Source organism: Rattus rattus, chromosome 4 (assembly GCF_011064425.1).
Source record: "Rattus rattus isolate New Zealand chromosome 4, Rrattus_CSIRO_v1, whole genome shotgun sequence".
Lineage (NCBI taxonomy): Eukaryota > Metazoa > Chordata > Mammalia > Rodentia > Muridae > Rattus > Rattus rattus.
The window spans coordinates 163,525,739-163,596,752 of NC_046157.1; the positions used below are offsets into that span (position 1 = coordinate 163,525,739).

A 71,014-nucleotide genomic window follows, 5' to 3' on the forward strand; every position below is an offset into this window, starting at 1 on the left:
TTAGTGACCTCCTGTAGAATCATGCAGTCTTTATTCTTTATTGTGGGCTTAGTTCACTGAGCATAGGGTCCTCCAGGGTTGGCCATGCTGTAACCTGGGACAGTGGCCTTTTAAGGCTATGTGGATAACCACGACAACGCATTTTGAGGTGTATTTATCTGATCATGCACATCTGGGTGGTTTTACACTTGTGGCATCCCAGCTTGGGATGTGCAGCGGTGGAGCAGAGCCATAAGGTTGGGCCACCTCTGGCTCTTTGCCTTGCAGCGTCATTGGTGTCACCTGTCCCGCATGCCAGTAGTGTTTGGTATCAAGACCAAACACCACTGCAGGAATCTCCCCGCTTTCCAATAAACACCCTCAGAGCCCGTGGCTCTGTTCCAGATTGTCTCACACAACTCCCCAGACCTGTGCAACTGATCTAATCTGGGCACGAGGATTTGCTGGGCACCTATAGTCGCTAGCTCCCAGCTGGTGTGCCATGACCACACAAAGATGCAGACAAGTCACAGCCACGGTGCTGGGGACTGCGGCCTCGCCTCCGCCTCACCGGACGGCGAAGCAGCGCTTCTGTCTCCTTAAGGCGCAGCCTCCCCAGTCCACTGGGGTCCTCCCCCTGCAAGGTACCTTCCCTAAGCTGTGTAGGGGAGAATGAAAGGACCCGAAAGCGTCCATGCTTAAGAACTGTTCGAAAAAGCAATGCGCACAGTGTGACTGATGTAAAATCGGGAGTGCTCGGGGGGAAAGCCACCAGGACAACACGCCTTGGCCAAGTTACAAACACTGTTGGCTCCATGGAGACATTCTGGGCTGCCTTCACCTAACACAACTTTACAAGTTACTTGGAAGGCGCCGTTTGGATTCTCGAAGAAAGGACAGCAGCGCAGCCCAACGTCACTCCACAACCCTCAGCCGCTGCCGGACCGGCCCCGCCCACGTCCCGGCCTCCGTGGGCGGGGACAAAATCTACCAACCAGGAGTTCCTGAGGCATTCGAAGACGCCTCCACCTATAGAGGAGAGGCGTTTCCCCAAATTCCGGCGCTTCCTAGTAGACGCAGTTTTGTCAACCTTCCCTGATTAGCAATCAAGTCTATTAGCCAGACCGGAAGTGGAGACCCCTGCACCTTGCGCGCGGAGCAGGAAGTACAGAAGGGAGGCGCCTACTCGGCGGAAGCCGAGCTCCGGACACGCCCACCTGCCGGAAGCGCCGGAGGTGTTTCTCTGACAGGGTTGCTCTTTGACAGGCTCGCTGCGGAGGCAGACAGGCGACGGGGTCTGGGCGGAGGCTGAGGACCAAGTAGGCATGGCGGAGGGCGGGAGCCCCGATGGGCGGGCCGGCCCAGGGCCCGCAGGTAACGTACACGGCTTGGGATGGTGGGGAAGGTATTGCGTCTCCCGTCAGTCAGAGTGGCCCTCGGGCGTCCCGGGCTCGGGCTTCCGTCCTCGCGGGCCAGGGTCAATAAATGTGTACGTCAGGCTTCGCGCGACCCCAGGCGCGCACCCCCACCCTTGGTCTCTCGTGGACAGCCCTCCTACGGGGTTTCTTTCTGGTGGAGCTAGCCTTGTAACCGCCACCCTGTTCGCCGATCCCAGTCTGCGATGACCCTAGCTCTGCCATGGGGTACGGATTTTCTTCCAGGTATGAGCACAGTGGTCAGTAAAGGCCCTCAGAGGTCAGCCTTCGTGCGGACAGGTTCCCTTTCCCCATCCTGCCAGTGAGCACATACCCGCTCCGTAACCACTGGACAAACGTCCTCCGCCCCACCCCCACCCACCTTAAGGACAATGCTGTCCCCAGAGAGCTTGCCAGTGACACAGCTCTTACAGGGGCGCTTGATCCACCTGCAGAGAAAGGGTGACACTTGTCACCTGACTTAAAGAATCTCCACTTTGCCGTGTTGCTTCTATGGAACTAACAATTCCTGGGAGGATTTCCTGGTACAAGATCCACCTTGGGGTCTTTCTGAACCTGCCACATGTGCCCATCTCTGGTTTTGGAGAAGCACATGTTCTGTTCAAGGAGCTCTCCTAGGTATGCAAAAATCTCAGAAAGCCACAATGTTGACAGTCTTTTGTCATTCTTCCGTCCTTCAATTCAACGAACATTTGTTGATGATGTATTATTTATTGGCTTGGCTCACCTGGGGCTGTGAAAAAACAAGACAAGGCCTCTACCACCAAGAGCTATGTTTGGCATTGAATTTGATCTCAGGAACAGACAAGATCTTAGAGTGGATTGACCTTTCATTCAGGAATGAGAGGTGGAAGAGAAGTGGTTGATTAAACGACAGCTATTTCTTAACACATGGAAGGGTCCTGTGGAAGAAAAAGTGGTTTTACACACACCCACCCGCCCTGGTCCTTTTAGTGCCTTTTTGTTGGTTTGTGTTTCCAGCTTGGGTGGAGGCACAGGTCTTGAGTGCTATCTTGTAGGTATGGCCTTTGACTCTAGGACTTGGGGAGATTCTGAAGGTCCATTGGCGGCCTGGGCTGGGAGCATAGAGGAGAGGTGACCAAAGGGAGGTCCAGAGACTTGCTCAAGTCCTCTGATGCGGCCCACTTTCCTGACAGTTACCCCATGCATCTGAATCTTCCCCAACTTTGGCTTTGACTTTTATACCTGTTGGTAACTGCGCTGTGGTTACAGTAATTGAAGGAGGACCTCGAAGCGCTGGACAGAGCCCTGTCCAGGCTTGATGCATCTTGTTGGTCTGCTGTGCATCTGGTTATGGGATCAAGTGAACCACATAGGTGTTTGTGAACGGTGTGCTGCCTCTAGCCTTGGTCTTAGCCCAGGCAACGGACTTTCAGAACCTGGAGGGCAAGGATACTTAATCATCACCACCGTGTACCTCTAGGAGAGTCTGTGGGGGCGCAAAGGATATTGTATTCGAATATGAAACAACTTCAGCATTAAGAAAAGACCTGTGTGTGAAGGGATATGCTTTTGAGCTATGCTTGGTAGCATGCTAGGACATCACTACAGGGTGGGGGACTTGAATCTAAGCAGTTAGAATTTGTGCTGTCTTTATAGCACCTTTTGGTGCAATGTTTAACCTTTTCAGTTAGTTTGGGCTGTGATGTGAGCAAAGACGCAAGGTCTCCGAGTAGGTGGTTAGTTGTACAACTCTCCACAGACTACATGTCTTAGGCGGATTCTGTGCCTGTTTGCTACAGCTAAGCTATGTATGCTAAGATTAAGATTTTCCTGGAGAATTGATTCTTTTTTGTTGTTGTTGTTGTTGTTGTTGTTGTTTTGTTTTCTTTCTAGTCTGGTACGAGTTTTGTTATCTAGTATGGTAGAGTTCCTGCCACCTGTTATTCTTACTAAAACAACAAAAGCTATTTTCCCTTATGTATATCTACAAATACATTTTGAAATCATTTTGGTATATCTGATATCAAATTTCAGAAGAGACTGGCTACATTTGAGAATTTCTCTAATATTGAATCTCATCCTAGTACGTAGTATAGTCTTTCTGTTCTCTGTTCACATCTCTCTAATTTTTTGTTATATAGACTGGATTTGTATTTATGCACATATATTTTACTTTTCTGTTTTATTGAGATGTGATCTCTCTCTCTCTCTCTGTCTGTGTGTGTGTGTGTGTGTGTGTGTGTGTGTGTAGCTCAGAGGTCAGCATTTAGTGTTTTCCTTACTCCTCCTTATTTTTGAATCAAGGCCAATCAATATCCATGGAGCTTATGCATTGGATTTGGCTAAACGAGCTGCCAGCCGGCCCAGGGATCCTAACCCTAAGTACCCTCCAGTCTGCCTCTCCTAGCCCAGTGGACTTGTAGCAATGTGGTCTTGGCTTTTGTATGAGTGTTGGGGATCTGAGCTTCAGGGCTCATATTCGCATGGCATGCACCACCAGTTGAGCCACCTCTCCAGGCTCTTGAAGCGAGATTTCTATACAAAAAAGGTATACATTTGAGGCTTATTCCTTGTTATTTCACTTTCATTGCTATGATAAAATCCCTGAGATAGTCTAACTATAAAGAAAAGAGATGTATTTAGTTCACAGTGTTGGAGGTGGGATATCATGTTGGTGAAGGTTCGGTGGGAACTGTGACCTCCTGGCCAAACAGGAAGGCAGAGACTAGGCGGGGTTGGTCTCTGCTCTTATAATAACCCTCTCATAAGAACTAACGATTATCCCAGGAGAAATTCTTCAGTCCTGCAGGAAGACGTTTTCCCACTGACCCTGTGGCTGCCTGGGATGCCGCACTGATTAAAGGTCTTGGCTGTGTCCCAGCACAGCATGCTGGGACTGCACCTCTAACTCATGAACCCCTGTGGGAACAGTAGGGCTCTGCTGAACTGTCTCATATCAAGACACTCTTGTTACTGTTTCCAGAGCAGCATGGAGTTCACCCACTCTCCAGACAAGCAACCTTGTTTGCCCTTTGGCTTTTGGCTAACCAGCTACCTTTGTAGTAAAGAAAATGACTACCATTCTCCTTTCAAATGCCCCAATTTAAAGATCTTCTTACATCCATGGGATAAATTAGAGTAATTTCATGCTGTTTTTTTTTTTTTTAGCATAATATTTCAAACTTTGTTTTCACTACTGGCTTGTTCCTTTGTTCGACAGACCATCACATTTTTTTTCTTCCCTTTTCTTTAGGAAAATAAAAAGTCTTATTGGGTTTGGTGTCAGGAATGTGTTCGTTTAAAAAGGGAAACTTTCCAGCTTTCTCTTATGAATTATTTTCTGGGGATTTGAAGGTTCCTGTGTGGCTAGCAGGAGGGAGCCACTGCAGAAGGTGTCCTGTTTGGTCGGCCTTGCTACTGTTTCCGCATGCTTATAGGAGCCCCTCTCTTCAGTGCAGGTCCTAATCTGAAGGAGTGGCTGAGGGAGCAGTTCTGTGATCACCCACTGGAGCACTGTGAAGATACGAGACTCCATGATGCAGCCTATGTAGGGGACCTCCAGACCCTCAGGAACCTCTTGCAAGAGGAGAGCTACCGGAGGTGAGCAGTCCTGCTTGGGCTGGTGACAGGGGTGGGCCTGTGGGCCTGCCGGCCTGCTGGAGGCTGGGGTTTGTGCTATGGATAGCAGAGTAAGACTCTGATATTGCAGGACTGCAATTTGCTTTTAGAGGAGGGATAAAAGGAGGAATTATAGGTGGCCAGATACAGTGGGCAGGGATTCCTGGGGCCAAGTCGGCTTGGGATTGTCCTGGCAACTTGTCCTATCTGAGCATCAGTTTTCTCAGTGTTTGTTCTGAAGGCAGTGTCCAGAGAGGTTCCTCCAAGCCCCCCAAGACTCTTAAAAAGAGGTTTATTTACTTAGTTATTTTATTTTATTTGAAACAGGGTCTCACTATGCAGCCTTGGCTGGATCAGAACTCATTATGTATACCAGGCTGACATCAAAGTCACAGAGATCTTCCTGCCTCTATCTCCTGAGTGCTAGGTTTAAAGATGCGCTCTACCATGCCTGGCTATTTTATTTTAATTGTGTGTATATGGGGGCGGGTGGGCGAGTATGAGTATGGGAATATGGGCCACAGAGGCCAGGAGGGCATCCCTTGGAACTGGGGTTACAGATGGCTGTGAGCTACCTAATGTGCAGACTTGGAATTGAACTCAGGTCCTCTAGAAGGGTGGTACATACTCTTAACCACTGAGCCATCTCTTGAGCCCATCGCTATGGCTCTTTATCCTGGGTAGTTCTTCATTTACAGCCACTTTATTGACATTCATTTGATGTGTGTGTGATCAGCCATAGGCCCGTTGACTTCCCACTGGAGAGATGTGGTAGCTTCTATCTCCTTTGTTTTCCTACCCATAGCTTCTTTCCTCTTGATTGCCAAGTCCTTCTGATGCCTCCTTGATAGCAGAGCCTTGTGTGTGCCTCCCTGCTAGGAGAGCACCCACTATTCTTTCTTGAGGCTCCTTGAGTCTTTTGTGTGAATGACCCTGCAGCCCCACTAGATCATTGACTACAACCAAAACTGGCACTTCTTTATACTTTTGTGAGGTTCTACTTTGCCTTGAGAAGTTCAGTGAACTGATGGAAGTGCCTTTGGGTCTCTACAGAAAGAAGTTCTGCTACCCTAGTGTAGACAGTTCCCAAGCAGGAGTCCAGCCAGGAGTGTGCTCCTTTCTTATCTATCCAGTATCTTAGCAGTAGTCCATCAGAGCACATGTCAGTATTTAAAAAACAGCACAGGGCTGGAGAGATGACTCAACCCTTAAACACACTCTCACAGAGGACCCAGGTTCAACTCCCAGAACTCACATGAGATACACTCTCTGAAGCACCAGCCATGCATGTGGTTTGAAAACACACATGCAGGCAAAATATTCATACATGAAACAAAATGAATAAATCTGATAAAACCAAACAAAAATTTAAATTTATTTAATGTAACTCAAGCCCCTAAAAGCCTTAAGCATATGTATACAGCAGTAGAATGAGTTCAGTGTGGTTCATATTGTCCCCCCTCCTTCTCCCTGTCTCTCCTCTCTCTTCCTTCTCTCCTGGTTTCCTCCCTTCTCTTCCCCTCCCCTCTCCCTTCTTTCCTCTCGATTTGGACCTCATGTATCTTTGAAGCCCAGGCTGTCTCCATCGCCTGAGCTCGAGATTATTGATGCATGCTACCACACTAGCTTCTCCCTCCTTCCTTCCTTCCTCCTCCCTCCCTCCTTCCTTCCTATCCTTCCCCCTTCCCTTCCCTTCCTTCCTTCCCTTCCTTCCTTCCCTCCTCCCCTTCCTTCTTTCCCCCCTTCCTTCCCTCCCCCCCTCCCTCCCTCCCCTCCCCCCCTCCTCCCTCCCTTCCTTCCTTCCTTCCATCCTTTCTTTTGGGCTGGAGAGATGGCTCAGTGGTTAAGAGCCCTGACTGCTCTTCCAGAGGCCCTAGGTTCAATTCCCAGCAACCACATGGTGGCTCACAACCATCTGTAAGGAGATCTTATGCTCTCTTCTGGTGTGTCTGAAGACAGCTACAGTGTACTTATATATAATAAATAAATCTTTTAAAACAAAGAGTTTACCCAACTCCAGAACCACATTAAAATCAACATACTGATGTTGATATAAACCATAAACATGCCTTCCCTTTCTTCCTCTTCCTTTTTTTTTTTTTTTTTTTTTTTCCGAGACAGGGTTTCTTTGTGTAAACGTGGCTGTCCTGGGACTAACTCTGACGATCAGACTGACCTCTGCTTCCCTAGTGCTAGGATTAAAGACATAAACCACCACTGCCTGGTGGTTTTTCTTAAACTGGAGGTTTAGAACTCTTCCTTTATATTTTCTACTGCTGATCATCTCTCTGGTGGTGAGATCTGGACTTTATTGGCCCATGTCAGCCCACATGTGACTGGAGGAGGGACATCAGGGACTGGTTAATGAGACACTGCCCACTGCATGTTCTTAGGTTCTGCTCTAGTGCAGAAGCTGAGGTGAGGAACACCTTGGTTGCTACCTGAAGGGTCAGTGCACAGCACAGTTAGTTGGTTGTCTGGTGGCCATACTGCCTGAGAGCTGAATCTGGACAGTTCGCCACCACTTGCACCTAAGAACTCTGTAACCTTACAGATATCCTAGGCTCTCAGGTATTCTGGGTCAGGGTAAGAGGACATAGATTACTATTACTAATCGTCTTTATTGGGAGAGGATGCCAGCCTTGGATGTTTATAGGTAACCACTACTAAGAGAGCATCGTGACCGACCCTGCCTGTCCTAGCATGTGTCCCCGGTGGGTCTATGTGTGGTTTGTAGAGGCTGTGGAATGTGGGTGAAGAATCTAAGAACTAGAAATCTCAGTGTCAGTGCTGATTATTCTGTGGGAGCCTAAAGGGTTTTTTTTTTTTTTTTTTTTTTTTTTTTTTTTTTTGTTTTTTTTTTTGTCAATGGTCTTGAATGCCTGTCCTGTCTGGTCAGCAGGGACAATTATGAACATTTCAGTACACAGAGCACAAATAGCTGGAAATATAGAATATTTAGCATGTACAAGGTCCTGGGTTTGATCTTCAGCACCATGAGATGGAAGACAGAACACAGTGGAGGCATTTTAAACATCAGGGTTAGTTACCTAAATGACTCTCTTTTGGGAACTTCTGCTAGTAAGAGAGGAGGGAGAACAGCTGGTCTGCCTGGGGTGACTCTTACAAGCTCCCTGTGTTCCCATGTAGCCGCATCAATGAGAAGTCTGTCTGGTGCTGTGGCTGGCTCCCCTGCACACCACTGAGAATCGCAGCCACCGCAGGCCATGGGAACTGTGTGGACTTCCTCATACGCAAAGGGGCGGAGGTGGACCTGGTGGATGTCAAGGGACAGACGGCCCTGTATGTGGCTGTGGTGAACGGTCACCTGGAGAGCACTGAGATCCTGTTGGAAGCTGGTGCTGACCCCAATGGCAGCCGGCACCACCGAAGCACTCCTGTGTACCATGCCTCTCGTGTGGGTAGGGGTGACATCCTGAAGGCTCTTATCAGGTCAGTACTGCCAGGGCCGTGTGCATTTATTTCCCTTCTTGTGTGCTTAAGAGATGACTTCTCAGAGGCCTCTGTGCTTTCAGACCCGCGGATGCCTCCCTTATGCTGGCTGTTAGCTTTCTGTTTGAATTGGGGGCTTGTTTATTTGTTTCTTAGTGGTGTAAACTTACCATGTCATCTACTTTCATGTATAGCTTAGGCCATACCCTCTAAAGTTCCTTATTCCTTCAATGTTTAGAAACATTGTCAGCGTGCATGTCCGTATACACAAGCATATTCCAGAGCACGCCTGCAGGAATTGGTTTTCTCTTCCCACTGTGTGGGTCCAGGGATGGAACTCAAGTCATCAGGCTTGGCAGCAGGAGCCTTTGTCTCTGTGGAAATGTTTTTAGTAGGATCAGTTAATGCAATTCCTTATTAGTTGAGAAATCCCTGAGGCATTTTAGTTAGTGCATCCTGTCTCCTCTGTGGAGCGCAGGGCACTGTGGGAAAGCATGGCGGCAGGGATTATTTTATTTAACATTTTCTGTGTTCTAAACTCTATGATGACTGCCCTTTAGAAAATGGCAACTTGCTGGTTGTGGAGAGCACCTTTGTCAGCACTGTGGAGGCAGGGCAAGTAGAGCTCTGAGTTAGAAGCCAGACTGGTCAGGTTCTAGGCCAGTCAGGGAACATAGTAAGTCTTTGTCTAAAAAGAAAAAAATCCAAAAACAAAAGAAGGAAAATGGAAATGATGCTGTTAGATTACTTAACGGGTAAAATCTTCTAAATATGAACCAAATCTGCCCTCCCGCCCATCCTCTCGCCTGCCTGCCTGGCTCATTTTTCTTGTAGGTTTGCCTCTCATCTTTCATTATTGCAATTTCCAGCCATCAGTAAGGAACCTCTCCTCGTTGTTTGTAAGCCCCCTGCTCTCCCTTACTGATGTTTAGGATAGAAGGTAGAGGGGATGCTTCTGTGTGGTCAACTGTTACATTGATTTGTCGAGCTGTTTGGCTTCCTTGTAGAGATAATAAAAACAATAGAGAAATTTAGAGAATATTCACAATTAAAATTAATTGGATCTCGTCTCTGAGATCCAAAGGCTGAGTTTGATGAGGTTCAGAGGCTGTCTTCCCTACAGCTCACTTAGTATCAGATTGGCGTACTGGTTAAGATTATAAACAGTTTGGGAGACCTGTCTCCAGTGAGGATGGAATGAATAATTCCTGTGTGAAATGAACTTTTCCTGTTGTTAGTTAAAAGTGCAGGGAAGGGAAGTGGACCACCGGTTTTCTTCTTGTAGAGTGCTTTCTCACGCACAGTGCATCTTGAAGGGAAGGGAGGTGCCAATGAAGGACAGTGGCTGTCTTAGTTAGGCTTTTACTGTTGTGAATGAGAGGGCAACTCTCATAAGGACAACTTTTAATGGGGGCTGACTTACAGGGTCAGAGGTTCAGTCCATTATCATCAAAGCGTGAGCATGGCAGCATTGATGCAGGCCTGGTGCAGGAGGAGCTGAGAGTTCTACATCTTCATGTGAAGGCTGCTAGGAGAAGCCTGTCTATCAGGGAGCTAGGATGAGGGTCTTAATGCCCACGCTCACAGGGACACAACTACTCCAACAGGACCACACCTTCTAATAGTGCCACTCCCTGGGCTGAGCACATACAAACATCACAGCGGCCGTGTGTGTCCCCAGGCCTTTGCTGCCCCGAAGAAGCACTTTTGAGATGAAGTTCCTCTGGGTACTGAAGTGCTGGAGACGGTTATGAAGCAGGACTGCTGGCTGAGACTGTGGCCCTCTGCTGTCTAGGGACATGACGCTAGTCCATCTTCTCCGGTCCCTGAATATTAGGCCCCACTGTTGAATGCCCTCATCGTTGCTTCCTGTGTGCAGTCACCGCCTGTTTCAAGTCAAATACTCAGTGATGACGCAGCTTGTGAGACTTCACAGAACTACCTGGGGCCAGAGAAGGCTTAAGTACACGGGTGGCAGATCACTGAGTTACCTACTTGAGGATCCTAGGGGGCAGAGATCTTGGCAGAAGTGACTCCTCCTTACATTATCTGGTTCCTGCTGACTTTCACTCTGATCCTATGATGACAGTGCTGTCTGCTAGGTTTTGCACTGTAAAGCTACCCTTCGCTCTGTAATTAGAATTTTGTGGGGAGGTACTTTGCACATGTGTATGCCCTATGCTCAGTTTTTATTTGTTAGCGTAGACTTAGGGTTTCTTATTTGTCCAAGGGGAGTTACACCCACCCTCCCTTGTTTCTCAAACACTAATAGCAGTGTGTTTTTGTTAGCTATACTCAAACTAGGTCACGGGAACACGTTCCTGTTTAGCTTTTCCCATGGGTGGGGGGGTATTAAAAAGTTCGACACTCTTCTCCCTTAACATGGTTCCTTGCTGTGTACACTGATTTCCTGCTTGGAAGTTGGGTCTGTTGAAAGATGTTTTGTGAGTTTACATGGACCTGCTGGTCTGTCCACATGTGGGGTTGCGTTGTTTTACAGCTCTCTATAACGAGCCCTTCTCATGGTGGAGCTGTGTCCTCTGCCTTGTGGCTTTGCCTTTTGATCTTGTTTGATCTTCCAAATGAACGACATACATCGTTGAGGGGCGGGGTACTACTTAATTGTAGTTAGCTTCAGCAATTCAGGAACTGAGTTTTCATTCATAAAAATCAAACTTGGGGAAAGTTGGTGGCAGGCTGAGCCTTTTCTAGTATTTGGTGTGTCTTTCTGCTTTCTGGGGTCTTTCGACCTTAGTTGTTAGGTTTATGCTTTCGTGGATCATTTTAGACATAATTCTGCTTACATGATGACTTTCTGCTTCGTCTTTTTTTTTTTTTTCTTTTTTTCGGAGCTGGGGACCGAACCCAGGGCCTTGTGCTCGCTAGGCAAGTGCTCTACCACTGAGCTAAATCCCCAACCCCACTGCTTTGTCTTTAAACTGGGCTTTGGTTTGTATCCGTTTGTGTATATGGGCTGTCATTTCAGTCTGCTACCTTCATGCACTATCCTATTGCTTGTTGTTTATTCATTCCTTGCAGGCCGTTTTAGATTTTGTAAGCCTTTCCTCTGAGCACAGACAGTGGTTCATTTCTTCCTTTCCAGCCCTGCTTACTTGATTGCTGTCCTTTGCGGATCACACTCCTCAGCGTTTAGCATCAATGTTACAGAAGCCAGCGTGTGGTGGGGTCTGTGTGTGCTCTCCTTGCAGCAGGAGCACTCCTAGTACTTCCTTGTGAAGTAAGACGATGAGTCTACTGGAGAAATGTATTTTATCATTTTAAGGAAATAGCTGTCATTTTCTGTTTCATAGAAAATTTTAAAGTAGGCATAATTGTTTACAGTGGGACCCTCTGGGACCCACCTCTGGTATAAATCATGATACGGAGGCTGCTCTCATAGTTTAAAGCTTAGGCCTCTAGCTTGGACATTCTCCCAGCTAGATCATCCAACTTAACCCAACACTTTTGCCCACAATCCACCATGTGACAGGTTAGCTCTATGCCTTTCTCTGTTCCATGCTGGTCCATCTGTTTCCTCTGCGTCCCTCTCTGAATCCCCTCTTCTCAACATTCTCTCTGCCTGGAAGTTCTGCCCTTTCCTTCCTGCCCAGCTATCATCTGTCAGATGTTTATTATTACCAGTCAACAGCGATGCAGTCTCTGACACAGTTCTAGGTCTCTCCAGGCACAGAGCTTCCTGCCCTTCGGGTGTCTGAGCAGGTTGCCTGGGATGCCACAGACATCACAATACCGATATCCTGCTAGCATTTTGCTCCCTGGGAGGGTATGGAATTAACAATTGAAAATACAGAACACCTTCACACAACTGCCAGCTTTTGCCCTTTTTTCATTATTAGTGGTAATCAGAATTTTTCCTTTAGATCCATTAGTAAAATATGTTAACAGAATTTCTAATATTGGAATTAGTTTTAAATTCTTAAGGTGGTCCCTAGTTTTTTCTATACTGCTTTTCAAATATAAGTTCGAATTTTCTTTGTAGTAATTTTTTTGCTTGTTGAAGATTTTTGTTTGGTTGTTTTTTGAGACAGGGTTTCTCTGTGTAGCCCTGGCTGTCCTGGAATTCACTCTGTAGACCAGGTTGGCTTGAACTCAGGGATTCATCTGCCTTTACCTCCTAAATGTTGGGTTTAAAGGCATGTACTACCACCCAGCACTTATTGAAAATTTTAAATTGAATTGTGTTATTGTATTAGTTTTATAGTGAATGTGAAAGTGTTTTTCCACTTAACTCTGTATAGTCTTGGAATTATTTTATTTTCGAAGGTCTGAAAGGCTTCACTTTGGAATTTGTGTGCATGAATGGATTCCATGTTTTTACTTGTTACCTCCTTTTGCTGGAAGTACTGATACCTTAGCGTCATCCTTGGTATCTCTGGGAGATCCGTTCCCTATCCTACCGTTCCCTATCCTACCGTTCCCTATCCTACCATCCCCTATCCTACCATTCCTATCCTATCGTTCCCTATCCTACTTGATACCAAACTCTGAGGTCCTTCAATATCTTACACGCAGAAGTATGGCTTCCGCATGCAGTCTTGGCACATAGACTGAAAATACAAGTCTACCGTAGGTGCCGTGTCCTGCTGGAATCTTTATTAGGCTGTAAGGACAAGAAAGGGACTGCGTTCATTATAGGCTGTATCCTCCCAATATCCCCCAAATGCTGCGTCCTTGGATGCAGTAACTGCAGATAGAGAAGGTGGCTGTGTTTGTGACCTGTGGAGTCTCCAGGGACTCCCTGTGTGACTCTGTAATGCCTCCCAGGGTAGCTGGATAGTCCTTGTGGTCTGAGTTTGACTTACTCTAACTTATTCTTCTCTTCTTGTAGGTATGGGGCAGATGTTGATGTCAACCATCATCTGACTCCTGACACCCGGCCTCCTTTCTCAAGGCGGCTAACCTCCTTAGTGGTCTGTCCCCTATACATCAGTGCTGCCTACCACAACCTTCAGTGCTTCAGGCTGCTCTTGCAAGCTGGCGCAAATCCCGACTTCAACTGCAATGGCCCTGTCAACACTCAGGAATTCTACAGGGGCTCCCCTGGGTGTGTCATGGATGCTGTCCTGCGCCATGGTTGTGAGGCAGCCTTCGTGAGCCTGCTGGTAGAGTTCGGAGCCAACCTCAACCTGGTGAAGTGGGAATCCCTGGGTCCAGAGGCAAGAGGCAGAAGAAAGATAGACCCTGAGGCCTTGCAGGTCTTTAAAGAAGCCAGAAGTAAGTGGCATGAGCTCAGCTCTGTGTTGTGGTCTGGGGTTGATTGAGCCAGTGAGACGTCGTACTAATTAAAACAGAGAGATGGCTCAGCCGTTAGGAGCTTCTCTTTCAGAGGCCTCGGTTCCCAGAGGCTCACAACTGTCTGTAACTCCAAGTCTAGGAGGCCCTCCTCTGGCTTCTGCGGGTACTACATGCATGTGGTACCCAGACATACATGTGTGTAAAACACATGTACATATGAAAAGAAATAAGTAAATCTTAAATAACAAAACAACACCCCACAACTCCCAAAAATTCCAGCTAAGCACCTGATTAAAGCCCTCAGGACCAGCAGTTCTCCAGAGTGGTCATTGAGAGAGAGAGAGAGAGAGAGAGAGAGAGAGAGAGAGAGAGAGAGAGAGAGAGAAGAAAAGAGAAGAGAAGAGAAGAGAAGAGAGAGGAGAGAGGGAATATGTTTCTCAGTGTGGGTGGGTGTAGGTGTGTGTGCGTGTGTGCACTGTTCACCTTTATTTTGAGTCAGGGTTTCTCACTGACCTGGGAGTTGGCAAGTAGACTTAGCTGACTGTCAGAACCCTGGGATCTGCTGTCTTTCTTCCCAGTGCTGGGCCTGCAGTGTGTGCCACACTCCTGCTTTCTTTGGGAGGGTGAGGCCTCATGCTTGCATGGCAAACACTTGACTGACTAAATTCCCTCCCTGGCTCAAGATGATTATTTAACAATTCCTGAATACCAAAAGCTGATACCCACAGTCTACAAATGTAGACATATGCTTTCAAAATTCTTAGAATTATAATCTCTACCTTTTGCTTTTCTTAACTGATGATTTCTGTGCAACATTTTCCCTTTTTTGAGACAGCATTTCTTGTGCAGCCCTGGATATCATGGACCTCGCTCTGTAGACCAGGCTGGCACTGAACTCAGAGATCCACCTGCCTCTGCCTCCCAAGTGCTGGGATTAAAGGTGTGCACCACCACCACCTGGCTTCTTTTATTTATTTATTTTCCTTAATTTATTTTTTAGGTCATTTTATCAAGTGATGGGTTTTATCGTGATATTTAAAAATATTTTAGTATGCGTTACTTAAATATATGTGGGGGAAGCATGCACATGCCATAGAGGTCAGAAGATACCGTGGAGTAGTCGGTTCTTTCTTTCTGCCGCATGCGTCCATGGGTTATGCTCAGGTGGTGAGGTGTGGGAGCAGCACGCTTACCCTCTGAGCCTCCATGTTGTCCACCATGGTGTCTTCATTCATGGGCCATTAGGTTCTGTCTTCTTCATCTCTGCCTTCTCTACCCGTCTTAGCCCCAGACTTCCTCTTCACATGCATTTTAATGACCAGAGATACAAGCTCATTTTCTAGAGTTCCTCTCTTCAATTTAAAAAATTCCATTCAAATATCAAAGGGTAGAGATGTGTGATAAATCCAGTTTTTGTTAAAATGAAAGATGGAGTCCGCCTGTTTGAGTGGAAGGATTTTGTCAGGGAATTAACAAGTCAATGGCAGCAGAGTCTGGAGTTTACCTGTGCTTGTATTTGCTGTCAGCTCTGTCTCAAATGCAGAGATTAACCTGTGTGTCTGTCTTATTTCCTGCCCGAGGCCAGCCCCTCACTTTTCCCATCTTGTCAGAGGACATATGACCTGATGGTCTTGTCCTTAGTCCCTTGTTTCTCAAACATTAATAGTAGTGTCACCCAGGTGACAGAAAGAAGCTGCTTGTGGTCAGAAACTTTTTTGTGTTACCTTCTCTTCTAGAAGCAGGGGATTAGCTGTGTGGTTTTGATTGGGGGAAGGACTGTCAGCCTATTCTCAGAGTTTAAGTACCATGCACTTGGTGTGCCCAGGCCTCTGTGAGCTGTTGGGACAGAGCAAGAGTGAAGGTCACTTGCACTCATTTGTGGGGTCTTCCAGCTTTTTTCCAGGGCACTAAACATTGCAGAGGGCGGGGTGGCTGGCAAGAGAGCAGATGCCCTGGTTAAGATGCAGATAGCCAGCCTTCCAGTGGCTTCCAGGGCCTCCTCCACTCAGATTAAGGTGTGACGTTGGTGCAGTCGTGCCCACTGTAGTCTGCTTTGGGCCTTGAGAGCTAGGAGAGAAGTGACCTTTCCCCTTCTCGTTCTCTTCTCACTCTCCAGGTATTCCCAGGACCTTGCTGAGTTTGTGCCGTGTGGCTGTGCGAAGAGCTCTTGGCAAATACCGACTGCATCTGGTTCCCTCGCTGCCGCTGCCCGACCCCATAAAGAAGTTTCTGCTTTACGAGTAGCATTCAGATGCAGCGCTGACTGCAGTGAGGAAGCCGATCATCTGCAGTGAAAACTGACACAGACTCTGGCGTCCTGGGAACCGTGTCCTCTGCTGCCAAGTTGGTTCTTGGCTGTCAGTGAAGAAGAAACGGCCATGTTCTCTTGGACAGTGATTCCATCTCAGGTGCTGGGGCCGTCGAACACTCCTTGAGTCATTGTCAACTGAGAGGCGCATACAAACTTAATTTTGTTCCTCTTCAAGCTCTTTGTTTTGAATTCTTCCTGATACACATTAATGAAATGGGCTGTGAAATGTGTGCAGTGTGGGCTGAGCCTGGCGATAGCCCCAGTGGGGAAGGCTTTTCCCCAGAGCTATGCATCTGCTTATTTCCTATTTTGCAATTTATTGTCCTTTTAAGGCTTGATATCCAAACAAAAGAGGTTTGCTAAGAAAACATGGAGGGAGCAGGAATGCAATCCGTGCACTGGCTAGCCTGCTTTCTTGCCTGAGTTTGTCTGTATATGCTGCTGCTGCTCGTCTATATGTGCTGCGGCCACACATCCCTTCTCACAGCTGGCCGCAGTGTTCTCTCTTGGGAGTTGTCTTCATCCCAAGATGGCTTCTGGACTGCTATCTTAATGCATGGAGGTTCCAGAACTGTTCACAGGGCACCATCTGCCCACTCTGCCAAGGGTTTACTGATGTCTCACCCTGGGGAATCTTCAGACAGTGGTTACCTTTGGGAGACCCACTTGTAACTAACCAGTATGTGACTGCCCACATTCAGACCAGGGACCATCTTAATAGCACTCACTGCCACTCCTCACAAGATAAGTTGACACGGGGTGCTCTCTTCAGACCCTCCCTCCTATACTGGAAGTGGGAAATGTCTCAGTCACCCGGCTGGTTCTAGAGTATAGCTTCTTGGTGTCCACCAGATAGGCCATCTGGGTGTTGGGTGACTGTTTCTCCCACTTCTGGCCCAATGCCTTTGTGGGTGCTCTTAGAGGTCTTTCCTTATCCTGCCCAGGGTTGTTGATGGATGAGAGAAATGAACTTATTGTAGGTGTGTTTAGCTCTTGAGGTGTGAGAGTCATGAGCAGGTGCGTGAGTAACCACGGCCTTAAGCACCCTTAGGGTTCACTGCTCAGTGAAATCCCCTCTTGTCATCTTGAAGCCTGTTAGGATTATTGTGTGGATCTGTGCTGATTACAGACCTGAGACTGTTTGGGACAAGTGGGTACTGAGTCTGCTGAGGTTTTGACCATACAAGGGGTCTAACTTGTACTACTTTACTGTTGCACTGTTTTGTGTTTTAGCTGACCAGTGAGGCAGTGGTAACCTTTGTATTCTGTGGATGGAGTTCCAACCCCAGCCTAGTGTCTCAGGAAGGCCTTGGCAGCAGCACCAAGCTGGTCCAAACATACTGCATGCTCAGTCCTGGGCAGTGAGCACTGTGTGTGGGGCAGGACTGAGCTGTCCCTAGTCTCCCCACAGCGGTTCTGCATGGTCCGGGCCATTGTCCTTCACTTGGACATGAGTAGCATCCTCTGTTCTAGGCTTTCAGACCCTCAGCACTGCGAGGCTCTCCTGCTTTCAAAACTTCAAAATCTGGTGACTCTGAATGTGACACAGCACTGGCACTGACTGTCTGTTTCCCCTGGTCTCCAGCAGTTCTATGAAAGTACCACATGCCATTGCTGTCAAGGATGAGGTGCGTGCGGGGTGGGAAAGAGTAGCACTCTTCCTGGAGTGCCCTAGGTTCCTGAGAGGCACCCTGGGAAGTTGATGTGGACTCAGTGAGCACTGGCCCTACTCAGCAGACTTCTGAGCTCTGGTTACCCGTGTCCTCCCCAGCATGGAGATGTGGTAGGCCTGATGAACCTGCTGCCTTCTGCTGAGCTGGTCCTAGCAGAAGAGCTCAGTAGTCTCGAGGGAAGGAGCCTGCAGGCCGTCCCAGCTCATCGAAGGAGAGTCTGTGCTTTGTTGCTGTTACTGGGGCAGCCACTTGATTTAAGTGAAGGCTTGTGCATCAAGTCTTGGCCAGGCAGGTTGGAACCAGTGCTGATTCCTCAGAATTTATCTTTTCAGTTTTGGGCTTTTAGCCGTATGTCCGGAAACCTGCCAGTGCAATGCCTTACATTTTATAGCTATTTTATTTGTGATGTCTATCTGCCTGTCTGTATTTATATATTTATTTATTTATTTATTTATTTATTTATTTATACTCTTCTTCCAGAAGAGGACTTAAGGTGGAGAGTCTTATTTTGACAGTAGGTATATTTAGGCAAAAATACTGGTGAAGTAGGTAATTAGTAACTTTCAACTGTCAACCAGTACTGTTGTCATTTCAAAGTTTCCCCTTTTTTCTTTCATGAATTATTATTTTTTTTTAGATAAAAATTTCCTGAAAGAAAAAGTACTGACTGTGGGCCTGAGCAGAGGGAAATTATGCCTGAGAGCTGCCTGTGCTCAGCCAGTTCCTGGAGCAGGGAAGGCTCTGCTGCAGACAGGAAGAGCTTCCTGCTGCGCCTTCAGGGGGCGCTGGTGAGGGCCCTGGCCCCTGCAGGCACTTTGTTTGGGAGTGGTCTCTGTCCTGAGGGAACTGCTTCTCAGAGGAAGTGCACTTAAGGTGGTCACAGTGCTGAGAGCCCACAGTCTGGAGATAGGGGATTGACCTTGTGGGGCAGTTGGATCATCTCGGCCCACAGTGTAGCACCAGCAGAGAGCCGTGCAGGAGGAAGGGTAAGGACAGCTGGTAATCAAGTTTCGTCAGCTGACTGGACTGTCTTTTATTTTTCGGTCACGTCCTTCCTGACAAGTAACAGAAGGTTTGCTTGAAGGTGGGATGGGGCTGCGACTTTGCATGTAGAACACTCTTGACTGCAGTCCACTGCAGTGTTCTCGTCACATTCGCTTGCTGCTGAGATCCTGGCGCGATCCGGTGGTAGTGGATGTTACATATTAATAAGGAAGTTTTGGATCCTATAGCCTGCCTGGTGGTGAAAGGCATTGTGGCTTTCCCACCACCTGGGGTCTAAGCGTAACCTTGAGGATCGCTATGTATGACCCGAGAAGTCTAGACATGATTTTGATGGGCCTCTAGCACCCCAGATCCATGAGGTCACCCACAGAAAGTCAGTGTGGCCTTCTTGATAAGGCATGCTTGCCCCTCACTCAGGCTTTGGGAACCAGTGGCACCTAGGATGCTGGTGATGTCACCAGTGGTGGTCTTGCTACCTTTGTCTCTTTGGTGCCTATGCACCAGGCACTTGCAGACTAATCCTGACCTGCAGGGGTCTAATGACTTTCCTTCAGCACAGAGTGATTCCTGGAAGTGCCTCTTGACCTGGCAGCTCCCTTCTTCCCCTCGTTCATTTCCCCCTCATTACTCTCCTTCCCATAGTTCCTTGGTGTGAATAAAGGAACATGAACATAACTGGTTTAGGATTCTTAGTCATCCCAGGAAAGTCCACAGATGGGCACACGCAAGCTTTGAAGTGGGCAGTGATCTGTGGACTTCACTATACACTTCCCTGACAAAGGACGATGACGTGAGGAGAATGCAGTGGACCTGCTGTAGCCTTAGCAGGCACCGGGCACCCAGTGTCAGCCATGCACAGGACTCTTCTGTACTGGGCTCGCACCAGATCCTGTGCATGAGAGGCAAGTACTCTACCACTGAGCTGTATCTCTGGCTTCTTTCTTTCTTAGATTAACCAAGGAAGGATGTTTGTAATCTGACTCGAGATTGGCATTTATGAACGTAGCTGTCCTGGACATGCAATGTGACAGTTTGCTTCTGACCTCTTGCCAGCCGTGCCCTGTTTCCCCTGCAGTGTCTGCACAGCGTCTACTACTTCTGTTGTTCAATGTGTGTAGTGTTCCATGCGCTAGGGGCCTGTGTGCTAGCGCTGAAGACGTGCTCACTGCAACACTCTATTTCCTGTTTGAGGATGAATGTGTGCTCGCTTGCAGTGGCCAGGACTGACTGTTTTTGCCCTTGTGCCTAGTTAAGAGATTTCAAAAGTACAATGACACTTTTTATACATTGTTATAATAAGTGCTTTATTGCCCTCTGATTTTCTTCCCACATGCCTTAATTTTGTGGCCTGTGTCTCATTGGCTAGAAGCTTCTCTGTGCAGCCTTTTCTTTACATTAGTTCATTTATTCATCCATCCATTCATCCATTGTGTTTGATGTGTGTATCCTCTTGTGCCTGCGCTCCGATGTAAGCCGTGGTGTGGATGTGGAGATCAAAGGATGTTTGGGGGTTGGTTCTCTCCTTCTACCGTATGGGTTCCAGGGATTGAACTCAGGTCATCACATGGTAGAAAGTGCCTTTACCGTCCGAGCCATCTTATAGCCTCCATGTGCAGCTGTATGCACAGTTCAAGTGGGAGGGGTTGGCTCTTGGATAGTTTCCTGTGGCTGGAGAGAAGGTCCTGAAGCAGGAGTCTATAGCTGTTCAGTGGATCTTAGGGCTGCAGGGAGAAACCTACACCTTTGCCCAGGATTTGACTATTTAGTGTGGCCTGGTTCACCTGATGGTTCTGCTTCCAGGACTGAAGAGACAGCTTTCCATCCAGTAACATTGCACAGCATTCTGTGGTGTGGGGGTGTGAGGGACACTGCCATTTGTGCCCCATGTGATATATGACTTATTTTGCCAGTTGAGGGTAAAATCTGGCCGTTTGGGATAAGCCTGGAGTGACTGAACGGAATAAAGGAATTTCTTCACCCCTAGCTCTGCACTGTGTCTCTTCTGCTTCAGAGGCTGCTTCCATTCCTTACCCAGGGTGTGCTACTGAAGGAAGAAAGGTGTCCTCAGCCCCTCCCACCATTCATGTGACAGAGGCCAACTGTCCAGTCACTCTCCATCCATTGCTGTCTGCTATGCAGAACTCTGTATATTTGAGACAGGGTCTCATTCGTCCTTGAAGACCTTGAACTCTGTGATCACAGGTATGCATCACTGTGCCTGGTCTCATAATGGTACTTGGTTTAGTTTGGAGTCTGGACACTTTGGTTTCACTAGTGAAAGCTGCATAATTCAGTCACTTGTGTGGCTCAGTGTGACCATCTACCATCATTCCTCCCTAATCCTTTTGACATGACACAGCCTTTCAGAGACTGGATGAATGATAACTCAGAATATCCTGAGAATGCTGGCGAGGATGTGGAGAAGGAGGGGCACTCCTCCATTCTTGGTGGGATTGCAGGCTGGTACAACCACTCTGGAAATCAGTCTAGAGTTCCTCAGAAAATTGGATATAGTACTACCTGAGGACCCAGCTATACCACTCCTGGGCATATACCCAAAAGATGCTCCAACATATAACAAGGATACATGTTCCACTATGTTCATAGCAGCCTTATTTATAATAGCCAGAAGCTGGAAAGAACCCTTAACAGGAATGAGCACAGAAAATGTGGTACATTTACACAATGGAGTACTACTCAGCTATTAAAAACAATGACTTCATGACATTCATAGGCAAATGGATGGAACAAGAAAATATCCTGAGTGAGGTAACACAATCACAAAAACCACACATGGTACGTACTCACTGATAGGTGGATATTAGCCCAAAAGCTCAGATTACCCAAGATACAATCCACAGACCACATGAAGCTCAAGAAGGACAACCAAAGTGTGGATGCTTCAATCCTTCTTAGAAGGGGGAGTAAAAATATTCATATGGAGAAAAAGTTTGGAGCAGAGACTGAAGGGAAGGCCATCCAGAGACTGCCCCACCTGGGGATGCAGCCCATACACGTACAGCCACCAGACCCTGACAATATTGCTGATGCCAAGAAGTGCATGCTGACAGGAGCCTGATATAGCTGTCTCCTTAGAGACAGAGTCTGTTAGAGCCTGACAAATACAGAGGCTCACAGCCAGCCACTGAACTGAGAATAGGGTCCCCATTGGAGGAGTTGGAGAAAGGATTGGAGGGCTGAAGGGGTTTGCACCCTATAAGAACAACAATACCAACCAACGAGAGCTTCCAGGGACTACTAAAACACTATTCAAAAAGTACACATGGACTGACCCATGGCTCCAGCTGCATATGTAGCAGAGGATGGCCTTGTTGCGCATCAATGGGAAGAGAAGCCCTTGGTCCTGCCAAGGCTGGACCCCTCCACCCCCAGTGTCAGGGAATGGAGGGGTGGGTGGTTGGGTGGGGAAACACCCTCAGAAGAAGAGGGAATAGGGATGTAATAGGGAGGTTTATGGACAGAAAACCAGGAAAGGAGCTAACATTTGAAATGTAATAAATAACCCTCCCCCCCAAAAAATGACAAGGGAACAGAGAAGCTGAGCTCCTGGAGGTCTAGCACTGAAGATTCTGGTGCCTTTGGAAGTATTTGAGGGAAAAAGTGAGACCAGCAGGCCTGGCCACCAGCCTTCTAAGAAGCAGGTAGTTCCTGCCCACGACACACTAGGCAGTCAAACTCCCTTTGGCCCCATGGGTGACAACATTGAGCATTAAGTCTGCAAGACTTTCAGCTCCATAATGTTCTCAAGGCAGAAAGTGCAGCCAAAAGAGGCTTCTCCGAAAATCCACCTCAGCTCCAAAGGAAAGACAGGAAGAGATCAATGCAGTGTATGGCCAAAGAGATGACCAGAGGATTCCCAGTGAGAGTCTCCTGAGAGCACGGGCTTCAGTGTCCAGGTTACCAGGGAAAGCTTGTGCTGTCAGAGGTCACTCAGAGCACTGAAGAACTGCTGGAGGGGGAAGCAGTGGTCATACAAAGTGCCCTGAGCAAGCGCTGGTGGACTTCCCCAATGCCACTCTAGGATGAGGACCTAATTTCTGAAGGGAAATTATTTCCAGATTAAAAGTCACTCTGAAAGACATGATCTCTAAAAGTTTAGGAAATTACTTGAGGATATACTTCAAAATGAGGGAATTAGCCAAGAAGGAAGGGGGCTTACGGTGGAAACTGAGGTTCCAAAATAAAGAGGTAAGTCATCAGGCATGGGATGTTTGTTGAGTCTTCAGATCAGACACTGAACAACACTAATTACTTCTGAACACCTGGCAAAAGATTTAGAGACGAGGTGGGCTCAAAGTTCTGATAAATATGAGTGTAAACCAGTTAAGCAAAAAAAAAAGTTAACACAATAAAAGCCATCATATGTCAGGTGTGACGGAGTGTGTGTTCCTAATAAGAGGGAACTATTAAATAGAGCGGCACCACCAAGTTGAGCCATGTCAGAATGGAGGCAATGGAAACTACTCAGTCCCCATTATCCACAGGGAGGGGTGAGCAGGAAACACCCCGAAGGGAGAAATTAGTATGGTAGAAAATAACCAAGAGAATATAGAGGGTAGAAGGGAACAGTCACAAGGAGAAGAGATTTACTAGATAATACCCCAAATATATAACAAAGCCCAGAATTGCTGCCTTTGAAAGAAAAATGTGTGTGTGGGGATCCCAGGTAGAAGATAAGAAGATACAGAAACTGTGAGACATTTTTCAAATGAGTCTCCTGAATGGATCGGAGAGTTGGCTCAGCAGTTAAGAGTACTTTTTACTCTTGCAGAGGACCCCAGGTTCAGTTCCTAGCATCCGTATAGCATCTCACAACCATCCAGACCCACCGCTCATCAAAGAAACCCCTCTTTACATGAAACGGAGACCATCACAGCAAATCACAGCCAGATACATGGCAGAAATCAGTGGATCTCAGGGAGCCCAGCCACAACGGACACATCAACATGTGGCCCTAGCAGCGGGCATCACAGCATTACAGCAGTTACCTGAATGTGGTGGGAAACGAACAACCTTTTTAAAGTATCCACTCCCAAAGAAATTGGATTTCTAGTTAGAGGAAGTGCATGTTTAATGACACTAGAAGTCAGATGACTCATAGCAGTGGGCAAGCAAAATGACAGGAGGTTTAAGATTGTTTCACATGAGCCCAGTACAGACCTCTCTGTTCCAGGTTTTAAGGTCCTGCCCTTTTCCTGCCAATGCCCTGACTTTGCTTAGAAGACTGACAAAAATGCAAGTTCAGCACTGTTCAGAGCCAATGTAATTAGATACCAGATGTGTGTGTGTGTGTGTGTGTGTGTGTGTGTGTGTGTGTGTGTGTGTTGGAGCATGGGGGGTGCCTTTCAGCTCTCTTACTCTTACTGCCTTGCTATTCTGTGCTGGACTACCAAACCTATTTGCCATTCCTTTCTGCTGGTTCCCAGTGCTCCCAGAGGACTCAGTTGCTCACTATAGCCCCTGCAGTCACTTACCACTGTGACAAGTCCTTCCCAGCAGCTACTGAGGCTCTCAAGGCCCTTGCTTCATTTGGTTTGTCACAGTCCTAAAGGTGATATCTTGATACAATGCAAGTGATGGACAATCAGTTCTGAACAGAGGCATCCTATTTTTTATTGGCTTTGAGCTGAGCCCTACATAAGCCTACCAGTATGACCACAAATCAGTTTCAAAACCCATCCTTGGGAGACCATCTCCCATGTTACCTCTGGTACTGATTCTAGGTGACTATAGCTACATTACTAATATGAGCAAAATTCGGCTTGAGAGAATTTGTAACTTTCTCTGGAGATGGGATAGTTCTAAAGAATATTCTTGGGGAGAGTAGCCAAGCAAGTGGGTGAGCTGGAAGGAGAAGAAGCCCCTCTTAAGGCTCGATTGGGGACTAATGAAGAGGTCATATAGTTTTAGCTTAATAGATGCCAGAGAAATTTTCCTGGATGATCTGGGCCAGAGATAGTCTGTGAGGCTGGGATCAACAAGCCAGAAACTAAGCTGTCATAAGGGTACATGGCTCTCCCCCAGCATACCTTGCGGGTGCCTGTGGGGGGGGTGGAAAGGTGCCAGCAAATTCTTGGAGAAGTCTGCTGGGGTATGGTTGGATTTGCAAGGCTAGCTGCTAATGGAGGTGGCTTAGGGTGTGGGGTGTCAGCAGCAGTATCTGGGTGTTCCTGGGCCCTCCATGGGGAAACCAGCTGAGTGGCTCCCAACTCCCTGGGAGGTGAGCCCCCCACTGGGTTGCGGGACTGTAGCCACAGCCACTGGGATGGACTGGGGAAGCCTGGCAAGTGAGAGCCAGGAAGAGCCAGTACTTCCTCCTCCAGTGTTAATCTGGCGACCCCTGCTGGTGGACAGAGCTTAACCTTGCTGCAGCCGGCAATGGAAGCGTCCAGAACTGCAGCAGGACAAATGCAAGGTGAAGTTAAAGCCGAGATGCTGCGCGCTGGCAGTTGGTGCAAGAAACCTCGTGTTCAGCCGATGCATCCCTGATGCTTAACATACAACCAAGACAGGAGAAAAGAACCGCGCACTGGCCCATCTCACCGATAAGCCGGTGGTTAGCAGTGGCTTAGGGTGTGGCCAAACATAACGCATTCAGATCACGGTGGGCACATAGGTGCCAGCTGACTCTCCACCAAGAAGGCTTCTTCTCCCTACATGGCACACTCTCTGAGCTGTGGCCCTGGTCACCGGGAATCTTACTTGGAGACTGGTGCCGAGTCAGGCTTTCCAAGTTAGGCTCTGAGAACAGGGCTTCAACGCGGCCACACTTGAAGGCTATGGCCACGCCCTCTGTCCTTTCCTGCCTTGAGTTGCAGGAGATGAGCACTCCCTGGGATGACAGAGTTGGAGTTGAAAGCACTGGGTTAAGGACAGCTCCTGACGACCAAGGGTCTTGTCTTGGACGGTTACATGAACCATATCCATGCTCCCCATTGTTGATTTCGCATTTATGTTCCAGCTTAGCTTGAGGTCTCCTTGTTTGGTTCACTACTGTGTCCTTCCCTTTTCCACGGACTGGGTCCCAGTGGGCACTCTTAAAGATGCATTTACCTCGGGGTTGGGGATTTAGCTCAGTGGTAGAGCGCTTGCCTAGGAAGCGTAAGGCCCTGGGTTCGGTCCCAGCTCCAAAAAAAAGAACCAAAAAAAAAAAAAAAAAAAAAAAAGATGCATTTACCTCTAGGAACCATCACATGGTCCATTCCTCTGGGAAGCCACCTGCATTGGGTTTGAAGCCTGCACACTCGAGGTCCTGGGAGGGAGTGTATCTTTGATTCACTCTTCTTGTCCATTCCTCTAGCAGCTGCTGAGATCCTCCCAGTTTGCTTTCCTCAGCATTTTCTTTCTCAGACCCCAATAAAAGGGCCCTTGAGTTAAAGCAAACGTTCATAACCTCGATGCTTCTGCTGTGGCACAGTTGGATTTGCGAGCCAGCTGCCAAGAAGCCCTGGTGACTGACCTCAACTCCATCTCTGAGCCCGGAGCTTCAGTGTGGGGTGGTTTTGGAGCCGGCTCTGAGGCTGCACTGCTAGACCTCAGTTCTGACTTGACTGTTCACAAGGAGGAGCTGTAGGATGTTCATCTGCAAAGTGGAGGGCAGAACTGCCTATCCAAGGGGTTTGTTAAGAAGATTGGGTGGGGGAGGGCAGATGTGGGAGCCCAGGCACTTGTGGGATGGAAGCCATAGAAATCTGGAGTGCGCATGTGAGCCCTGAACACCAATTATAGAGACGTCCAGCCCCTCCATCGGCCTGTGCTTTGCTCTCTGAATTCCCGACTGTTGAGGGTCACCTGATCCCCAGGCTCTGATGTCGGGTCAGAGGTTCCTCTTCACCCCTCCTTTTTGGGGCTACAAACCGAACATCCCTGGTGTGAAAAATCCAACATCCAAATGCTCCCACACCTGGAGCTCTTTGCGCATTGACACAAGGCTCCGAGTCGAGGATTCCCGTGTCGTGAAAGCTTGTTTCTTTCCCTCTTGCATAGAGTTCCTAAAGATATCGCCCGACATTACTGCTAGATTGTGTATGCACATATATACGGTATTTGTGAGATACAAAGGAATTTTACACTTAGACTCGGATTCCATTTCCAAGATACCTTCTCATTATTTTTACGTATTTCCAAAACAGAAAATAAAAATCAACGTCTACATAATTCCTGGCTCCAAGCACTTTGGAGAAGGGATCCTGAACCCTGTCACTCTATCTTTAGAATAGGGACCGTGGCCTCCCGCTGGCAGTTTCTGCTCTGTCTGGCCCCTCACAGCCCAATTGGCAGGCACAAGCCTCACAGAGGCAGAAGGCAGAACACTGACTTTCCTTTAGATTGAGCATTGGGGTGGCACCTTGGTGACCGTGGTGAAGATGATGACTGGTCCTACTTTGACGTTTTGTTTGGTCCTAGGTGGCCCATGGAATCCAGCCTGGTTTTACCTTCATTGAGGACATAGAGGCTCAGGGTAGGGTATAAATGCCACTGGCTGTGGTCACACCCCACTGACCTGGTGGTACTGGACACTCCCAAACTGTGTCCACAATATGCCCTGCCCTCTGGTGCCCGGACTCAGCAATGGCCTTGAGCAGAAGAGGAGCCATTCTTTGGGACTTTTTGTAGCAGCTGGTGTTCCCCATAGAAAACAGTTCTTGTAGTAAGGGAAGAGGCAACTTATTCGCTTCCAGTGTTTCCTTGCCTGCCCCTACAGAGTTGGCTTACTGTAGGCGTGTCATAAATGCTGGCTGGCTAGCTGGCTGAATGAATGAATGGATGAAAGAATGAATGAATGAGCAAATGAGTGAATGACATGCTTTGACAATAGTGAATTCATTCTGTAGGTTGAATTGGGTTTTTTTTGGAGGACCATCTGCTGAGGCCCTGGGGTGCTGTGTCTTACCCTGGGCCTCGGAGGCTCCCTGAGGTGATCTTCTCTCTCCCAGATCCCGGATCTGAGGTCTGGCTTCACACCCAGCAGCCTGAGAAGGGCCTCTTGGAAAATGTGCATTCATGCTTTTGAAATCCCAAGTGGGCTGTGCATGGTGTTTCGGAACGAGTGACTGTGGTTCTGGAGCCAAGTTGTGGTGAGCAGTGGACTCTGAGCCCCCTTGAAGGGACCCTGGGGTCAGCTGGGAGGGGTCTTACTCCACTCAAGGGCTCGAATTTCAGGGCTTGTGAAATGCGATGGGAATTCCAGGTGTGTGAGAACAAGCTGTGTATGCTTTGAGAGGCTTTGCGGGCGGGCGAGTCCTGCCAGATCCAGCCTGCTCCCTTCACATTCACTGCTGCAGGGACTTGGGAAGGCGCCTAGCCCCGTCCTGGCAAATGCATCCCTGGCTACTTGCATCACTCTCCCCTAGCCAAGGTTTCTGGGGGCTACTCCCTTTCCTATGTCCCTTCTGCGCGTTGGTGACAGCTGCTCTCCAGTGCTCCGTGAGGTCCAGGATCCAAGATCAAGTCCACCTTAAGACTGGAGTATATATATATATATATATATATATATATATATATATATATATAGATATAGATTGGCCACTCACCTGTCTCAAGGGCTGGGCTGGATGCTGTGTGAACATGTCGGGGCCTGGCTGCAGAATGCTGGTCTCACTCAGTTGGTCTCAGTCTGACGATTAAACCTTTCATTTCCTCTCAAAGACCTCGAGGACCAGATTGGTGATATTCACTTATGAACTAAAATTTTGAACCTCCCCCCCCCCCAAGCATCCTAACACAAGCGTCTTCTGCCATCCTCATTCCATAACAGAACAATGGAAGTTTATTTCCCAGGGTTGGAAAGGCAGAGAAGTCTGAGATCAAGATGCTGTCTTCATGTAGTAGAATCAGTGGAGGGTGAGAGATCCAGGCTAGTTCATAATGATGGAGTCTTCTTGCCTCAATCACCTCTTACAGAATCCCACTGGAAAGAGAAGCATCCTCCCATCTACCACTGTACCGTGGCATGGAGACACTTCGGAGGGTAACTGCTCATTGCCTGGACTGATGGCTTGGGATGTGGGGGGTCCCTTGGCAGACTCGTGGAAGGGAGAGTTCTCAGGAGTCGTTTCCTCTGACTGGAGGGAACCCTGTGTCACAGACTCTGAGGGACCTGCATCTCACAGGGCTGCCAGCTTGTGGATACCCCGTGAGCATCAGGTAAACAGAGAACAGTTTGCAATATTTAAAACAGAGAACAGCTCTATGCAATATTTAAATGAAACCAATCCGGTCTCTGATATTTTTATTGGCTAAATCCAGCAGACCCATTTGGCATAAGCTTGAGATTGAGATTCAAAGTTTTATGAGTGTATGATGCTCTCTGTGGGAAATCTAGCTTACAAACAAGGATGGGGAATATTTTGGAAAGCAGAGCGATCAGACGCTGTTGGTTTTCTTAATGAAACTGACTGGGCCTTTTCTACATTAGCTTCAAACAACCTAATGAGGCCCAGCAGTTTCCCAGATGCTCACTATCTTGCCAATGGGAACCTCGAGATGCCTCTCAAGTGTGAAAAACATGAATGTTAGCAGAAGACTCCCCTAAAGCCTGGGTTATCGTACTGACTGGTTTTTAAAATATTTTATTTTATGTGTGTGTACACCGTACATATGCCGGAGTTCCATGAAGTCAGAAGAAGGCACTGGATCCCCTGAAACTAGCGTTACGAGTGGTTCTAAGCCACTTTGGGTTTTGGGAAGCAAACCCGAGTCTTCTGCAAGGGCAGCAAACGCTATTGACTGCTGAGCCATCTCTTCGATGTTGACTTTTTTTTTTTAAATTTGTTCCACCATTTTCTTCCTGTTATTTCAAAATGCCCTTCCATGGGAGGGTCTTGATTCCCCCTTTAAAAAACGTGTGTGTGTGTGTGTGTGTGTGTGTGTGTGTGTGTGTTGAATGAATGTACTTGTTAGTGTCACATGTGCACAAGTATGCATGTGTATGTGGAGGCCAGAGGTCAACATTGGGTGGATCCCCCCACCCTGCTCTCCCTTTATTTTAATTTTTTTGAATTATGCATTTACTTTATGTGTATGGGTAATTTTGTCTGCATGTTTGTCTGTGTACCACATGCATGTCTGGTGCCCAAGGAGGCTGGAAGAACATGTAGGATCCCCCGAGACTTGAATTACTAATGGTTGCCAGCTACCGTATTGGTTCTAGGAATTGAACCCAGGTCCTCTGGGAGCAGCCAGGGCTCCTAAGTTCTGAGCCATCTCTACCACTCTTCTACCTTTAATTTTTTTGGGACTGAACTTGAAGCTCATCAATTCAGCTTTATGACCACCCAAGATGTCGGCAATCTCTCTGTCTCCATCTCCCCAGGGCTAGGGTTACTGGGGCACATTATCACCTCTGGCCATTAGTGGGTATGTGGGATCTGAACTCAGGTCTTTATGCTTGTGTGGCTGTTACTTCACTTCCTCCAACAACAGGCTGTGACCTGGAATTGTTACCCAAATAACTGCTTTCATCCTGTGTCTGTTGCTTCTAGTCAGAGTAGTGTGTGTGTGTGTGTGTGTGTGTGTGTGTGTGTGTGTGTCTCACCCCCCAGCCCCCAGCAACAGAAATGAAACTAGGACAATAAACTTGTGCTTTGAAGAGACACCATGAACATGGAACTCCTCTAAAGAAAAAGAAACCCATTTTATTAGGGCTGGCTTACATTTCAGAAGTTTACTTCATTATCCTCACAATAGGAAGCATGGTGGTGTGCCCGCAACACGGTGCTGGAGGAGATTAGAGTTCTACATCTTGAACCCCAGGCAGCAGAAGACACTGTGTACCACACTGGGAGTAGCTTGAACATAGGAGACCTCAAAGCCCACACCCCATGGTGACACACTTCCTCAACAAGGCTACACCTTCTAATAGTGCCACTCTCTGTGGGCCACAGTAGGCCCATATGAGCCAAGCGTTCAAGCGCATGAGTCTATGGGGACCAGGCCTATTCAAACCACCACAGATCCCCTTTTTGGTCTATCTTGGACAATTTCCTTTGAGTGCCTGTTCCATCTCTACCCTACTCTTTTCTCTCCCCAGAGCTCAGATGAACTGACATGTGGCATCCTGGTTTGGACCTCCTAGGTCTGATCTCCGCTGCTTTTCCTGCCTTTCTGTGTCCCTCTGTTGTTCACAGTGGGTTATGTGTGTGTTCTCTCCCCCATTCACGTTCTTTCCTCTGTTCTTCTTGGCGGAGCCTTTCTGCTGAGTTTGCCCTTTTCATTTGGCGTGGCGTTTCTCAGTTACAATGTTTCCATTTGTTTCTTTTTCTTAGGTTCTAAGTCTTGGGAGACTTCGTCTTCTTAAGGGCCCGGAGTCTTTTCACTTCCTTGCTGAAGCGTCTTGCTGACGGCTGCCCTAGGATTCTCACAGTTCATTTCCTCTGTCAGTCTTTATTGACGCGGTTCTAACTCAAGTCAGGATGCTGCCGTTTCTTGGTGTGACCGGTGCTTTTCAGCTGGGTTTAGGTATCCTGATCCCGTTCTACTTTAGCAGGCTTCTTCTGATGCCTCACCTGAAAAGGGAGTGTGGGGTAGAGAAACATGCCTTACTACCCTGACTGTGGGGTTGGTAGGACTTCTCTGACATCACCCTGGCTCTACCCTTGTTAGGGCCACTTTTCCTTGTCTTGCTCAGAGGGAGCCTATGCCCAGCGACGCTCTCTCAGTGATACTCAGAGGACCATGGATTTCAAGCTTTGTCTGTTAATCTCCATTGAGCATGGGATGAAAAATCAAAGCTGTAATCAGAGAGCCAGGTGGCCAAGGAGGAGAGGCTTTGGACCTGCCTGGCCGCTGTGCTCAAGTCCTATAGGGTGTTATGGTGAAGGGGCTGGCCACATTGTTCTGTGTAGGGTGAGTCTTGGTGTGGACAGAGAGCCTGCCAGACAGAGGTTTTGAGTGTGGGGCAAGCCGAACCTCTGCTCTGTATGCTGTTTTCCTCCTTTGCAGACCAAGGAGGAGACCGAGGTCTCTGCAGGGTGACTTTGCTGCTCTACCATTTCATGTTTATCTGCAACAGGGAGGACAAGGCCATAGGGAAATTGGAGTTACTCTGAATATTGGACCAGAGTGGGGACTTTTAATCCAGTTGTCCTGAGTGGGGCAGGGGTGCAGGGCAGCAGAATGAGATCTTGTGGATGAGCACACCAGAGGGACACTGTCCATCGCATGCAACTCTACCGTGGACATTTTCCCCAAAGGCCCTTAAAACTGTGGTCAGCTTTGCCTGTCACTCAGTTCCCCAGGAAGCCCAGAGGACCTAACATTGCTCTGTCATGGGCATGTTGAAGACAGGCTGGCCCTGGGTGAGGCTGTACCTCCACCTTTGTCACTGACCTTGTTCCCAGACAGGCCCAGTGAGGAAGTGGCACTCCTGCTATTTTCCAGACTCAGAGTGGATTCTAACCATTCCAGGACTCTAAGGCATGGTTTCTTAGTCCATGGATCGAGACCCCTTTGGGGGTCACATATCAGAAGTCCTACAATCCAATATTTACATTACGATTCATAACAGTAGCAAGATTACAGTTATGAAGTAGCGAGGAAATACTTTTATGGTGGGGTCACCACAATGCAAGGAACTGTTTTAAAGGGTTGCAGAATTAGGAAAGTTGAGAACCACTGCTCTAGGGGAGTTGGGTACTATCTTTTGACGTCACAGGAGTCCAGAGAGAAGTGATGGTCTGCTGTGGAATGGCGCTGGGGTTAAATAGAAGGAAAGTCTCTGGAGTCTGAGGAAAAGAGATTTTGAATGTCTTCACTTACCTCAGAAAGTGTTATAGGCAGGTAGGGGTCATCAAAAAGAAGCCTATGCTAGTCATGGTAGCTTGTACCTGCAATACTAGCAATTACAAAACTAAGGCAGGAGGATGTCTGTGAGTTCTAGGCTAGCTTGGGCTATAAAACAAGATTCTATTTCACCACCCATTGGCAACCCCCGTGCCCCAAACCCAAACCCAACCCAAAACCAAACAAACATACAAAACTCCCAAAGAAAAACAAATAAGTCTGGATTGCCCTGAAGAAACGCATGCCAATATATATGGGGACCCTAAGTCAGATATCTGGATCCCCAGGTCCTGCCTGGATTGGCCCTGTCAGGTGGGGACTGGCCCAAGCTACCCAAGACATTCTGGGAGAGACGCCCTATCTGGGACATCCCTGAAGGCAACCTCCCTCGCCCAGCCCAGAGCAAGGAAGGAGTGGTTCCTACTGTCGGTCCTCTGATGGAGGACCTCTGAGCAGCCACAAGGCTAAGATGGTCCCTCTCAGTCAGCCATCTATATTTTTCCAGGGTTTGTAGGGACTAGCTGCAGGATGCAGGGGGGCCAAGCAGGGCAGGTTGGGAGGAGGCAGGGAGGAGGCTGGGAATGGGCCAAGGAGATTTGTGCCTCGTGTCCGAGACAGCCTTGGGAAATGAAAAATTTCACTTCAACCTCTGAGCGATTTAATCCCAACTTCGACCAGGTTGCCAGCAAGTTAAAGGTGAGCCTCATTCTGAGTTTTATTGTTCAGATGTTGGCTCTTATGTGTGATTTGGCCTGATGTAGGGCTGGGAAAATGCATTGTCTTATTTCACCCTTGACATTTTTATTATAAGGAATTTTCAAATCTGTGGGAAAGACCGCTCGGGCTGTTTCCTTGGGAAGTACTTAAGGAACGAGTTAGCTACCGAACGGGGCAAGAGCGGCAGCGTGGGGGTCGGAGAACACACATGCCTACACCGCCCAGCACTTTCTTCCTCCCTGTTTTTTTGCAACCTAGTTCCCAAGGTAATTGGTGGATTCCCAATGGCTCGTTTCCCCCCCATTAATCAGTTGTGATCAGAGCTGTGATCTACTTCTTCACAGGGAGAGGCGCTTGCCCTGCTTTGTGACTATTTGACTACTTCCCTTCAGTCCTCTGGGTTTGTAGAGAGAAACCAAGAATGCCTCAGGCTCAGGCTTGTCTCAAAGCAGAAAGGCATTCATTTGCCCCCTCAGCAGGGATTTCTTGAGCCAGCGTGGACTTACTGGTCCTTGCTGGGAACTGGCTTCTGCTCTCCCGAGGTTTACCAGGGGTTTCCTGAGCAAAGGCTGCTGGCTAGTGGACCATGCCTCCAGGCTTTCGAGAGGGCTTCTGTGGGGAAGTGCACTTGACTGACGTCTGACATCTGGGAGAGGATACTGAGGAAGAGACAGATGTGGAGAGACCTATGGGGACATGCACTGGCCCTTTAAGGGGGGTCCAGAGAGGCAGGCAGTGAGCGTACCAGAGGCAGAGGAACAAGGAGGTCAGAGTGGCCAGCAGGCAAAGGCCAAGGAGCATCCTTGGTCAGGTCAGTGGCTTGTGAGCCTGGAAAATCCACATGACAGTCTGGCAGGGATTGCCACAGTACTCAGAATGGGACATGAACTATGGAAGGAGCCTCTGTCTGCAGGAGTGGCCCTAGGCTTGGGAGAGGCCAGCAGTTTGGTTGTTGCTGGACCTGGTCATGGGGACGATGCTGGGGCTGGTGGAGAAGATGGACATAGGGCTGACATCAGGTTGTTTAGGAAAGGAAGTGCTCTGAGCCATGGTCAGTGATGATAGTGAGGAAGAGGAGGGTGTCAGGGTGAGGCCTAGGTTTTTACTTCGTGCTGCTGGATAGGAGATACGAGGAGGCTTGGCCTTAGAGATGTTGAGTTTGAGAATAAAACATGGGGTAAGTTAACAAGACGTAACATTTGGTACTCAGAGGTGGGGTCTTGCTCCTTCCCTTTCATCCGTTCTTAGGTCATATAACAGCCTCACAACCTTGCTAAAAAATAAACTGTACCCCTTGCTACAGTTTGAACGGGGCCCTTTACTCCCTTGTTGCAGAATATTTGCGTCACCCACAAATGCTGAAAACCCAGCCATAACCACGATGGCATCAGAAAGCGGAGCCTCTGTGTGCTGACAAAGCCATGAGGTGGACCCTGCTGGGTGCGGTTGGTGCTCTGGACTAGAGCCCTCCAAGTGCCTTGCACCTCCCATCGAGTGAGCACAACACCAGAAGACACGAACCCGAGGGCAAGCTCTCTCCAGATGCTGAATCTGCCAGCACCGCGGCCTTGGACCTTCCAGAACCATCAGAGATGGCTCATGTTGCTCATAAGCCCTGGACCCCGACACCCCAGTTGCTGGAATTTAGTAACAGCAGAAAGAGACTTCAGTGTTCCTTCAGCCACACCCGCTTTTCCCTCTCCTCCCAAGCCTGGGTCAAACATCTCCAAATCTGTTGCTCCGGAAGGCAGTTCCTCTCCATCTAGACCGAGCACGCTCACCCTGAAACCAGAACAAGTCACCGGCCTGAAGGTGTTCCGAAGTCAAGCCAAACAAAACGGAGACGTTTCTTGGTTGCTCTTGAGGGCTGAAGGACGGCCTTGCCTCTGAGCCCCTGCTTCCTCTGCCCCCTTGGGTCATGTTGCTCTTTGTGGTGAAAAGGGCTCTTCCCAGGTGTGGAGCGGCTTCATGGCCTCCTTGTCGGCAGAATGTGAAGACTCAAGCGGTCTCCTTTACTTAAGTGCTAAATCCGTTTATACAGGGGGCACTTTCGTCCGGACACATTTCTCAGCAGTTTTCTGGGTCGTAAGTGAATGTCAGTGGGGACACTGTTAGGACCATGCACATACATCTGTCTGAAAGTCCCTTCCCTCCTTTCTCTATCCCACGTGTTTGTCTGCCACTGCCTGTGCCTGTGTATGCAGTGAGGGCAGAGGACGTAGTGTATGAGCATGCAGGAGGTCAGAGGTCAATGATGTGTCTTCCTTCATCGCTCTCCACCTTGTGTTTTGGAGACAGAGTGGCCCATGAGCCTGAACTCACCCCTTGGCTAGAGAGTGAGCCCCTGGGACCCACCATCTCTTCCTTTCACTGATTGCAGACCGGGACTGCCTGCATGCCTGGAGTGTTAGGAATCAAGCTCAGGTTCTCATGCTTGTACAGACCCACGGAGAGATCTCTCACCCACGGAGAGATCTCTCTAGCCTGTTTTTGCTGCTTCCTCCCTCTCTCCTCTCGCTCCTCCCCCCCTCTGTGAGCATGTGCGCCTTCATGCACATATGCATGTGCACAGTGTGTGCATGTACTGCATGTGTGTGCGACAACACGCATGTGACGATCAGAGGGCAATCCTGTTTGAGACAGGGACTCTTTGCTGCTGCCCTACTGCATGTGTTTGACCGGCTGACCTGTGAGCTTTAGGGAAATCATCTCTGCGGCCAGGTCTGACCAAAGCAGCCCTGGGATTGAGGACACTTATCACAGCCAGCTTTACGTGGGTTCTGGGGGCTTTAAGCCAGGCTCGCACAAGTGTGCACCGTGTGCTTTAGCCAGAGTCATCTCTCCAGCTCTGAGTTCTTCTCCATGAAATTTCAGACTTTTCTTCAGGTACATCTGTCCTCCTAAGTCCAATCTGCCTGGCCAGTCAAGCGCTGGGTTCCATTCAGTTATTTTGAATGAGTTCTTTTCACAGGTCCCCCATGTTTTTAGCTTGATGAGATACTCGACACCCACCTTTCCATCCCCACAAAGTCCACCCAGCTGGAGAGGTTTTAAGTTCCCAGTGCTCCAAAGTCTTCCTCACCTCACCTGCATTGGGCATCTCCCCGAAAGATAATCAATTTTTAAAAATCCCCACTGCCACAGATTAGTTCTGTCTGTGTCTGAATCTTCTAGTAATAGACTCCTCTGAACGCACTATTTGTGCCGTTCTGTTCATTCTGTGTCTCCACACTGATCTCCGCAGCTGTCCCATATCTTATTTATCGTTTCCTTGTTGTTGGACATTTGTTTTCTAGACGGCATTGTGAGCAGTATATATGATAATTAAAAGAAAAAGATTTAGTTTTATTTTATGTGTATGGTGTTTTGCCTGCGTGTTTATCTATGTACTATGTGTATGCAGTACCCACAGCGGCCAGAAGAGGGCACAGGATCCCTTGGAACTAGCTGCTTGTAAGCTGTTAAGTGTGTACCAGAAAGCGGACCTCTGTAAGAGCAGCCAGTGCTCTTTACTGCCAAGCCATCTCTCCGGCCCACATGGTAATTTTGTCCACATTGGGCACTGGGGCTGTATTTTTTTTTTCTTTCTTTTTTCTTTTTTTTTTTTTTTTTTTTTTTTTTTATGAGCTCTGAATGATGTTACCTTCCCAAAATATTCTCTTTTGCTCACTACAGTTAGGTTAGCGAGGATCAATTTAACCCAAGAAGGTAGTGAGCTAACAAGATGATGCCCAGCCCCCATCAGGCACCTCTGTTCCTTGATCATCCTAATTTGCTCTCCATGCTCCCTGGTGTCCTAACCGAAATCCTCTGTAGCAGAGAGGCACGTGTAGGATTCTGGGTAGCCTTTTCAGATGCTTGACTTTCGCTCGCTCTAGAGCAAACTGGCCATCACCTCAAGGAGGGAAACAAAACAGCCTTGTGCTCAGTTTCATGAACTTTATTTGGTTCTGGTATGCTCAGCTCTTAGCTGACTTAATAGCCCCGGACTCCATTTTGTTCCCTCAGCACAGAGACAGAAGAAACTGCTTGTGTCCTCCCTGGAAATTGTGTCCTCCCTGAACTTTCCCAAGGGACAGGGGAAGAGCAGGGTCTTGAGTTGGTACTGACATCGCCCTTGCCCTAAAGCACGTCTGAGAGAATGAATGGGGAGGGTGTCTGGCACCCAGGTGACTGTCCCTCTCATTACCTTTGGCTTGTTAGTATGTTTTTGGAGGATGAGGTACATCTAGAATGGTGGTATTTGGTCCCTACCATCACTCCTCAAGCCTAGGGCTCCTTCAGTTCAACTTTGCTGGTGTGTATGTGTGATCTAGGAAACCTTAGACCCTCAGCATATGATAACATGGCTCCCAGGAGTCCTGGTCTCTCCTACCCTATGTGAGCATACTGACCGAGAATCTAGAGGCTTTTTAGTGCACCCTGTTCTGAGGACCTAGCTCCCATGTCTGTGTCCTCACATCCGGTTCCTAGAACTTCTACCAAATGCACAGCACTCCTGACTCCCACCTCAGCCTCCTGGAGAGGGGATAGATTTGTCCTCCCTCCCTTTTTCCAACAACGTGGGGCTTCCTTGCTTCTCAGAGCTTTGTATCTCTGTCTTGTAAAAAGAAATGTTGGCGTGGTTAGCTCTCTCCCCAAATTCCCTGTTGCTATGGACTGAACCCTGTTCACTGAAAACTCGCACACGGAAGTCCTGGCCCTGAGTGTGACTGAAGTTGGAGATGGGCCCTGAGGGAGGGAACTAATGAGGCTAAGTGAGATCATGAGGGTGGACTCTGATCTACTGGATTGGTGACATAAGAAAAGGAAGGGATACCAGCGAAGAAGCTGTATGAGGAACGCAGAGTGGGAGTCAACCTCTGAACCAGAGGATTGCTCTCACCAGCGGCTGGCCGCATAGCATGACGGTCTTGCACTTCCAGCTCCCAGAGCTGTGAGAGAATTCACTTTGCACCATCTGCCTAGTATGAGGGTATGTTTAGGGAAGCCTGGGCTAACGTCTCTCATTGAGCACTGACCTCACTCACCCTGAAAGAGTTCCTTCGGCTACCTACCTTACCCTCTACCGGGGAGGCCACACATGCTTTCCTGTTTTTTTTTTTTTTATTTTTTTTTACTTTTTATTAAGAACATGGCTATGGTTCACGCATGCCAGGTAAGCTCTCTCCCAGCAAGCTACACCATCAACCCTTTTTATTAGACTCAGGGTCTCACTTAGTTGTCGTGCTGATGAGAAAATGTCTCCATCAGACTGGCCTGTAGGCAAATCTGTGGTAGCATTTGCTTGGTTGACTGATGTGGGCTGATGTGGGCACCGCCACCCCTGGGCTGGTGGTCCTGGGTTGTATTAGAAAGCAAGCTGAGCAAGCCGTGGACTGCAGGTCAGTAAAGGGCCTTCCTCTATGGCTTCTGCTTCAGTTCCTGCCTTGGTTTCCCCTAAGGAAGGACCATGATCCAGACACGTAAGCCACACGAACCCTCCGCTCCCCAGGTTGCTTTTTGTCATGCTCTTTATCTCAGCAAGTGCAAGCAAACTAGGAAGCTGCCCTGGCCTCACCCGTGAGTTCTCTCTCCTCAGCTGCCTGAGCGGCTGAGCACACAGGTGTGCCCCACCATGCCTGGCTTGCCTCGTGGCTTCTTTTTCATTTTTTGAGATATTGTCTATGTGGTGTTAGGGCCTGAACCCAGAGCCTCTTGTATGCCAAGAGTGGTTATATTTCCAGTCTTCCCGGCTTAAACTTTTTTTTTTAAAAATCTTACAAAGCATATCTAGTCCTAGTCTTCTACATACAAAGACTTCCAGTTAAGATCTTTCTCTCTCTCTCTCTCTACATATATATGTATATATATGTATATATATACACAATACATACACACTTATATACATATATATGTACAAATATATACACACATACATATATGTACATATGTGTCTATCCATACGTATAGCTCATATATACCATGTATACATCACAGCCCTCTCACCCATACACCCCATACCCTCTACGCTCTACCCCCACAACCATGCACACTACAAACATTCAAGTCCCATACCCTCCCCACTCCATATCATATGTGCCACATACACAATGCCTTCCACACTCTTGACACTTTCCCCTACATACACTATCCATGCCCTGTGTACACACGCGCGCGCGCACACCCACCCCACACTATACATACACACATGGGATCTATCATGATCACTATACCACACTAATACCCATCAAGTTACTCACTCCTACATCACACATAATATTTACTCTAACACTATATACTATATGTACTGCATACAAGACATAACCCGAAAACCACATACCATATGTATTACACACCCTACAGCTATATATGACCACTTCTCACTCCTATACCGTAAATAGCATAAACCACTCCACAACCCCAACTCCCCAACATATATTACATATGCTTCTCAAATTACCACACATCTCATACCATATATATCACATACACCACATACACCAATGCACACAATGAATACAAGCATTGTGCAGCATATATATGTATATATATTGATATTACACATACCTTATGACACATTGACCTACACATAGTGCACACATCAATTTCATATACCATATATACCGCATGCATACCATACATCACACACTATATGTGCACCTTATCACACCACATACATCACACGTCTCATATACACCCACATACACGCACCCTCCACCACACTCCCGCTTGTCCAGCTCCTTACACAAGCACACCCAACCCCCCATGTACATCCTATGGCTGCGGCTTGGCTTGTGTGTTTGGGAGGTAAGCGAACTTTGCTTTTGTTGCTGGAATCTCGGGTGTGGGGACTGGCGATGGGGGTGTCCCACGCAGGAACGCTCACTGCTGAAGGACTTGATAGATTCTTATGCTGTGTTGACAGTGTCTTCCAATGGCTGTGCTGGTGCCAACCTGCGTTACCCCTGAGCGTGGTAGATGATGCCATCCCAGGGCTGGGTGGGACTTAATCAGTTTGCTGTCCCTGAAGAGAGCAAGGAGAGGGGGAGCTGGACCCGAGACACAGATGAATTTTTTTGGTACCTCCAGTGACTGGTTCTTCCAGTAGCAGCTGAAGCTGATTGGATTGCACTGGAGCTGGTCCGGGAGACAGTGGCCCCGCCCTTCCGGACAGACGCCGGAAGTGTCTTGCTGGGTTATCGTGTTGCCCCTGCAGGGTAGAGGTGCTCAGTCACACACCGATGGATTCTGACTCTTGCTTTGATTCTAATGTTCTGGGACCCGTGGACCTCAGGGACAACCCGAGCCTCATAATGGAGGTGACCTTTGATACTAGGATTTTTCCAGGACCACGTAGAAAGTTGGACTTGAGGGAGGGTGTTCAGATGGTGGCCTGAATAAAAGGCCTGTGGTTTATGGTTCACGTTTAATGATATCACCCTGGATGAGGTTTGAGTCAGCTTTTCGCTGGCACGGGTTCCTAAACACTGCTCAGTGGGCCGGGGCCTCCTTCCCATGATGCCCCACATCCCACAGAAGACTTTCCAAAAGTTGCTTCTAATTAGCCTCACCTTTGGCCTACATGGCTGAGGCTGGGGGTGGGGTTCACATTCTTACAAAGTGTTTGAATTGTTCAAAAGTGGGAGAGGCCGCCCTTTGATCACAGTCTGAGTGGATATTGTACTCTGGCCATCATCATCTTGACAAACTTCTTCCCCTCCCAAGTCTCCCTCGCTGCCCCACTCAGAGAGGCCTGGAGCTAGGCTGGAGTGACCTGGACTGTGGGTCCTCCTGCACCCAGCCAGGTCGGCTCACCATGGCAGTCACAGCTATTTTCAAGTCCCGCCCTTCCTGTAGGGCCTGTTCCCCAGAGGGAGTCTCTGGCTCCTCTCAATAGAAACTCACCAAGGCCTTGGAAACGAGGAAACTCTGCTGCAGGGCTGACACCCCACCCCCACCCCCACTCCCATCCCCATAACCCCTCCCCCCACCTAGACGCTGATCCAGCCCTGAGAACTGTAGAAGCTCCCCACCTCCCACCCTTACCCCACCCTGGTCCCTGATGTCCTGTCCTTGGTTCCTGTGTCCTGTCCTTGGTTCCTGTGTCCTGTCTTTGGTCCCTGTGTCCTGTCCTTGGTCCCTGTGTCCTGTCCTTGGTCTCTGTGTCCTGTGGGTCCCTGTGTTCTGTTCTTTTTGGTGCCTGTGTCCTGTCCTTGGTCCCTGTGTCCTGTCTTTGGTCCCTGTGCCCTGTCCTTGGTCCCTGTGCACTGTCCTTGGTCTCTATGTCTTGTGGGTCCCTGTGTCCAGTCCTTGGTCCCTGTGTTCTGTCCTTGGTCCCTGTGTCCTGTCCTTGGTCCCTGTGTTCTGTTATTGGTCCCTGTGTCTGGTCCTTGGTCCCTGTGTCCAGTCCTTGGTCCCTGTGTTCTGTCTTTGGTTCCTGTGTCCTGTTCTTGGTCCCTGTGTCCTGTCCTTGGTCCCTGAGCTCTGTCCTTGGTTTCTGTGTCCTGTGGGTCCCTGTGTTCTGTTCTTTTTGGTGCCTGTGTTCTGTCCTTGGTCCCTGTGTCCTGTCCTTTGTCCCTGTGTTCTGTCATTGGCCCCTGTGTCCTGTCCTTGGTCCCTGTGTTCTGTTCTTGGTCCCTGTGTTCTGTCCTTTGTCCCTGTGTTCTGTAATTAGTCCCTGTATCCTATGCTCGGTCCCTGTGTTCTGTCCTTGGCATTTGTGTTCTGGTCTTGGTCCCTGTGTTCTATCCGTGGTCTCTGTGTTCTGTTTTTCTTGGTCCCCATGTTCAGTTCTTCGGTACCTGAACTGTTGGTATTGGGTTCCTGAATCCTCCTAAGTGGGCGTCTGCGTCCTTACTATGGCTCCCTCTTCTGTAAATCCATGTTGTCCTGTAATGTCAGTGAATCTCCAATTCCAACTTGTGGGATCGCAATGGCCCAGGGTCGCAGGAAGGGTCCCTGGAGCTTCAACCCCAGATTCCTCCAACATGAGGTCAGCAGAAGTTTGCTACCCATCCTCTCCCAACCTGAGGCCATAAAGCCAGCTCCCCCACGATCGATCGATCGTCCCTGGCAGGAATTTATTACCCTGACAGTTCCGAGGCTTCAACTCCTTGTTTGATCCCCAGACCCTACAGCCCATGAGTATGTAGATGAATTATCTTCCAACATGTCTGCCCTGGCCAGTGCTACACAGCCACACAAACCTTGCCCCAGAGACCCTGTCTGTCTCCCCAGGGACATAAATACCCCTTTCTCCCCCCATAAAGGAACCAGTTCTCCGACGCCTGTTCCCTGTGTTCTTTGCCCATCGTCTTCACTCACCCGTGCCCCGCTAGGTTTCCCTCCCTCCGTCCAGCCCGGTGTATAAGGAGCCTAGCCACCCAGAAGGAGAAGTGGACACAGGCTGGCACCAACCTACCCAGGCTTCTTCTATTTAACAGGAGGGGGGACGGGTGGGTCCTAGTGTGTGAAAGGAAAGATTCTTGTCTCTTCACTTGTCACAGGATGCCTAGTGGCATTTGTCTCCAAGAAGTGGTGCTGTACTTTGGCCCCGTGGATACCCTCAATACTTACCACACATGGACTGGGTGCTGATCCTGACAGATCTTGCCGTGTTTTATCTGAATCTCACCGCCAGTACTCATCCCTCTCTGCCCCGGTGACTGCGGATGCAACCTGACTGGCTGTCTGCCTCCCTTTCCTGTTACCAGGCCTTTCCTGTTGTGATGGATTATACATTCAAATGGCGAGCCAAAACAAACCACCCCCCCTTCAGTGTCTCTCGTTGATTCTTTGTCTCTGCAATGAGGAAAAGAACTACAATGCCGTCTGTGTTCTTTGTGCACACTCTTTCTCTGGCAAAGCCTGACTTGCTTATTAACCTCGACAGGTGGTCAGTTTTGCTTGTTGTTTCACTATAGGGTTCTTCTCGGAAGGTCTGAGCAGGAGCTGAGAGCCTCTTGCCTCTGAAGAGTCAGCATGGGTGTAGAAGGGTGTGGCAGATGGGGGACCTGATCACTGGTTCACGCCATTGTCTTCATCTCGTGGGTCTTGTTAAGTCCTAGTACTGGGAATGGGAGTGGCCATGTCTCCCTTCCCAATCCCTGTAGAAGATAATAATCATGACCTGGATGAAGAGGGTGCCTCAGCCCAAGCTCCCCACAGGCTCCTGGACAGCTCACCTGGGGCAAGAGCTGAGGCAGCCTGAGTAGGTGAGAGCTATGCATCCTCCAGAGGCCAGACCTGTTGAATGGGCTGTTTGTGTTTTATGAACAGCCCAGGATTGCAGGAATGTAGCCCAGCCCACAATGGGTAAGAAGGAGCTGGAGTCGAGAAGTCATAATAAAACAACCTTCCCAGGAGGGGAGCCTTCCCATGAATCACAGTGAAGGTGATAACAACCCTTTTGGCAAATGCGTTTTCTCTCCCCTGAGCCCAACTACAAGCAGAACACAAAGGGCTCTGTGACAGCAAGGCTGCCTGTCAAGTGGACGCTGTCAGGGTCCTCTAAGTGGCGATTTTTATTCTGGGCTGGTTCTGGCCAGGAGTTTAGAGGATGCTGACAGTGGGTGAACTACCTTGAGGAGTCTGATTGTGGGTAACAGACATGAGTATTCACTGGTGTCCCAGTCAGAGCAGAGGAAGCTAGAACACCTTGCTACTGATCTCACTTTTTGTTTCTTTGTGCTTCCACACGTGTGCAGGTGCGTGGACTTGTGCATTCATGCATGCGTGTGCATGTGTATGTAGGTCAGTTCATTCATTCATTCATTCTTCTTCCCTTCCCTTTCCCTTCCTTTTCCCTTCCTTTGCCCTTTCCCTTTCCTTCCCTTCCCTTTCCCTTTCCTTCCCTTTCCCTTCCTTTTCCCTTTCCCTTTCCCTTCCCTTCCTTTTCCCCTTCCCCCTTCCCCCTTTTCCCCTTCCCCCTCCCTTCTCCTTTCCTTTCTCTTTCCCTTTCCCCTTCCCCCTTCCCTTTCCCCTTCCCCCTTCCCTTTCCCCTTTCCTCTTTCCTTCCCTCCCCTTCCCTTTCCTTCCCTTTCCCTCCCCTCCCCTTCCCTTTCCCTCCCCTCCCCTCCCCTCCCCTTTCCCTCTCCTCCCCTTCCCTCCCCTCCCCTTCCCCCCTTCCCTCCCCTCCCCTCCCCTTCCCTTCCCTTCCCTTCCCTTTCCTTCCCTTCTCTCCCCTTCCCTTCCCTCCCCTCCTCTCCTCTTTCCTCCCCTCCCCTCCCCTTTCCTTTCCTCCCCTCCCTCCCCTTTCCTTTCTCCCCCCCTTTCTTTCCTTTCCTTTCCTTTCCTTTCCTTTCCTTTCCTTTCCTTTCCTTTCCTTTCCTTTCCTTTCCTTTCCTTTCCTGACAGGGTCTTTATTAGCCTGGAATTGGCCAGGCAAGCTAGGCTGTCTGGTCAACAAGTCCTAGAGATCCTCCTGTCTCTGCCTCCCAGCACTAAGATTACAGGTATCACCACACCCATCAGGCCCACACCCATCAGGCGTTTCTAGAGCTTTTCCTGGGATCCTGGGTAATCAGATTCAGGTCCTTGTGCTGGGAGGCAAACATGTTGCCCATGTCTCCTCAACGTCAAGCGAACTCTTTCTGCTGTTGCTTTGCTTTGCTTTGCTTGTTAATCGGGAAGATGGGAAACACTGTGCACAACACCATACACACGGAATGCTGAGGGACGCTGTGGGAGTGCACTTCTGCCCTGTTTCTGCCGCCCTTCCCAAGCTTGAGCTGTGATGTGGGACCATCCTTGAGGCTTCTAGCCACAGGCTGCCTGTGAGTAGAACATTGGAAATTAACAAGAGCAGCGTCCTCTATGTATCTCAGTTGGTAGACTGCTTACCCCACACTCACAAAGCCCTGGCTTCCATCCCTAGCACTATGAACGGATATGGTTGTGCAGGTCAATAGTTCGGGTACCCAGGAAGAGGAGGTAAGAGGGCCTGAAGTTCAAAGTCATTCTCGATTACGCGGTGATCTGAGGTCAGCCTGGGTTACAATGAAAAAGGAAAAAAAGAAAAAAAGAAAAAAAGAAAAGAGAGAGGGGAACACGCCTGTCAGAGCAGCCAGGGTAACCTTGCCAAGAGCGAGACAACAACCACCTTGGTGAGCAAAGCAAATGTGTGCAAAGAGAACCGTGCATTTATCGAATGAGTATCCACGGTCACAGCATGCAGGGACCCGGTCTGGGCTTTGTAAGGAAAATGGATGTGGAGTAAGTATAGACTGTGCCTTCTGGGAGGTGGTGTGAGTGCCTGTGCGTGTGGGTGTGCCTGTGCACACACCTGCTGCCTTAGGGTCTCTACTGCTGTGGTGAAACACGATGACCAAAGCGACTTGGGGAGGAAAGGGTTTATTTCATTTTAGGTATCTTAGGTTTCCAGGTAACGATCCATCGCTGAAGGAAGTCAGGGCAGGAGCCTGGAGGCAGGACCTGATACAGAGTCCCCAGAGGGGCGCCGCTTATTGGCTGGCTTCTCATGGCTTGCTCAGTCTGCTTTCTTATAGAACCCAAGACCAACCTATCCAGGGATGGCCCCACCCACAATGGGCTGGGCTCTTACACATCGATCACTAATACCCTACAGGTTTACCCTCCCACAATGTGATTATGAAAATATTTTCTTCAAGTGAGTCTCCCTCCTCCCCGATGACTCTAGCTTGTGTCCAGTTGACATAAAACTAGCCGGGATGCCTGTGTGTCTTTGCATATATGTGTGTGCACACAGGTAATACAGGAAGTAACTGGCTGTGTCTGGAGCTCTCCTGTGTGAAGGTTGGTCTCTGGCACGTGTTCATGTCTATGCCTCCGGGGGAATCTAACGCTTATTTTCTAGGTGAGAGGATGGAGACATGGAAAGGTAATGACACTCTTCCGTGGATTTGTAGTAATTTGATTGGCAGAGCCAGGATTCAAGACTTGCCATATGTCACCTGTCATGCCACATGCAGCTCCTATACCTGTCCTCTTTCAGTCCAGAGAATGCCTAGAAGATGAGAGACAGTATGCTCTGTGTCTCAGACAAGGGCCAAGGTAGGGGGCACATGGGGCAGAGCCACAAGATTGTACCTTCTTGGAGAGGGCCCTGTGTCCTGGGGATGCGCCCTCCACACAGCCGTCTTTTTGTACGTCATACCAGTGGCTGGAATCTGTTGGGGCTTCGAGATACACGGGCAGCTCATGTACGGGAATACGGCATGAGCACTCCGGTCTGCTGTCCACTGAGATGCCCACCTAGGGTGCCGAAACAGCTAGTCTCACTCAGCCTTGGGAACGCGAGTGAATCTATGCAGCCTGCGTGCCTTCCGCCCTTCTTACGCATGGAGGGATTGATTTCCTTGGTAGCTGTTGCCATGGTAGCTGTTGCCATGTCTTTTCAGTATTGAAAAATTGATACATACAAGAAACACACACACACACACACACACACACACACACACACACACACACACACGAATACAAACGCAGTTACATATTCTGAGAGCCCCTTAAAAGTTCTATTTTCCTGAAGCTTCCTAGCATGTAAATCATACAAATATGTTCTATGGGGGTCACCCATCCCCCCCTGCAGTCACAGTGGTCCACTCAGGATGTCTGGATGCTCCTCAGGAACCGATGTAGACCTCATCTGCAAAGAGACCCCTGTGTACGTGGCCCTTACGGCCACGCTTTGGCTGTCTAGGCACGCTGGCCTGATTCTCCAGCTGCCCTTCCCTTGCGAATGCTCATGCTGGTGTAGCATCTCCAGATCTGGCTCTCGATGCTCTGTCTGTCTCTGTCCCCAACAGAGGTTTATTAAAGAATATTCTGGGATTGAGTCTAGGACCTGGTTGCTCACTGCTCAGCAGATGCTTTGAGCTGAGCTCTCTTTTGTACTTTTTGAGATAATATTCCCCTAACTTGCTCAGGTCAGCCTCGAACTTCCTGTGTAACCCAGGCAGGTATTAACCTCTCAGACTCACTGCTTTACCTTCTAGGTGAGACTACAGGCCTGCAACCCCAAGGCTCTGCTGTGGGTGGGGTGGATGGGTGGGGGATGGGAGGTCGGGGTGGAGGAATTGGGGGATTGAGGGGAGGTTCAGGTTGGGGCTTGGCACCCAGGTGAATCCAGGTTGTTAGTTTAGTGAAAAGTTAAAACACACATGGGTCCTCCTTCGAAAAGTAGGACAAGTTTTTCATGTGTGTTTTTCCCCCCTCTGGACTTAAGTTACTGCCATGGTATTTGAAATTCCTACTAAATGGTCTACAGCTACAGACTCTCGCGGGTGCCCAGGCCGACTCCATGACTTGGTACAGATGACAGGTGAGGAGGCATGCCCCTGACTCCTACCTTCTCCCACCTAGTCCTGGCTCTTCCGTGAAGGAGCTGGGGTGGGGTGGGGTGGGGTCGGGCCTGTTGTTGGGTGAGAGACTACGTCGTCTTACAGTCTTTATGATCTCGGGGTACAGACTATAGAGCTGTGATCCCCCAGATACAGTCTCGAGCTTCAGACATGGAGGAACCCTGAGGCCCTCCAAGACAAATCTCTGCCCTTGACCTGAGTCACCTGTCAATCAAGGTACATCCATCCCTTCCCCAGGATGGGTGGGTTTAGGTGTAGATCTCCTCTCTGGGTAGCCAGCCAATTCCTGGTGTTTTGCCTGTCATCTGCCGTGGGAGTGGAGAGAAAGCAGTTATCACAAAGTTGTTTAAAGGAACCCGCCTCCCGTCCACCTCGCCCGGGGGACAAGACCGAGCAGAGTGTGATGCAGAGTAAATGCAGGAGAGAATGCAGATGAGAAACACCTGTGCCCGGGGCGCCTGGCCAGGCATTGTTGTAGATCTGAGTGTTTCCCTTTCAGTCCGTGCAGACTCAATATAGCGGCAAAATTAAGTACATCATCAGCTAGAGCTACCAAACCCAATTCATAAATGGTGGGATTTGAAAAACACGGGATAGCCAGGGCAAGGCTGGCCCCTGGCCAGCCAGGATAGTTGTACAATGGAGCAGTGTGTGCCCTGGGCCCTGTGTGCACCCAGACCGCAGGCAGGAGGAGTGTTACCACCCTTGGGTGGCCTATACATCCAGTCCAGCCTAAGGAAAGGTTCCACGGGGCCCCAGAGAGCAGGAGGGTTGCAGGGGCTCCAACCTGCAGACGTGAGCCCCCAAAGCCAGCTGTCATCAAGCAGACTGCTAAGGGATGTGTGGTGTGGGAAGTGGGGGCAGCCGGGATCCAGAGGGGGAAGGCGCAGAAATCCGACACAAACGCCAATGTTTTACCTTCTAAATCACCTTGGTCTTTGCAGTTGAAATCTGCACTGAACTTCCCACCCCGGTGTCTCCTGGGGGGTGGGGGGTTGGGGAGCCCGGCTGCTTCTCACTTTCCAAGGTCACAAGTCGTAATTCTTCCTTGTTCTGCAGCCTCTTGCTGCCTGGATTTTGAAATGTACTGTGGAGACTGCGAGAGTCCTGTTCACGGCCACAAGGATCCCATGTCTCTCTCCTCCAGAGCCAAAGCCCCTAGATATGAGAACCTGGAGAAGCTGCTTCTAGATGCCAAGATGCCTCATTTCTCCCTGGGGAATCCACATACTGAGACAAGTGCACAGCTTAAGAGTTCTTAGGTAGCTTTGGTCTCCTAGGTCCTGTAGGTCCTACCTTGTCTCTCTCTGGCCTCTCTTCTCTAGTTCCTGCCTTACAGAGCGGTGGCCACTACAGGAAGGATGTATTTCCAGAGTTGTGTTGCAAATGAGCCCAAGTCTAGTGACTTTGAAACAATGCATGCTTATCCTCTTATAGGTCTGGGGCAGCCATCCCCAGTGAATTCTTCTGGGGCTCTGAGGGGAACATGCTTTCCTCATGTATTACAGCTTCCAGAACTATCTGCAATCCTTAGCTCAGAGCCCCTTGATCCAGGACTGCTTCTTTGCATGGCTCTGTCTTCCACATTGAGGCTTCTGGTGCCAGACTCTGAATGGTTTAGTGCTGGCTTCAAAGAGGTCCCACACTTCTCTGCAGAACCATGAATGATCCCTTATGTGGCAGAGAGTAGCCTGGTCCACCTCTGCTGTAACAGAGCACCGGAAGTTGGCTAGCTCACAAGCACCAGGGATGTAGCGTCCCCAGTGCTGAAGCCCATGTCTGCAGAGGCCTCAACTACTTCATCAACCCTGTCACTGTCTCCCCAAATACGGGATGGGCAAGCATGTCTCTGAATTCTTATAGAAAGGCGCTAATCCTACTGATGAGGACAGTCTCACTTTGTATCCCATCACATTGGGTTAGGAGTTGTGATGGTTAGCTTTAATTATGAGTTTGACACAACCTAAAATCACCTAGGAAAAGAATCTCAATGAAGGATTGTCTACAGTGCATTGGCCTGTCGGGTACGCCTGTGGGTTGTCCCCACAGTCCCCTACGGGTGGCACCATTCCTTAGGCAGGAGGTGTTGATTGTAAAGTGGCAAGTTTTGGCACCAGATATATGAAGTGAGGACATGAAAGCTCAAAGGTGTGGTCGAGGGGAACATCTTTATTGTCAGTGTGAGGGAGACTTCAGCCAGAAGTGTATGGAACAGTCCAGAGCAGGGAGAGACAGTAGAATACTGAATATGGCTGTAAGTTAGAGAGGAAGCCGGGGGCGTGGGGGGGCACAGTGAGAAAGAGAGAGATGAGAGAGAGAGAGAGAGAGGGAGAGAAGGATTAGAGAAAGGGAGAGAGAACGAGAGAGAGAGATTAGAGAGAAGGAGAGAGACTAGAGAGAGAGGGAAAGAGATTAGAGAAAGGGAGAGAGAACAAGAGAGAGAGAGAGAAGAGAAGAGAAGAGAAGAGAAGAGAAGAGAAGAGAAAGAGAAAGAGAGAGAAAGAGAACCAGGAGAGCAAATGGGTGAGTGGCTGAAATAGCAGGGTTATATAGGAATGAGAAGCTGGGGGAAGGGAAGGAAGCCAACTGGCTGAGAAGTTTAGGCTTGGGTGGGGTGGGGGCTGTGAGAAGAGCTGAGAGGAGCCAGGGCTCTGTGACAGGTACTTGTGAAGCTGAGGGGACCTGGAGGCCAGCATGGCTTTGGTAGCTAATAGGCACATCATGGTTAGCTATTTGTCACGAGTTTCTTTTGAACTTAACAATGAAGTGCTTAAAACTAGAGAAACAGAGTTGAGCACAGGCATGCTCGCTTGCTCGCTCGTGGCAGGCACACATTCTCTGCTCTTGACTGGATGTGACTGGCTGCTCCAAGCTCCTGCTGGTCACTTCCCTGCTATGTTAGACTGTAACCTGGCATCATAAGCCAAATTAACCCCTCTTTCCCTAAGGGGCTTTTCTGTCAAGATATTTTATCACAGCAACGGAATGAGACTGGAATAGAAGTGAACACATGAACCAGGACGGGACAGGCACACATGAATGCCGTGGTGGTGCCCTTACGGATGCCATTGAGATCCTGGGATAGGAGGTGCCTTGAATGGAGGGTTCTCTAGAAGGTGGGAAAGGGAGGAAGGGATCTGGCTCTGCTGACCCCCCAGTCTTAGCTCAGGGAGACCAACTTTGGATTTCTAAGCTGCAGATGGGAACATGATAAATCCATGATCCTTTTAGATTTGCGGTGAATTGTGAGAGCAGCGATAAGCCGGCATGGACCGCCCTTGGATTTCCCCACCAAAGACGATTTTATGAGAAATAACCTGGCTGAGGGGTAAGGGACAAGATGGCTTATCGCTGTCTGGACTGACATGTGAACTGATCTTTCTGCCGTGTGGGGGCTGGGGTAGTGTGTGAAAATGGTCTGGAGTTTGACTGAAGGAAAATCCTCCCCCAGGACCTGAACCTCTTCTTCCCTGGGCATCTAATGGCGGTTGCTGAAACATCTTAATCTTTGTGTTGATTCTATCATGATTCAAAATTTTAATATACTCCTCTAAAAATTTGTTCTTTTTAAGGTTTATTTATTTATTTATTTATTTATTTATTTATTTATTTATTGCATATAAGTGCACTGTAGTTGTCCTCAGACACACCAGAAGAGGGCATCAGATCTCATCACAGATGGTTGTAAGCCACCATGTGGTTGCTGGGATTCGACTCAGGACCCCTGGAAGAGCAGTCAGTGCTGTTAACCACTGAGCCATCTCTCCAGCCCCCAGGTTTAAAAATTTTTATTTATTAGTGGTATATGCAGAGTATTTAAAGATCCAAGCAGGCAAACAGCAGGATTCCACACTTCTGTCTTTAACAGTAATCTTTTGGTATTTATCCTGGTGTCTCTAAGCAGTTTTGTTTCCCAGTTCCTGGTTCTTGGCTTTGGGCATTCATGTGATTAGGATGTGCCTTGTGTTCCAAAGGGTTATGTGATGGGATCTTGGTCCCCATGTGGTGACATTAGGAGGTGGTTGAAACCTTAAGAAGTGGGGCTGGGCTTGGGGAGATGGCTCAGGGGAAATGTGAGGACCAGAGTGTCTTAGTTAGGGTTTCTCTTGCTGTGAAGAGAACACACAGGGACTCTTACAAAGGAAAACATTTGATTGGGGGCTGCCTTACAGTTCAGAGGTTTAGTCCACTATCATCGTGGTGGGAAACATGGCAGCGTGCAGGCAGACGTGGTGCTGGAGAAGGAGCTGAGGGTTCTACATCTGGATCTGTAGGAGGAGACTGTGAATCACTGCCTGGCTTGAGCATTTCTTCAACTAATCTGTAAACATCTTGGACGCTCAGCCTCTCCACTCGATTGTGGAATCCTGGAAGTCACTCAGGTTCCTGCTAAGCACCTTTCTCATCCTGGACCAGCAGGGAGCACACTGTGCACCCCATGTGATAACCATGAAGGCTCGAGGGGGAGTCATCTCTGAGGTTAGAGACTCTGGGTTCTGAATATAGTGTGTGGAGAAGTGGGGCTAATGTACTCTGCTTGTGTGGTATCACTTGGTGTGGGGATCCCCAATTCGCTGTCTGAGGGGGACCCTAGTGTCTCTGAGTTGGGATGGAGGAGCATGGTCCAGTGTAAGGCAGTTCAAGTCACCAAACAGTGCCGGACAGGCCAAGGGACATCCCAAGGGGAGACAAGTCTATGACTCAGGTTTCTATCTCATTGTTGGTCCCTGTTTCAACAGCCCAACAAAAATCAAAGACAGCTGGTGTGATGGAGGTGGGCAGCCCAGGGGAGGGCACAAAGGTGACATATCCACCATTTCCTTGGTGACAGGTGTCGCCGGCCACATCTTCATACGCTTATCGGTCACTCTCATTCTTGGAGAACATCTATTCATCACCTTAGTGTGTTTTCCCCAGTGGTCCCACGTGTGAGACATGACACCCTGAGCTATGTCGCTAACCTTTATGACTCTCTTTATGTTGGGTTAGGTGCCATTTTATAATTATGTTGTAAGGAACAGGGATGGAGGATATCAGAACATGACTAAGCAGGGCTCACACGGGCTCACGGAGACTGAAGCCACAAGCACACACGGGGCCCGCAAGGGTCTGCACCAGGATTTCTGTGTATACATTGTGGCTGTTAGCTTGGTGTTTTTGTGGGACTCCTAACAGTGGGAGCAGGTGTCTCTGACCCTTTAGTCTGCCCTCGGGACTCCTTTCCTCCTATAAGGTCGCCTTGTCCAGCCTGGAGATGAGGGCTTTTGTTTTGCCTCACTGTATCCTGCTTTGTCGTGTTTAGTTGCTGTCTCTTGGGCGTCAGCTCTTTACTGAACAGAAACTGACGAGGAATAAATCTGGGGGAGAGGGGAGGTGGGGGCAGCTAGGAGGAGCGAATGTAGGGGATGCTGTGGTTGAGACGAATTATATGAAATAAAAATCTATTTTCAGTAGAGCGGTGGTGCCCAACTTTAATCCCAACATTTAGAGTCAGAGGAAGGTGGATCTCTGGGTTTGAAACCAGCCTGGTCTACAGATTGAGTTTCAGGACAGCCAACACTACACGGGGAAACCCTGTCTCAACAAACCAAAACCAAACCAAACCAAACCAAACCAAAAAACTCCCAAACAACAACAACAAAACAACAACAAAACAAAAACAAAACAAAAACCAAAGCAAAACAGAATAAAAACAATCCAAAAAACCGAAAACCAAAACCAAAACCAAAAAGCAGACAATTTTCAATAAAAAAGAAGTGTTTTTGTTTGGTTGTTTTATATTTTCTGGATGTAAATCTGCTCTAGTTTGAATCTTAAATATCTCCAAGGGAATTAATATGAACAAGATACATAGAACCATGCATGCAAGCATTATAGTCAAGCCCATTCCTTTCTATCTACACCAAGCAGATGTACTCAGGCTGGAATTTGCTCAGTGGCAGAGAACTTGCCTAGCAAGCTCAAGGCCCTAGGTTTAGTCTTCAAGCCAGGTGAGGAAGCTAGCAAGTGTGTTTGCCTTTCTTTTTATTAACTTCCTTCTGAACACTGTCTTCACATGATTGGACATGAAACGGAAACTTTTTTTGTAGTCTTTTTCTTCTAGAAGATGCTTTAGGGTTTTCTACTAAAAGACCACGTGGCCTGTGAAGGAAGATACTTTTTTTCTTTTTGTCTTTTTTTAACTTCTTCCTTACAGTCTTGACATTTCTTCTTCTTGCCCAGTTGCCCTGACTGGAAGCTCCAGTGTGATCTGGATAGACATGTCAAGAGCAAACAGCCTTGCTTTCCAAGTCAGAGAGAGAGGAGACATTCGTTCTTTTATCATCAAGTAGGAGTGGCCTGGACGTTTTGGTAAATGCCCCTTTTTGTTGAGTTTTTTTTTTTTAATCACAAAAAGGTGTTGAATTTTATCAAACCCCTTTTCTATGCCTAGTAATTATCATAGTTTTTATTTTCTGTATTATTGGTATGGCATAGTGTATCAATCAATTTTCAGGTGTTGAACCAACCTTGGATTCCTGGAACAAACCCCTCTGGGTTACGGCATGTGCACAATTATTTCTAAAGGTGTCCGGGCACAGATGGCAGGCACTTTACTGATGATCTTAGCTCTGCGTTCATAAGACCCCTTGGTTGAGATTTTCTTTTCTTGGGATTCACTTTTAAGGTTTTGATCTGCAGGAGCACTGGCTCCTAGTTGAGAAGGGTTCACTCTTTTTGTTTTTAATGATAACTTAGTTCTTCAGGTGCTTGGTAGAATCCAGCAGTGGAGTCCTGTAGCCTTTCTCCCTGGACACGTGGCCTGTGAAGGAAGATACTCTTTTTTATCTATTGGTGAGTGGTTCAATGTCTTGTTTTCTTGGGTGTTTTAGTGGTTTGTGTCTCTTTAGGGATCTAGACACTCCACCAAAGATACAGACTTTGCTGCTGTGGGCTTGCCCGTGGCTTGCCTTTCTAACTCGTCCTGTTTCTTCAGCCTCAGCTGTATGCCTCCTTCTTTCATCCTGACACTGGAAACAGGCAGTTCTCTTTTTTTGACTCAATCCAGCTAAAGGGTTTTGGATTTTGTTGCTTTTCTCAAGGAACCAGCTTTCTGCCTCACCCATTTGTTCTGGTTTTTGTTTTTTTTTTTTGTTTTTTGTTTTGTTTTGTTTTTTTTCCTATTCTCTATTTAACTAATCTCATCTCTCTATTAGTTCCCCTTTTCCACCTGGGTGAAAGTTTAGTTTGCTTCTATTTTTCCAGTGTCTTAGGTTATTAATTTGAGAGTTTTCTTCTTTTGTGACCTGGGCATTTTATGGCTATAGCTATACCTTTAAATCCAGCATTAGCTGCATCCCATACGCTTTGGTACTGGGTGTTTTCGTTTCATTCACCCCACAGTGAGTGCTAATCCCCACCCCTCTAACCCACGGATCATTTAGGAATGCATAGCTCATTGTTGAAGATTAGTTTTCTTCAGAGACTCATCGAGACATTACTTTTATTACCTGGTTTCTGAGTGTTTTGTTTTTGTTTCTTGTTTTTTAGAATAAGTGGCTGGGAAAAGAGGGCCACAACTTTGATGTCTCTCTTGTCAAGAGCTGGGGTGCACAATTCTTTCTCTTGACTCTGGAAGGCCTTGTTTGGTGGATGGAATGTGGGCATTTAGTGCCACACAACTTTTAAAGTCAGATTGGAAAAGGCTTCACAGCTTTGCTTTGCTTTCACCCATGAAGCCTCAGGATGGAGAACCACCACCGACTAAGTCCACCTGCACGGACATCACAGCATCATGAGGAACCCATGCTGGCCACACAGAGAAGCCCACTTGTCTTAGTTTTCTACTTTTGTGATAAGACACCACGACTATGGCATATGAAAGAAAGCATTTAATCTGGTTTATGGTTTCAGAGGGTTAAAGTTCATGATGGTGGAGCGAAGAAGCAGCCAAGAGCTCACACCTTGATCCACAACCATGAATCAGAAAGAGAGAGACAGAGACAGAGAGACAGAGACAAAAGAGACAGAGACACACACACATACACAAAGAGACAGAGACAGAGAGACAGACAGAGACAGACACAAGACAAAAGAGACAGACACACATACAGAGAGAGACAGAGACAGAGACAGACAGAGACAGAGGCACAGAGACAAAAAGACACACACACACACACACACACACACACACACACACACACACACACACACACGGGACACATATAAATCTTTTGAAAGGTGTGTCCCCAGTGACACACCTCCTCCTTTAGACAACACCTTCGGATCCTTTCCAAACAGTTCCAACAGCTGGGGACCAAGAATTAAAAATATGCAGGCAGTTTTCATTTAAACCATCGTACCACTTGATAAAAAAGAATTGTTAGACAGGCCCTGGCTCTTCTAGTCATCCCATGCCAGGCGTCAGACACAGGCAAACAGATCCATCCTGGCACTTATGGCCTTAGAAGATGCTACAGCAAGGCCCCTGCGGAAGGCTAGTTTGCATCTGCTGTCCATGCCTTCTGCGACTCTGCAAATGCAGTGAGGATTCAGACAGCTGGGGGTGCGTTTGTGCATGCAAGCTGTCTTCATGATACCTGTCTCACTCCGAATGGACAGAGCAGTAACCGTGATAAAATGATTTCATGCCACTAGATGTTAGGGTGTGTCCTAGTCAGGGTTCCTATTGCTGTGATGAAACACCATGACCAAAGCAACTTGGGGAGGACAGGGTTTATTTGTCTTAAACTTCCATAGCACTGTTTATCATCGAAGGAAGTCAAGGCAGGAACTCAAACGGGGCAGGAACTGGAGGCAGGAACTGATGCAGAGGCCACAGAGGCGTGCTGCTTACTGGCATGCTCATCATGGCGTGTTCAATCTGCTTTCTTAGAGAACCCAGGACTACCAGCCCAGGGATGGCCCTCTCCCGTCAATCACTAACTAAGAAGATACCCAACAGCTGCTCTTAAGGGGGCATTTTCTTAACCAAGGGTCCTCCTTTCAGATGACTCTAGCTTGTGTCACGTTGATATAGAACTAGCCAGCACAGGGTGGTTGATTTCCCCTTTTTATCCATCTCGTTTTATGGGCTTCTCATTTGCCCGAGTCTGTGAGAACAAACATTCCTGCCCTACGTCCTGGCCCTGTGGCTGTGGCCCTCGGTCCAGCCTCTGCCCTCTGCCCAGGGACTCCACAGGCTGTGCACACTCTCCTCAGGATTCTTCCAGCACGTCTTCTATGAGGTCGTTCTTCATTATTTCAGTCAGGTGGTTCTTCTCTCTTTTTAGTTGTTTTGGAATGTCCTGTGGGCTGTGACTTATAAGGTCACCTTTGAAGATGCTCATGGCACTGTTTTTTCTTCCCTCTTTTTACCCACGACAATGGGAGGAGGAGACTCTACTCCTGTCCTGGCCCAGGCTGAGCTGGTTGCTGGGAAACTTCTCTGACCCATTCCTGAGTCTGTTTGTCCTGGTGATGCAACCCAGTCTTCTCCCTTTAGAGCTCTTGGCCCTCACCCGTCAATCACTGCAGGAGTGGGAGATTCAGCAAGAAAGAATTCTTGTCAGGGCTTCAGGGAGGCCTGGCATGAGTCTAGGCCATTTCCTCAGAATCCTGCAGGGTTGCAGTGGTTTTCAGGAAACTGAAGGTCATCCAGAACTTGGGGCACTTAAATGGAAGCATGAATACATCCATGACAGGATAATGGTTGGCTCCTCAAGAATAAACCAAGTCTACGCTGGCTACCGGGAATCTCGCAGGGTCATCCGAGTCTCCATGAGGAAGGCGGGAAGCTTGTTTTAATTAGACATGAACTTTCTGTCAGATGCATCCCTATGTCTGATCTCACTGCAGCACTACTATGGGCACTTGATGCTAAAGTCCATTACACACACACACACACACACACACACACACACACACACACACACACACGATGTATTTACTTACACACACCAGCACGCACTCCTTCTAGTCTCTCCATGTGTTGGGCAGATTACAGATGTCCCCTAATCCGAGGGTTGGCTGGCTCACTATTTCCATGTGGAGGAATATTATTGATTAAATATCAGAAGCAGAGCCCTGGCCTATCAGAAACTGTCCCTGGCCTTTTTGCCCCTTTACCAAACCCTTTTGTCCTTCCATCGACATCGTTGGGACAAGGACCTTAGAGCCTTTCTTTTCTAGAGGGCAAGGGAGAGCCAGACGCCTTTTGTGAGGCTGGGTTGTCTTGGATGGATCTGTTACGTGAAGACTCTGTTCCTCTCTCTCCATTAGAAGCCTGCCAGCTACCGTGCCTGGGGTCACCAAACTGGAAGCATGGGGATTGTTCCAGTGTTCCACCCGGACTTGATCAGTGTTCAACTCGGGCCTCTGGTGAGCTCGAGCCTCTCCCCTGGTGGTGTGCACATATGTTTCCTCCCCCTGCTATATACATAATTACAGGCATACTTTGGCAGTATCTGTCTGGTTCTGGCCTTACTTTTAAAAACCAGGAAGCCAAGGCCCTCGGTGAATCAGTAAACTGCCGAGACTTGGTGACATATTCTGGATGGGAAGCCAGCTCTCTGGTCCCTGTGCCCTCCCTTTCCCGAATGCAGCCTGGATGGGTGTCAGCTCTCACTACATACAGCATACCCTCCTGTTCCCTCACCCGGGATGGGGCCTCTCTCAGCCCAGACCTCCCTCTTCTCCTTTCCTCTCTGCTTTCTGCTATTTCTAGACCTGGCTTGGCACTGGGACTGTGACCCTCATCACGGGGATATGGGAAGAGTCCCCCCCACATCAGACCCTTTTGGTGTAAACCCCGCTGCACTTCAATCCCAGTTTCCTGAACCGCAGAGGACCCCACATTCAGTACTGCCCTACAGCCGGACTTGCCCCTCTGAACCTGTCTGTTGGGGGCCACAGGAGAAAGCTCACTTTTAAGGTCTTTCTTGGGGTATGGCTTGGTACCAGCCCTGTTGCTTCTTTTAATTACTACTTGGGGAAACTGAGGTCCAGAAGGCTAAATGGGGTGCCCATGTTAGTGCCAAATCTAAGTGATCCTGAATATTCCTCTTCTGTCTTTATGGGTCTTTGTAGCAAACTGATCATATCCACTGGTCTCGGAGGGATGAGGGAGGGAGGTTGGGCTGCCGACAGTCCTCTCTCTTCTGAGTTCCAGAGGGAGGTAGTGGTGATGGTGGTGGTGGGGATAGAGACTAACTATATGGCAGAGGCTCTGACAGGCCCCTGTCCCCATCCACATGGTCACACTGGATTGGCTAACCCAGTGATCTCCACAGAAGCCGCTGAAGTTGGGTAGAGGGAAATAAGTTTGATTGTTGTTACCAGAAAACAAAAACAAAACAGTGTCTAAGTATCGACAACCTCTTGGGTGGTGGTGTTCCAGGAAAGAAAGCTGAGAAGTGGGCTGGGGTAGACCTGGAAGGGGTTGGCAAGGAGCTGGTTTTATTTTTAAGACAGGAGAGCATGCTAGCATGTTTTCCCACTGTGAAGAGTGGCAGAGAGTGGGGGAGACTCAGAGCTGTTTAGACAGTGGTTCTGGGCTGGTTCCCCAAGGGCCCCTGGATGGGGCAAGACCAGATGCCATTCGTGGGGAGCAGGTGCCTTGGTTAGAGACTTTAGAAAAGGAACAGGGCACCGTTTAAGAAGGGCATTTAGTGACACCAAGTGAGGTACCAACAGACCATAGGAGAAGGTGGGTCATGAGAGACCAGCCCCAGGGTTTGGAAAATGTATGTGTAGCTACTGTTCATAATCATGGAAGAGAGACAGGAAGGAGATGCTGGGGGTCCTTATCTAGAACTAGTGAGGTCTGTCATGAAGGTTTTTTTTTGAGGGGCTTAGTTCCATTTTTAAACATTCTGGAATGAATATTATTGATTTATTGGTCATGAAAGGAGTATTTAAACATGAAATAGTCGAGGAAATTATCTAATTTAGGATAAAAAAGGCTCAAGGCTGCGTACCAATTCACCTCAGATATTTGGAGGTGAAGGGACAGAGTGCTTCTTGGGGGGGGTTGTGTGTTCTTGGTCACATGAAGATTGTTTGGCAAGACGGGCCCTTCAGGGACAGGGCAGGATGCTGCATGGTGGGTTTGATGTGATGGTGATGATGTGGTTAGCTTTCTATCCCTGTGGTAAAGTGCCAAGACTCCTCACTCTCAGGGAAGAAAGGTAAGCTGATGGTAGAAGGAACTCTTTCCCTCAGGTTGGCCAGGAAGCCAAGAGAAAGGAAAAATGGGTGGCAAGCCCATTGTTCCTTTAAAAGATACTCCCACAATGATCTAGCCTCTTCCCGTAAGGACACTCCTCCAAAAGCTGTCACTGTCTTCCAGAAGCACTGTAGGACACAGGGCCAAACCTCCAGCACATGGACTTTCAGGGTCAAAGTCCAAACCATAGCAGTGGTGATGGCATCTTAGGTAAAGGAGATTGATGATGGTGACGATGTTTACAGCATTCACGGAGAGGCTGGTACTGACAGGGCTTCTCTTTGTAGCCATGGCTGTCCTGGAACGTGCTCTGTAGTCCAGGCTGGCCTTGACCTCAGAGATTTGCCTGCTTGCACCCGCCGAGCGCTGGGTTTATAGGTGTGTGCCACCACACCTGGCTTGGTAGCTATGAACTTCAACATCCTTATATTCATGTTATCTTGACAGGGCACAAACGTTTTATTTATATTTATTTATGTGCATGTAAGGGGCATGCACATCCCATGGTGCGCATGTAGAGGTCAGAGAACAACTTATAGGGTTGGTTCCCCTCTACCAAGTGTGGCCCAGGGATGGGACTCAGGTCCTTAGGCTTGGCGGGAAGCGCTTTTATGTTCCGGGCCATCTTTATGCTCTACAGACATTTGTTTCTGTGTCCAGCTTCTCTCGACACGGGTGCTCTGGAAAGTGCTCAGCTGTTACCACAGCCGGCGCTGAGTGAGACTAAGAGAACGTGGTGTCTGTGGGCTCGCGCCAGAGTTGGAGTGCAGACCTCCCCAGCCTAGGGCTCCATCTCCTTCACCTGGAGACCAAAGGCACCTGGGAGAGCATGACTGTCGACCCCAGCACTCCGGCTTGGGACCTGGACCATGTGAGGTGAGGAACAGCACAGAGGTCAGAGGGAAGCTCTGCCTTGTGGCCTTTCTTCCCGTAGTGGTTTCCCAGCATCCTCTTCTGGCTTTTATGGCTCTTTGTACTTCTTTCCCAGCTCTGAAGTACGGAGCCTTCCTTGGACTCCTGGGACCCAGACTCTGCAGTTCCACAGGTGCTGTAAGCCTCAGCCTCCAGCTCAGAGTAGCATCCTGTGGCCCAGTGCTGTGGTTTTTATCTGCCTTCTCAGTTCTCCCCTGTTGCAGTCACGCTATCCTGCCCCTCCCTGGTGCCACCCTCTACCCTGGTATCTTGTTCTGGAGGGAGCACTGCATGCCAGGTCCTCCGCGGCTGCCAGGCTGCCCTCACCCCCATGCTCTCTGCACTAGCACCTGGCACTCAGTGTGGTTGGTTTCTGACCCCTTGCATTGCCCCTGTGCCTTGCTCTGGACCCTGTAGGGCTTCTGGGGTCTCATGATGGTATCAGATCTCTGCCACTGGTTTCTCCATCACTCTTGGGTACACGCTCATATCTTTCCCTCTGGAGTTTACAGTCTGACTCAACACCCCAGACTTTGTCTATGACTTGGAATGGCTTTCCTTTTCCTTCATGGAGAAACTCCATTCTATTTTGACTCAGGAAGGGCATCAGCTTGCAAGGTGGTCGCCCAGTTCTCTTTTGGGTGCCACAGCCCTGTTTACCCTTCCTCCTGTTTCTCAGATAGGTGGGACACTCCTCTTTGCCAGGGTCTCTGTCCCAGCCTGTAACAACACTAGTTACAGTGGAGGTGGGTGCTGTCCCTTCCTTCTGGTGCTCGGGAGGATGCTCAGGGTGCTTGCTGGGTGTAGCAGAGCTGGAATCTCTATCATTCAACAAGCATGTGTTGTGAGCCTCTGTACCCAGCCAAGTGTGCAAGCTCAAAGCCTGCAGGCTAATGGCGGGAGGGTGGTGGGCTGCTGTATTGCACCTTGGGCTTGAATGAGTGAAGTGTGGCCAAGGGACTGCAGCCCCCAGCTGCACATGGGCTGCTCTGCTGCTGCGCTGACGCGCTGGGGACACCAGAGGACTTGGCAAGAGCCAAGCCTCAGCCTGTGGGCAGCAGCCACTGTTGAGAGGAACACTCGGCTCTCTCTGTGTGAGTTGAGGTCTGTGGGGACAGGAGGGGGAGCTGCTGAGCAGCTCCCAGGGTGCCTGCTTTCTCTCATCAAAGGCTCAGCTGGGTAGCAAGGGCACAGGGACTAAGATGGACGCTGGCTGGGTGAAGCCAGCATCACAATTAAGCAACAGCCCCAGATCTCTTTGTTTCTATGCTCCTTCCAAAGTGGCAAAAGATCAAGGCCCCAAGCTTGAAATAACAAAAGGGAAATAGCTTGCAGACGGTGCATCTGGAGGCCAGAAGGGCTGCGAGAGCTATGCACAAGAGGGGTGGGGGAGGGGCAGGGTCTGGACCTGATTCATAAACTTCTCTGAGCTCCGATGGCCTGGCAGGATGGGCTAAGGTTGGCCTGGTATAGCTCCTTCCACTGGCAGCGGGGCACGGCTGCAACACCTTGCCTCTGGGCTTTGGGACCCCAGTGCTGGCTGGGTCTGTGTGCAGTTTCTGGCCACGTTGCTGGCCTGTCATTGCCAACCTCCTTAGGTCCTGAATGCTTGATTCGGGTCACATCCTGGGGCTGAGGTTAATGAAGATCTACTGCAGATCTCTGCAGCCTAGTTGGTGACATGTGTAGACACCTGCCCGTGATTACCAGGGGCCTGAGGAAAGCCAGTTTATAGAGCCCTGCGGACTTGCACTGCTGACAGACAATAGGGCTTCCTCTTGGGGCTAGAGTGTTATACGCAGGGCATCACACCTGGGCCTGGAGTCTGAGCGTGGGCTCCATAAGGACTGACTTCAGTGAAGTTAGCCCTCCTGTTAGTTTGTCCCGGAGTTAGGACTTTCAGAGGACTTTGCCCAGCATCAGGGCTGAAGTGTCCTCTGCAGAACCAGTGGGAAGGGAGCTAGAGTTCTTGAGAAGTAGGGAGAGCTGGGCTTTCTTGTTGTCTATACACCCTAGCTTGGATCCCCCAGAAGTCAGCTAGCATGACTGTGGGGGACATCCAGGTGGCAGCAGACACTAACTCGATGCTGCCACCGACAGAGACTTGGCTTCCAGGCCTCGCACACCTGGTTCCATCCCATGCTTGGCCCAGGTGGGTTTTCTGTCCTTGTCAGAAACAACTGGGGTTGAGATGGTGAATGGGTTGTCTGAGGTCACACAGCTGGCCAATCAGAGCTTCAAATCTGAGCCTCCTGACAACCAACTGGGGCACTTTCCAGAATCCTTGTCTCCTGAGACCTCTAGCGGTCCAAGCCCTTTTTCGGAAAGCCTTCTTTCTAAAATGCTGTTTGGGTCCCATCACATCCCACGTCAAAAGCTGGCAGCAGCTCTCGCCTTTAGAGGTTCTTTTGGATACTGGGTGACAGTCGACCAGGGTTCTGCAGGAGTTCATTGATCAGCCCTCAGGGAGACACGGCAGAGGCAGGCTGTTCACTGGCCATGTGCGTCTTGTCAGCTGTCCAGCGTCCTGGGTGTCTCCTTAGAGGTCAGGCACTGGGTGGGCACTGATTGTCTGATACTCTAGCCAGACCACCAGTAGGAGGCGCCGCTGTAGGGGTGAGCGTGGGTGGGTGGATGGAGGGAGGCGGGGCTTCTCTCTGATGCTGTTTCACCATTACTGTTGCTGGTGGGGATAAGACGGGGCAGGATAAAGCTGCAGTCTGGCAAGTGGAGGTAACATTTGCTGAGGCGTCTAGGGACACCTGTTTCAGACCCAGACTGCATCCTGCCTTTCTCCCTTAGGTTGGGTCTGGCATTCTGGGGCCTCCTTCAGCCTCTGTTTTCAGAGCTTTGGGAAGTAGAGCCTCATTTCCTGGTTTATTTTCTCATTTTAGTGGGATTTGCGTCAGGGGTTATACCCTCCTTAGTCTGCCACGGCGAAGCAGAAGTCAACTGACTGTTAATGTCGGGAAAGATGCAGTGGAAGTGAGCACCGATTCAGATGTGTTTACACAGTGACCCTTTCTGATGGCAAGATGGCGGGGCTGAGGCCTTCCACTCGCTGGTTCCCGTCGCTTCCTGCACGATGGGCCTTCGCACTGCAGCAGGGAGAGCCAGGGCCTCAGAGAGCAGGTGCACCTCTGTGCAGTGATGGGCACCGGCTTGGGGCTTCATCTGCAGCAGCTGACTGTAGTGGCATCTGGCCTTCCCCTGCCCAGCATCCTTGGTAGACCATTGGCAGAATCTGGTGGGGGTCTGTAGCTGAGCTGGTGTTTTCCAGCGCCATGTCCCCAGGGCTGCTGTGGCTGGAAGGATGTTGTTTCTTGGTCCAGTGCTTGGATTCCCAGGGGCTGATGCTGATGGGCTTCTGCCTAAGGTGTAGAGGCTTTCCCACCACAACGCTCATCTTCTCCCCAGTCTTGTTCCTTAGATGGGGTTGGCACACCCTTGGCCTTTCTCAGAAACCTTTGCTCCCTGTGCGTCCCGACCCTTGGTGTTTGCTCACTGTAGGTTCCCAGAGCATCTGGAACTTGCTGACTTGCAACAAAGTTTCTGTCCATCAGGATAATAGAATGACCAGACCAAATCTCCCTCAGACTCGCTGACCCTCTCGGCGTCTCAAGTCCAATGAATGCAGCCATCGGGAAAGCACAGTTCACATAAGGGGGGCCTGGGGTGGGGCGAGTTTCCCATTTAGAGGGTAATGGGTTTCAGTAGGGGGGGAGACTTGAACACTACACTTTGGGCAATCGTCTGCACACGGGGGAACATGTTTACCCAAAAGTTAACATTCCTCTGCTATTCCACACCTATAACAACCAGCAGAGTAAAGTCTAAGAAAGGCAGACTGACGTGTTCCGGAGGCATGCAGGGAAACATGTAGGCATGTTTTTATCTTCTTGAGGAGCAGAAGATATTTTGAAGCAAGATCCAGAAGCAGTTGATATTAGGAATGAACTAGAACATGGAATCTCAGAGCTTACCTTGAGTTAGGTCCATTTCTCCCTGTGCTGTGTGCTCCATGCAGGGAAGGACGGACTCTTTGCGTGGACACACAGAGACCCGCATTGACTGAAACTCTACTATTTATGATGGCACAGTAGGGGAAGGGACATGTGGGGGGGGTCACATGTTAGCTTTCTTATGTTTTGACTCATATAGGATATGCATCGCTTCCACCCGTTGGTTAGAACTGTAACTCAACTGTATGGTAAGGGTCTGGGGCAGTGTAGGGATCCAGTTGAAAATTTATGAACAGTGTAGTTCCCGCTACAAATCCTATGGCAGTGCACTAAAACACAGAAAACTGAGACAAACAGAGTGGCTCTCTCGGAAGTGTAAATTAGCACAACTGATCTGAGATGCAGGTTAAGATGCATAGGGATCAATGGAAGAAGAGTGAGACCCTTGCTCCTGCGGGGACTGGGTCACCTGGAACACCGCATGGTATTCTTGGATGGATAGTGTGTGTGTGTGTGTGTGTGTGTGTGTGTGTGTGTGTGTGTGTGAGAGAGAGAGAGAGAGAGAGAGACAGAGACAGAGACAGAGACAGACATAGACAGAGAGAGACAGACAGGCACAGAGAGAGAGAGAGAGAGAGAGACAGACAGACAGACAGACAGACAGACATAGACAGAGAGAGACAGAGAGAGACAGACAGGCACACACACACAGAGAGAAAGACAGAGACAGAGAGAGAGAGAGACAGAGAGAGAGACAGAGAGATAGACAGAGAGAGAGAGAGAGAGAGAGAGAGAGAGAGAGAGAGAGAGAGAGAGAGAGAGAAAGACAGAGAGATAGACAGAGACAGACAGAGCACAGAGAGAGAAAGAGACAGAGACAGACATAGACAGAGAGAGACAGACAGGCACAGAGAGAGAGAAAGAGAGAGACAGAGAGACAGAGAGACCCAGAGAGAGAAACAGACAATGACAGAGACAGAGAGAGACAGAGAGACACACACACAGAGACAGAAGGAGAGGAAGACAGAGAGATAGAGACAGAGACAAAGAGAGACAGGGAAATTATCCCAGAATCAACTTGGGGATGAGTGCTAGATGTGTAAAAGAATAAATAGATACCCAGCTCTAGAGGTCGGGGTGGGAGGGGTGCTGTAGGGAAGGCATAGACACCCTGTCCTGCTCTCCAGTTCTATCAAATCTAGCAAACATATGCTCAGGTCTGGTCCCTTTCTTTAGCCGTGAAAGCTCACTCCCTGGGATCGTCTTTTCAACACAGGAATGTGACAGGGAAGAGGCAATGCCCCACTCAGGAAGTGAGGTGCTGTTACACTGGGGAAGGGGCGCCTGTAAACCAGGACGAGCCCCCAATGGCCACTAGACTGTGGAAACTGTTGGAGAAGGTGACAAAGAGCCACGACCAGCTCATTTGTCATCGTAAGAGGCTAAGGGCATCACAGCACAAGAGAGCTTGTGATTTAGGCCTGGCGGTGCATGCCAGTGGTCCCAGATACTTGAGAGGCTGAGGCAGGAGAATTGTGAAGTCATCCTGGGCTACATAGCAAATCAATTACTGCCACACTGTCTTTAAAAAGGGAGTAAATGCTATGTAGGAACGCATATATTTAGAGTTTATGATCCACAGTCCGTGGCTATGGGTACTGGGGTGGGCATGTTTGTCAACAAAATCACAGTGCTGTGGAAACTTACCTTCGTAGCAGGGCCCTTGGCCTTGAGTCTAGAAGCTGTGTCTGACTATGTGGGAGCAGAGGGATGACTTAAGCATCTTCCAGATGTAGAAATAGACACAAAGACATCTTACAGGGGCAGGTGAGGTCAGCCTGCCTGGGAATCTGGAGCGAATGGTGTGTCACAGGATCTAGGCTGGCAGAGAGCAGAGAGCAGAGGTTTGAAAAGTAAGAGGTCCATTTCAGATCTTCTTTAGAGGGGTGGAAGGTATCTTCTTTAACACGAGTCTTGGAAGGACCTGGCTGGTAGACAGTTCTCTCTTGGAGCTTGCTGGGAGCTGTAAACTAGCCTTATATAGAAACCCCGAGCTCTTAGCACACTCCCCACTTCCTCCCATGTTTCTGTTCTCAGAGGCTCTGCGACCTCTATACTATTCAACCAAAAGCGGAGAGAGATGTCATCTAAACGTTAGTCTCTGTAGAGCTGGATGACTGGGGATAACGGAAAGGTCTGGAGAGGAGGGCAGGTGACCATGGAGACCGATCTGTGTGATTCAGTCAGCAGCAGCTGTGAACTTGAGGCTGTCTCTGAGTTCCATGCCGGAGTGGCTATACACACGGCCTCTTCTTGTTTGCCTTGAGACATAGCTGTCTGCAGCACACGGCGGGAGCCCACAGCAAAGAGCATTCCAAACGTGGTGCCTCTGAGTTGATTTGTCTCAATTTATTCCAGTTACATTCGAGCACAGTGTGATTATACATCTCCCGCTGACTGGAGCCCATGGCCCGTGTGGTGGGGAGAGCGTGGGGGTGGGGAGAAGCCTTTCCTAGCTCCATCTAATTTAAAGCACCTTTTGCTGGGTGAGACAGTGAAAAGGATGTGGGTAAAACAAATAAAAATCCTCGCGGGATCAAAGCGCGTGCACAAATGTATTCCTTCTGGGAAAGCAGTGGCTCCTTCTCCTTCTCTCTCTCATTTCCCTAGTCCTCCTCTCTCCCGTCTTAGCAGTTCTTGGTGGCAAACAGCCAGGCCATCCTTTGCTCCTCAGAGCCCCTGCACTGTTTCGGTTCTGACTGATGGAGAAAGGGCCTTGTACAGTCGGTTTGAAGGAGATCTGAGGCCTTCCCAATTCCATGGTGGGCATGAGTAAAGAGAGTGAAGTGTCACACCGATTAGAGCATTTTACAAACAGTTCAAAGACGGGCATGTTGGCGAGGCTTGTTTGAAGCCCAGAGCCCAGGGACTTCAGGATTTTGTTAAGAACCCACAGCTTCCACCCTCTGCCCTCAGCATGTGGTGGCATACCGTGCTTGGCCATTAATGAATGGGATTTTCTGTTAGGATCCCATTGTAGAGGACGCCCTGACGCCACCCCATCCTGTTTCCCATGTTGCCGTCAATGTGACCCACTCATCACCCGGGCTCACCCGGAGGTCTTGGGTGGCTCAGGCCTCTGGTTACTGTGATTGCACAGGGGGAATAAGGCAAGGCTGTGCCTATGATGAGAAGCCACGGGGTAGACCTTGGTGCAACCTTTGCCCCTTTCTGCCTTGGGCTTCTTTCCTTGACCCTGCCTGCTGGTGGCTCTTCCTGCAAAAGCCTCACTTCCTGCTCAGGGCCACACTGTCACTCTCTGTCCATGGAGAAAGAGATGTCCTCTCACCAGCCACACTATGCAGCTAATCTTGGGGCAAGACTTTGATTGGTCATGCATAGTCACGTGCCCAGTCTTAGATCAGTACTGTGCGCAGAAACACGAAGTCTACGATTGGCTAGGTTGGATCACATGCTCAGCGGAAGCAAGGCAGTGGAGACTGGGATCGTCAGTCGGTAAGACCGTGTATGTCTGAAGTGGGAACTGCCGTCTAGTTACAGGAAGGACTGTGGGCAGGAAATTGACAATGGTAAAAGCTTGGAGGTTGTTCAATGGGAGGGTTAAGTAAGCAATGTCGATGCTCTCTGAAGAAAAGAGACTTGGAGTCCATAGGCTGGGGTACGCCTCTCTGAATTCCTCAGTGCATCAGTCAGGGTTTTAGTCCATGGTCAGTTCTCTCTATTGTTGTGGGCCTGTGATGAGGCAGGATGCCATTTTGTTTTTTAGGAGCATGATGTTGCTCACACTGTGGTAGCCAGGAAGCAGAAGGATGGGGAGGAGAGGCCTCCAGGCAAGACACGTACCTCACAGTCACGCCCCTAGTGATCCATTACCTATAGTCAAGCCCCTTTGTCCAATGGTCCATTTGGCTATGACCTCATCATTGATGAAGCTAGAGCCCTCACGGTCTGGTCACTTCTTGAGCACCCCCTTTACCTCATGTGTGTCTTGGGAGGGGATGTACTTTATAACAGCTGAGCATTTCCCGCCCTTCCTGAGGCTCTCTGTCTTGTGAAATACTAGGAGGGAAAATGAGCCTTTTAGATACATTTTATTGGTTTTGGCCAAACTCTAAAGTCTCCTGACCGGCTGATGGGCTTCTTCTGGTTCTGATGCCTGAACGCCTGTCTCTCCATCCACACTGACCATTCATCCTGTCCGTCCCAGCCTGAGCAAGCACGCACATGATGGAGAGACACACGCTGTGCGCAGACATCCTGGTGCGTTCCTGAGTACCGCGGTGTGGTACCCAGAGCGCCTGCCTGTGTGGACTGTGTTACCTCAGCCTGTCTCTTTCCTCCCAGACTCCTTGATGATGGGGGCATGCTTTCTTTTTCTTGTGTACTGACTTGCTACCAGCAGCAACAGAGCCTGAACTCAGGAAATCATCCATAAGTATCATAAAACACCTGTGCAATAAAGATTGATCGTTTTAGCAGGATAAAAATCATAACAGGTTAACTGAGTGACCAAAAATATTTTCCGAGTACACTGATCCAAAATAGGTAGGTAATGGGGCGAGAGAGATGGCTCAGGGGTTAAAAGCATTTGCTGTTTGTCCAGAGGACTGGGGTTCAGTTCCCAGCACCCACATGGGAGTTCTCAACCATCTGTAACTCCAGTTCTCGAGGATGCAGCACCCTCTTCTGGCCTCTGCTGGCACAAGGCATGCATGTGGTAGATAGACAAACACACAGGCAAAACATTCATACACACAAAATAAAAATGCATACATCTTAAAAGCTAGGCAGATGGGGGAATCATTCATTTTTTAAAAAATTTTTAGAACAGCGTACATTCACAATGGAGAATCTGTTAAGATGTGAAATATGTATAGTTAAAGCAACAATGACCGCGTCCTTTCAGCAAATATGGGAGGAGAGAAGGTAGAGGAGACAGCCTAGTAAGGCACAGAGTCCTAACATGGAGGGAACCCCAGGAAGTGTGGGCATAGAAAGCCTAGGTGAGGTCACGGGAGGAAGTCGGTGTACCAAGGACAGTGACCTGGGCCCCACCATTCCTGTTGCCTTCCCTATGCTTTGGCTTGTTTCACAGACTTTGTCTACACTGCTGCTCCTCTACTCAGGCCTCAGCTCCTCTCAGTAGCAACAGCAGCAGCAGCAGCAGACACGGGGACATCTGCCCAGATGCCCCTCGCTCCCCAGATGCTGGGAGTGGAAAGCATGTGGCTTCCCTCTGATGGTCCTTCAGGATCTGCTCAAGGAAGAGATCGCCTGTTCTCGGTAGAACTCATGGCCCATCACATGTGACCATCTTTGAGTAAGGTAGAAGATGAAGACCAGGTTTCCTCCATTCAAAGTGGGCACTGGGACCAGCATAACCTGGTCTGGAGTTCCATGAGCTGCAGTCAGGGCTTGACCAGGTAGGCATCAATTTCGCTTCTCTCTGTGCTCAGTCCTACACTTCTCCTTTCCCAGGATTCCCTAAAAATCCTGCACCAGCGACTCAAGGAATGGACATTCAGAGCCTGACCCACATGTGGCCCATATATATATAGCCACCAAAACTAGATAAGATTGATGAAGCTAGAAAATGCATGCTGAAGGGGACCGGATATAGATCTCTCCTGAGAGACACATCCAGAGCACATCCAATGCAGAGGTCAATGTTAGCAGCAAACCACTGAACTGAGAATAGGATCCCCGTTGGAGGAATTAGAGAAAGGATTGAAAGAGCTGAAGGAGCTTGCAACCCCATAAAAACAACAATGCCAACCAACCAGAGCTTCCAGGGACTAAACCACTACTGAAAGACTATGCATGGACTGACCCAGGGCTCCAACTGCATATGTAGCAGAGAATAGCTTTGTTGGGGCACCAGTGGAAGGGGAAGCCCTTGGTCCTGCCAAGGTTGAACCCCCAGTGCAGGAGAATATGGGGGAACAATAAGGGGGATGTATAGGGGAAATACCCGTATGGGGGGGGATGGGGGCTTATGGACAGGAAACCGGGAAGGGGAATAACGTTTGAAATGTAAGTAAAGAAATATATCTAATAAAAAATAAAAAAATGAGTGAAATTCTACCAATAGACAGGTTTCAAGTCAGTACTGGGAAAAGTGGTTTATTTGAAGGATGGGCAGTGGAAGGAGGCAGAATGGTACCAATGTCAATTATTAAAATTCTACCAAGCTAAAAAAAAAAAAAAAAAGAATCCCGCACCATGGCCTTCAGCTTAGCTTCTGTTTCTCAAGAGTCCCACGAACCAGGATGGCTCTCTCTCTCTCCAGGTTCTCTACCTGTGACCCTCCCCCCACCCCAGATCCTCCACCTGTAAGGCTGGCTCTGTCTCACAAGGCCCTATACTTGTGAGGCT

The 71,014-nt window shown here is 49.0% G+C and overlaps 1 protein-coding gene across 2 annotated transcripts; it reads left to right on the plus strand.

Moving 5' to 3' along the window:
• The first annotated feature begins 589 nt into the window (after positions 1–589).
• On the plus strand, positions 590–16,385 carry Asb1 (ankyrin repeat and SOCS box containing 1). 2 transcript variants are annotated; one of them, XM_032901644.1, is made up of 5 exons: positions 590–1,353; positions 4,838–4,979; positions 8,148–8,450; positions 13,300–13,685; positions 15,823–16,385. In XM_032901644.1, the coding sequence occupies exons 1-5, from the start codon at positions 1,305–1,307 to the stop codon at positions 15,948–15,950; spliced, it is 1,008 nt and encodes a 335-aa protein (XP_032757535.1). In that variant the 5' UTR covers positions 590–1,304; the 3' UTR covers positions 15,951–16,385. The 2 variants fall into 2 exon arrangements, with proteins under 2 accessions (XP_032757535.1, XP_032757536.1); XM_032901645.1 differs by having other exon boundaries at positions 1,007–1,358; positions 4,833–4,979.
• Positions 16,386–71,014: the final 54,629 nt, after the last annotated feature.

Bases quoted from the DNA above. Each gene is read 5' to 3' on its own strand.
- Asb1 (XM_032901644.1), top strand. From the start codon at position 1,305: ATGGCGGAGGGCGGGAGCCCCGATGGGCGGGCCGGCCCAGGGCCCGCA. The intron at 4,980-8,147 runs GTGAGCAGTCCT...GTTCCCATGTAG, and splicing joins CAAGAGGAGAGCTACCGGAG to CCGCATCAATGAGAAGTCTG. The intron at 8,451-13,299 runs GTCAGTACTGCC...CTCTTCTTGTAG, and splicing joins ATCCTGAAGGCTCTTATCAG to GTATGGGGCAGATGTTGATG.